Below are 72,089 nucleotides of genomic sequence, written 5' to 3'. Positions count from 1 at the left end.
GAATATTGAGTATGATACTATCAAATGATAAATGTTAAATTATGCGATTACCTACTTTGTAAATCGAAATGTTTTTAAAAGTTAATTATTCACAGTCGCAGTTTATCATAATATGTAAATATGCTTATAGTTATCGTTTATAAAAATAACGTACTCGTTTGAAATTTATAACACCATTGACAGTATAGAAATGTACCATTCAACGGATCATTATAATTATTCTAAAAATGATCTTTAATTTTTTAATCAGCATTTGAATCATCGAACAAAAAAAAAAGTTTATACTATAATATTATCATAGTAACCATCAATATTTTCAAATTGCATAAAAATTATTGTAATATAATGCTAATAGTTTTATTAGATTTCAAACACAAAAAATAATATCGAATATTATAGATACTTATACATATAATATCTATAAAATAGGTAGTTGTATTGAAATTAAATCCATTTGGAATTTGTGTCGGTTCACCGAATGCCATGTTTTTCGGTTATACCTGCGGGAACCATTAAATTTTAAAAACCGTACGATAAATACAAACAACGAAGCTATTATAATATTAAAACTACTGCAGGTAAATAATTAAATAAACATTGCTGTTGCAAAACCACCACTATAATAATGTAAAATATTGATTTTGACTTGCGGCGGCAGTGTTGCGCAAAAATCTCTATGATTAAAGTGTAAAAGGATTACAATGTTATATTATTATTTCTAATTTCTAATTCATAGTTTTGTCAATCCGAGATATATATTTATAATTTTATTCTTTGTAAAACGTTATTTGTCTTGACATAAATTGTTTAAATACATAATATTATTATCTTAATCTTAGTAAGTGTTGAAGATTTCGAAAAATGTAAATATTTATTGAAATTTATCAATTTTAAATGATAAAAGACTTAATCTTCATAGCTTAAATAACCCGTTAATTATAATATAGATTATTGTATTTCTGAAACACCGATACAGTGCAGACATATGAGTATAAGACCAGTGTCCAATATTATATTATTATTATTATTTATTATCACTGCTATTACTATTGCTATCAGCAATTATTATAGTTTGAAGATTGCCGAAATAGATAGATATCATCACAGTTTTTTCGTCAGCCACCTCACTTTACTTGGCCAATTTCGTAGTTCTCCACTTCTTATTTCCTTTCGGTCACATACATACGTATTAAAATATATAACATATAGACACAAGTCAACCGAGCAGAAATGGCGAACTACGACACGGGTCTGAGGTGAAGATCTCCCAAGGTAACCTGAAAATAACCATTACGACCGCAGTGACTATCCATTTTGCCATGGTTTAAAGTAACTGTGTCTACGGTCGGCAGACGAGCTAATCCCGATAAAATCATGCTTATCGCACGAATAATGCGGAGGATTATAGAAATCATCGACACGGTTTGTTCCTACCCCCAGATAAAGGGGTAGGTATATTTACGGGGCGAGGAAAGTACATTCGAATGCGAACAGCGGCGACCGCGTGCAGTGTATAATGGCAGTCGTTGCCCGTCGGTATACGTGTTTTTATTCTTCCCAAAGGGTAGTACCTATATATATATCCGAAATTCATATTTTCCCTTTTTTCCGGAAAATAAAAAACCTTCCGCGAATAGGTATAATTTTCCCCCGAAAACACGCTGTGCATAATACACGATATGTTATGTTATTTTTTTTTTTTGTTTTTTAATGGCATCGTTTATAATAATATTATACTTCTGCTGCCGCTGCCGCTGCCAGACATCATAATATATACGCGATATTATTAATTCTTATAACGTATAGATATAGGTAGTACTTACATCGTCATATATGGTTACCCGGGAAACCTGCCACTGCAGTAGCCTCGGGCACCGTCGGATAAAAATACATAATATGCTATGTGTACATACAATATTATTATTGGCTCGAACGACGCAGGATTTTAGTCCTCGTCCTTCGCCCCGCGCTTAACAAAAAAAAAAAAAAATAATAATGATAATGGGCGAGAGGTGGAGGCGAGCACACACAAACACGCACACGCAGGAAGAGGTGCAATTTGTATGCGAGCGTGTGTGTGTGTGTGTGTGTGTGTGTGTGTGCGGGTACTTTGGAGCAGGACGAGCAGCGGCGTGTGGCTTTTATTCCAGTGCAATTTATCAAATTACATCGGACGAGGTATACTACACAAGCAGTATGGCGCACGTCATATTATATACAATAGCAGAATCCCGCGGGTCGACGAACGTTTTAATCGGAATGAAAGCTTATTTCGGGTTACTGTCGCTGCAGCTTATAATAGCTAAGCGCACAACTATATATGTAATATACTACAACTACTACCGTGTACGTTATACTATTATTATTATTGTTATTATTATTATTATCATTGCAGTGACAAACGGTCGGCGACGGCCATCGTCGTCCTGGCGTTTCGAACGGGGATCGTATCGTTTTGTGTACATCGCACATGCGTCATTTTGCGTCATGTTTTCGTAATTATTATATTATTATAACGATCGTGTTCTTTAAATCAAATAAATAATAATATTTGAGATGATATTTTGCGCCAATTGTACCTATTACTTTTAATTCGCACCACCAACAGACACAGGTACATTTCGGTACGTATGTAATATTCGCTCCAAAATCTTCTACCGTTTGTAACATTAATTTGTCGGTTATTCTGTTTACGATTTCGATACATCAATATAAGGTCATTATTTATATACAGTGCATTGACTGCTGCTGTGGGACTCGAAAATCGGGAACAACTAACTATATAGTCAGTTATGGTGTCGTATTTATCTCATAAATGTCATATTTTCGATTTCTCAAAAAGCTAACTAGGTCATTTTCAAAATGATTAATGCAATTAAAATGCGTTTGTCACCAATTTTCATATCATTTTTGGATAGAAAAATGGACATAGAATCATTTTGTATTGTTATCAGTATTAAAAAATAAAAACAAAAAATATTTTATAAAACGCGTGTAATGCACGAGTCAATATATATACATATATAATTATATTAAAAATATTGATTACAAAAAAAGTTGATTATTTTCTGTCAAGTCTTCTTGTTACACCCCGCAGGACATTATAATCTATATCTAATACATTTGCACAAGAATACAGTCATTTTGAATCGTGTAGGCCATTTGTGTAGGCGTATATGCCGTGAAGGCGTCAATACTTTATTGGCACGTGACTATTATAACGATAAAATTATAATATTATACTTTAAGTATGCATTTACACTGAGTTACACTGAAATGGGAATTTACACAGTCATGTCGGCATGTCGCTTTTATTTCCAACACGAATATTATAGTCGTGGAGTTGCGTAAGTACTTCGTTTTTAAACATTCGTGTTGGAATGTAGGTACCTATACAACTATACATTTTGAAACGAATAAAATATGAAATTGTTTTAATGCACGAGTAGGATGTTTATGTGCAGTAATTTTACATTCGTCCAATGGCATTTTGTCCCAGAGCCACCATCGCTTCAAATATTTTGATCAAATGAAAAAAGTTATGATATTAAATTATGAGTATTACAACGAATACGGCTTATTTGATTTTGGCGGAATGCGATAATAATTGTCAGTAAGTACTCACAGCACTCATCACAGCACTCTCACACAATGGTAAATAATATAAAAATTGTGTGGCATAAGTTTTGTATTCTGTGAACATTTTTAAGAAATTTTCACTGGGCGACAAAAAATAAATTCTCAAAATAAATATTAAATTATAGTATGGTAGAATTATTTCGCGCTCACCCCTCGTAATTATAAAAATAAATATTAATTCCAGAAAGTTAAAGTAAATAAAAATGAGCTATAATTTATTTTAAATAACATGAAGTTTTAAGGAAAATATTATAAAATTCATCCATTACTTAATTTTTTTTTTTACCCAGTTCTGTGACAACTAGGTAGTATAAAAATGTTTCTTTTAAAAACTGTGCATCACCCAGTCTTTAAAAATTCAGTGACAAAATATTTTCAATTGGCATATATTTCAGCATACTTTGTGTCATCCAGTTTACTAGTTTAAAAAATGCACTTGTTATATTTTGCATCGTATAGTAAAACGCCTTACCAAACGGTTGATGACAAATGCTTAACTGTATATAAGGATTAAAATCGAAATGTAATAGAAACGATAGAACATAATTGTATAAGATTAGAAGAGGTTTTAAGACTAATTATTTATCGCAATGCTGTTTTATTGTTTTCATAAGTGATGAAGCATTTTTTTTTCTTCGACAAAGTTGAGAAAACTTTGACGGAATTACTTAAAAGTAAATAAATAAAAAGAGATGGGAGTTGAGTGGGAGAGAATAAGAAAAAAATGAAACCTCCAATCGTCTGAAGTGTTTATAAAAGTTTTCACGACAAAAGAAAAGGAGGGAGAGGGTAAGAAAAAAAATATAATAATAATAATAATAATAATAATAATACCTAATAAAAACGGGGACGTTTTAAAATACATTTTCCCGGAATTATCGTAATTGGTTTTTTAGTTGACAATATTCTAACCGGGTAGGTGTTAAATACGTCTCCGATAACAAACGCATCCCCTTTGGCACTTTTTGTTCAATCTTTTATCCCCCACCGTATTGTTCTTGGGAACGCGTTCGTCGTAATTCTAGACGAGTTTTTTTTTTCGGAAAACTTAACACTCGCTTCTGGCCGTGTTTAAAACTGGTATGAGACTTATGTTTCGTATTTATTTTATTATTATTATTATTATTATTATTGTTATTGTTATTATATTATATTATTATTTTCATCATTCTGCGTCGGTTCGGTCTCATTGTCATTGATTTGTTTGTGTTTATCCGGCGGCTGGGGGACTGCATTATACAGTCGCAACGTATGTTTAAAATTGAATCATGTTCGATCGCCTCCCTCGTACTATCCGGCTCGTTTAATCCTTGTTTCCAGTTACGGCTAATCCCCGCCCCGTCTCTTCAGTGTGTTTTGAATAGCCCGCACACCCGACATCATTAAACAACGATAATAGGCGCTGCGCGTTTAATAGAGTTGGTGGGTCGTTAAATATAATATACGATTATAATAATAATATTACTGCAGTAATAATAACCACTTGCCATCGTCGTCAGATTGACAGTTTAAGGGCCAAAACGTGAAAAACGGGGCGATTATGTTTTATATAGGTACATTGGTACCTACCTAATATTATTTAAAATATGATACAATATAATATTCTATGCCTACAGTAATAGTATTATGTACCTGTATGGACTTGATAACAAGACGCTGTCACAAAATATGATTGATACAATGCCAATATAATTGGTGTCACACTATCTATAATATTATTATATTGAAAAATATGTATTTGTCTATACTACATTTTACATTTTTAACATAATATCTAAAAAAAACAAATGGATACATCATTGGCACTTTGATTCTACTTGTTATAAAATGCAACGTCGAATGAATAATGCATATTCTTCGTTTTCTGAAACAGTTTTCGATTTTTTAAGACAATCAACAGTAACGTACATAACTAATTATTTTAATCTATTAATAAAATTATGTGCGCACATGCCATTCTATCAAAATAATAATAATTTAATATTCTGAAATCAATATCGTTTTTCCGTCAGTACGTACTTTGTCGTAGATTTGTATAGCCGCAATAAACCATTTATAGGACATCTGTACCCTATACAGCATAATATATAGTCGACAGTCGTATTATAGCGATGTTTGTATACAGAGTGATTCTTTTGAAAGTTAACTGTTTCATTTACAAGATAAGTCTTAACGCCTGAAATCAATTTTTTTTCCAGATAATTTTGAGTGCCTATGAGTACCTCGCACTGCACTGCATTATTTCGCCTACATACGTTTCACATACTTAGACTATATAAATGGTAAATTGAATTACTCGTTCGATGTTCGTTTTTTATATAGGTAAGTAATGAAATTCTCAAAAAATGTTTTGCTTCCGAACGCATGTGTATGAAATGAAAGATGGATGCTTTCGTTCTAAAAATATGAAAAACCTTTAAAAATAGTATAATAGTATGATAATATTTTTTTAGATGCTTGCCGGTTCTTGCAAGGTTAGGGAAAAGTCACTATTGATGAGGGATTTTCATGGGGCCAATTGGGTAAGCCTGTTGACTAAAGTTTTCACTTTTCTAGGAATGCAGCAGGCAACAGCCACGGATTAGAAAAGTTATACCTAATTTAATTTTGTTTTTATTTTCCCAGAAGACATATTGTATCTTGAGGTATTATTTTGATACGAGTGTGGAATTTCGTTTCGTGCATTATAAATTCTAATAACGGGTAATAGTGAGGTTAAATAAAATATAAAACCATTATCCGAAAAAGTTACTTGCAAAAAAAAAAAATATTGCCATAGATTAATGTTGTAGTCACAATTTATTTTTCCTAGCCGATTTTCATGAGACCGATTTCTGTAACGTTGTGTTCGTTACCAATATTACCACAGAGATGCAAATCAGCAAAAAAATCAAACTAAAATCTTAACAAAACCATTGGCATGAGATATTTTTCCACTGCGCAATACCCAAAAACATAATGTTCTCTATGATTCTTCAATTTTCCTTACGAAATTTGTCTCATTGTAGGTACTTGTTTTTGTATTGCAAAATGACTTAAGACTATATCAAAATAATACTTTGAAAACATTTTGAGAAAATCGGTTTAAAACGGACTCGCCACTTTTAAAACAGCGTGCTAAACTAGGCAATAAATTTTTTTAAAGAATCACTCTGTACATGCACGACGATAGACACGCGTATAATTATAACACGAGTACCTGCGGATTTTTTTTTTTCTGAAATAGATACAAATCGATTTACGGTTTTTATTGTTATTAATATTTATATACATTATATTATATTAATTTCAACCGGTTCAATTACCGACGGTTGACCCCAAAACTAGTGTTTCCAGTTACTTTGTTGTGCGCCTATATAATATGTACGACCCTCTGCAGCGTGCAAACAGATGGATGGAAAGGTCTTTTAATAAATATATATACATATATATATATACACGTGTATATACATTAAATACACTTACTCGCGTATATACATTGTACGCTGGCCGAAAAGAGGCAAATAGGCACTTACACACGTCGTATGTACACAATACACATATCTATATGTATATATATATATAACCATGTGTGTATATATGTATATACATTATATATTTTATTATATAGATAGGACTATAGTTTGTCAGATGCTAAAACCTGATAACCCATAGAAGGGCGCTCGTGCACATACCTCGCTATAATGCTATATATATATATATATAAAGGGTCTGCGAAGCCATGTGCCCTATTCGTGTGTGTGTGTGTGTGTGTGTGTGTGTGTGAGTATTTGGTTTATAGATTTACAAGCAATTACATAATTCATTGTTTACATTCGGTAGTCACATACACGGGAGGAGGAGTTCACTTCCTGTTTAATTATATCGTCTGCGATGCCGATGTTATTTTATTTAAAAAAAACGAAAATAATAATAATAAAAATAAAAACCTCACCCTTATACTTTACACCGGTCATTAGTCATTTCCTACGTTAATTAATTAACATTTTTTTGTTTTTGTTTTTTTTTTTTTTTTGTTTGTAGGCTCGTTGAATTATTAGCAGTCCATTTAAGCCCGTGTCGGGAAATTAAGATAAAAAAAAAAAATTCGTAAACGCACGAGACCCCTAACCGTGTAATTTATTTGACCGCGACATTTGGCCGACAAAATATAATAATAATATCTACACGATATTATTTTTGTATAAATATTTTATATAAAGGTACGCATACCGACTCTGTGCGTGTGCATCTCCGAAATCCGATACCGGACTGGTCTATATGAAGTGTAAAGTACCCACCTAGCTATATGGCCTATGACTATTGTATTATGCTCTATAATACAATTAAATATTTATGCAGTTATGCACTAAAAATCACCAAGATATTATACAGCCATAAAATTATATTATCTGGAAAAAAAAACAATAATGAATTCCAATATATTATTTTAAATTAAATTAAATGATTTATATTTTATATGTATTATAATATGTACTGAAAATTATTGGAATCATTGATAAAGAAAGGTGTGGTATTTTAGTAACTGAATAAAAATGTTTGGTGTACACTTCTTTGCAGCCTGACGAATGCTGATATCTATACCTAAATCTTGAACAATATTGTTTTGTGATTATCGATTCGTTGGATTGAAAAGTATTGAAAATTTACGAAATCCTAAGTATGCAAAATAAAATTATGTATACAGAAACGTTAGGTTATGAAATAAATGTTGGTATAAACTATCAAGATAAACAGCAGCTGTTGTCTTAAATAACTAATAAAATAATGAAAATTCATACAGATGTTGACCTTACCTGTGACCTATCTATTACCTATGTACTGACTACCAGAGTTATGCAGTGCTATCGTGGTCTTGTTAAACATAATATTATTCAAAATATTTTGTATGATTTGACCTTAAAGATTTCCAAAGCCTTTAGTTGATAAAGATTGATTTAGAAGAACACGTTTCGTTTTAGTTTTTGTTATATTGTTCTTAAAAAAATAAAAATGCTTATCCTGACTTTTTTCACTCATCGTAATAATTATTTCGAAAAGTTTAAATAAATCAAGCTGCACAAGAACATTTTTTCAACATTTCTGAATTTCGAGAAATCGAATTTTCGTATGACTAGATTATTTTTGAAAAAGAAAATGTATAAATAATTATAATACATGGGTAAATAACATAATATGAATTTCAAACTCAGACACCTGGGATATATTTTGTGACACTCTGTATATTATTATATTATGGAGTATAGGCTATTATAAACATCAATAAAAAATAAATAAAATATAAGCTATCGTTATTATTTTTTTTGTTTTTAACTATATTTAATTATAAAAGTTTTTACGAAAACGCTGTACATATGCCTAATATTTGTTATACAGCAATAATCTGCAGTAATGGACACCGATGACTATAAATACGCATGCTGTGCGGTGTGTCACTAATAATTTATCGTGCGACACATTTGCCACCAAACTGCCCTCTGAACACAATAAGTCACTTAGAAACGACGGCGTATCAAAATGTATATTACATAAACGAATTTACGAATTAAGTAATTTATTTCCATCGATCGAAATATAAAACGCATAAAACTGGTTTTGTTTTTTATTTTTTAAGTTTCTCCGCAACGAATAAATATTATTATATTGTCCCATCGTCTAGGTAGTCTGCTATCGATTTACGAGTAGGCCGCATGTCAGAATGTATCTGCGGCGTGTTTGTTTTGTTTTTTTAAACATAAAATAACAATAATATTATACCTAGGCACCACTGTCGTCCCAAAAAACGGCTTCTTTGGCAGTTTATTGACTCGTTTTAAATTATATTTATTTTATCACTTGTAATAAACAGATAATCGATGAAACGCTCGATGATCGTGCATACTAATTATTCACACAGATCAGTCTTACTTTATTAGGTTTTATTTTTTATTTTTTTCATTCACCTCTGTGGATTCTAATACTGTAGATTATTATCCAGCGTTGATAGATAATTGTCTATGATTGATGAGAAGGAGATAATATTATAAGAAATATATTATGATCTGAGACAATATTCTTCATAGTTCATAGTGTGTAATTAGTAATTACATAAACCTAATAGATCTTCAAAAATCAGAAATAATAACTAACAGAAATTTGGGAATCGACTAAGTATCAAAAAAGTTAAAATTGTATTAGTTACTTTTTTAATCTCAACTTAATCACTCGACTAGTAATATATTATTGTTTACTCTTTGTAATAACTTAATAACAATGGCAATAGCTATAAAAGCAGCTTTTACCAATCGATAAGAAATGTAATACGTAGGTATAAGTTAACTTAAGGCCATGTTTATACATATCTATAGATTATAACTGTACAAATATTTGAGTAATAATTACAGTGATTCCAATAATAATAATGATGAGCATATTATAAAACAGATGCTTTGGTTCATTTTTTTTATTTGATACAAACGTATAATTGACTAAACCAATACAGCAAGGGTGCAATAAAAAATAATAGTATAGGATGCATTGTTTTAAAAAACTTTTAGCCATTAAAATTTGTAAATTTCCCTATCCGTGTGACCCAGTTGGTATTAAAAAGAATAATTTCCGTCTGTGTAATCTAGTTAAGTTATAATAAATTTCTTCATATATTACTATTAATTTTAAAACTTTTAAACGTATACATATTGTTCGATTAACTTATATAACTTAACGTAATACTAACTCAATTGAACTAATTCACTTAATAATTGTGTTTCATCAACTTGACCGCCTTTGCGATTAGGTACCTGCTTAATAATAATATGTAAAGTACTGTATTTTAATATTATTTTTTTTTTAAATTTATTCCCTACCTATACAGTATTATAAGTCATTCATGATTATATTAAGTAAAATTTGAAATAATTTGAAATAATTGTAAACTGCGGGCGTAGCCCGTTTCGCCCAAAAATGACCGTACCCGTTTCGCCCGGGTACCCGTTTTGCCCAAATTTTGTTTTTATATGATTTCCGTTTCGCCCAGAGTAGTTTAGACCAATTTAAAATTAAGTTGGCAATAGTTCAGTCAAATATTATATTTTAGGGAACGTTATAAAACCTATAGTAATAATCCACTCGTTATCGATTTGAAATCGATCAAAATCTATAAAGCAAATTTATCGCTGTGTGCTATGTGCTGCATCATCACCGTAGCTTATCTTATCTAATTTAAAAAGATACCTAACCATAAAACAAATTACATACTTAAAACTTAGTTAGTATAGTGCGTAGTGCGTAGTGCATAATATATGCAACGTCGACGTGTAAACACTAAAATGGCTGTGTTTTTAAAAAGTAAAAGAGACAAAGATATGATAATGTTTAATAATTATAAATACAATTTCGGTTCAAATAACGTAAATACATGTGAAGTTCGTTGGCGTTGTGTAAAACGTTCGTGTTCTATCACAGAATATAAAACAAATTCGGACATTGGCAAATGGATTAAATACACTTTTGGATTATTATATTTGGACCCCGAAGAAGTATCTGATTGTTTTGTGGAAGATTTGATGCCAGAATGCCCAACTGATGATAGAGTCACCAAATATTGTGATTATTTAGTAAACAATTATATTTCTGAGGATAGTACATTTCCTCCTTGTTTATGGGCATGTAATTCAGCGAGTATTCTGCTTACGACGAATGCGTGCGAGTCGTTTCATTCGTTCTTCAATGACCATTTTTATTCTAATTCTCCATCTATATTAAGTTGGTTAAATGTTGTGAAAAACTTCGTTCAAACTGATACGTATATAAAAATCAATAGCGTTAAAATACCACAGACATCAAAAGATGCGAATATAATTAAAAGGAAAGTACACAATCAGAAACAAATAACGAGGTACCGATCAAATGAAATTACTCGTTATGAATTCATAAAAAACATGTGTAATAATTTTAAAAATAAACTGTAGCTAGGTGGTATTAATAAATATATTTTGAACGATTAAAATCGATTTTTTTTTATAAGATATGTGTAAATTTTTATGACTTTAATTTGATTTTTTAATAATGTTGTGGACTAAATTTTAAATGTGTTAAACTTTTGTGAAAAAAAAATGACGTGCGTATAATAGTGCGTATAATTTTTGGAAAACAAAGAGTATCGCCTCCTCGTGGTGTTTTCTGGATAACGCTAAATGATACTCAAATATTTGACTGAACTATTGCCAACTTAATTTTAAATTGGTCTAAACTACTCTGGGCGAAACGGAAATCATATAAAAACAAAATTTGGGCAAAACGGGTACCCGGGCGAAACGGGTACGGTCATTTTTGGGCGAAACGGGTCCCGCCCTAAACTGCTATTAGGATACATTTTTTGTTCAAATTGCACATTGGACGTTTTAGAACGATACAAGTCTGAACACCTGTCCGGAATGAAGCACTCGAACCGACTCGGATATATCTTATAGGTGCTTTTAATTTTGTACGACAATATTTATTTACTATTGTTATTTCATTTAGGCACTATAATACTATGTCATCCTGTGCCTTATACGAAAATGATAATATCGTTATCACAAAGACTGCAGCTTCTTCTTCTGTAGCAGCTCGGTCGTGTGCCTATAATAACAACCGAAAAATATAATATTTATTTCGCCTTACAGAAAATCGTTAGATGAAACGAACTATTATTTAATCTACGTCGGTTGGTCTCGTAGTCGACTGACTCGTACAACTTAATGCGTTTTATTATTATTATTATTTTTTTTTTTGTTCAGCTCTGATACTAAATCCAGTGAGGGTAGATTATTGTAATTATAATAATAAAGATCTGAGGAAACAATACTTTTAGTGTGTTTTAATTACACGAGGCTAAAGAGTCGCACAGATAAAATATTTGATGGGTTAATGCACGGAAAAAGAATGAAGAGAAAGAAAACCCTAATCGCATAATTTTTCTCTTGTGCATGATATTATGAATTACGCTTTTAGTGACCTACAAAGGGTTAAATGTCGAGTTGTTAAAAGTTAATTTTTTAATTACGATCATAACACTATCATATTATTATATTATACGTCTGATAGTCATAATATGCGAAGGGAAATTATTCGCATTGGATTTAAGTGACCTATTTAATTAATTATTATGAGGTTTAACGGTCGTCCGAGACCTGCACTGCATTTGTTCATGATTACAAAGTATTGTCAGGGTGATGTTATAATAGGGTGTTTAATGCTTGAATAAGACCGAAAAATGTATTATAAGTATATTATGCGTTTATCCCGGACAGCTTAGTTCTGCGTATTTGTCCCCAACAGGCAACCTTAATTAAATGCTTATTGAATACTGGAAAATTTGAAAATTTGAATTTTTTATAAGTCGAGTTGGGGACCCATAGTACGCGTAGTTATATTATTGTACTGTGTTATGGCGGTTCTACTTTAGTAAGGTGATTCTTAAAAAATAAACACTCGTTTACTCGAACTGCAGAATTTAAGTCTTGATAAATATATATTTTTTTTGCAAGTAATTTTTAAGTCATTCCAAACAACATTTATGAGACAGAACGACATTTTTTCTATTTTCTATTAGTTAGGTTTTTTAACGTAGCATAATATACATATATATATACTATTTTAAATTCATAATATGCCTGAGCAGAATATTTTTCCGAGAACTTAAAATATATAAGTGTATAAACATATTACTTTAGCTGCAATGTGACTAAACTATGTGTACCTACCTATATATTGTAATGTTGAAATTCACAGAGTGAAGTGAACCATTTACATTTGGTTGAAAATTCGCCAAGCTTTTTGGAAACGATCTACGGAATAGAAGATGAACATCCGTGGAAAAAGAGAACGGTATATTATAATACTAGCTGTATACTCTTTGGCTCGCGCATGCGCGCGCACTTGGGTTTACCGTACCGGTATGATTAGTTATTTCCACGGTTATCCGTGGTTGTTACCTACTTATTATTACCTACAACATTATACACGGCCCCTGACGTCAGGTAGCCACCGCCGCCGCCGCCGCCGCCGCCGCCGCCGTGTACCTCTATACATACGCGAGCCGCAGCGCAATATGCAGAGGGCCATTAACGGAATTACTGGCCAGAAACCCCTAATTTAAATCAATTACCGACAAAATGCGTCTTATCGGATCTACCCCCGAAACGCTCACGACATGGCGTGCGCCTCATCAATTATTTACGAACCTGCACCACTCCGTTGCGCATACATTACCCGGTAATTAATAAACTCGAAACGTATTAGAGAAGACACCGGCGAGGCGGCTCGTATTATTATTATTATTATTATTATTAGTATTATCGTCATTTCCATCGTAATTATTGTTATTATTATTATTTTTTATTTTTTCGTATCCACACGCGCCGTACCTGTATTATAATATTATAATATATCTGCTGCCAGGCATATATAGGGCGCCTATATACCTATACTGCGATATCCGGTGCCACACTGCCGCGGCGGCGGAACAGTTCCGACCGATTTCCGAATCCTATATAATGCGTCGTGCGTACCGCCGCCGGAAACACGTTATTATTTTGATCGGTTTATAATGCCGCTGCATATCCGCGGATAAGATGATCAGAGCACGTTCGTCGTCGTCTGTTTCGGTGGCTGTGTTTTCGGCGCCTTTCAACACTTTATTCTACTGAACAGAATAATATTATATATCGAGAGAGTGTCGTGGGATCGTTTATCGTGCGACATCGAAATTGTGTTTTGATTGAAAGCCGACGGATGTGTAATAATATTGTCAAGTTCGAAATGCATGTCGAATGACACGGTATCGTGCCAAGAAAAATATTAAAAGTTTTATCAAAAACCACACCTTTGATATTCCATAATAATAATAATAATAATAATAATATAAAATAACTAAATATTTTCGCAGAGTGAATACGTTGGCACCTACGATAGGTGAGCAAAATGTTTAATTCAAATTGTTTTTCCCACAATTTATAAAACGGGATTTTACGATTACCTCGAAGAAAACATATAAATAATCGTACATGCATGCGTACGGGTGACCTGCGTAAGTGTGTAACCGTACATTTAGATTTGTTGCATAATTTACGTTCCTATAATGTTATTTTACTAGTTATAGGTTAAATATGTATACGTCTATGTACCTATAAACTAACTTTCCACGAAGGGTACAAGAACTGCATTATAAATTATATACAAGGATGATACAAAGCTTACGTTCCATAATACATTGTGAAGTGCGTCGTCATTTATATACCTTGTTATTTGATCAATATCATCATCATCATATTATTATATACTTACTACCAACTTATATGGATATTCTCGTCATTTGCAATGACTACTACTATTTGCCATTCGTGCAACACACGTAAGGATCCCCTTGGTCCCGTAAATTGGTGTCCCAATAAAAGGTTCAAAATAACACTTTTGTACCGTATTTTGGATAATTTCTCCTATATGTACATTACTTAAGAAATTCAATGTTTTCTAATGGTTTTTAGCATTTCAACATTTAAATGGTGACAGTAATATATAAATCATAATTAAACCTTGTTACTCGTTTTAATTATATTTGTTTCAAGTATAGGGATTGAAGGAGTTTGTTTATTTTAGAGCGAGGTAAAGCAAATTACATACATCAAGGCAAAATCTAATTTTTGTCACCAAATGTTTAGTAAGCATTTTTATAAGACATTTCGCACATTTAATTTTGCAGTATATTAATTATTGTTAAAATATTAAAGTCCTAATGTCCAATATTGCAATATTACAAAAAACAAGCAATCTATTAAAAAGTAAAATTAACTTTCATGATTTGTATGGTCGAATTGTACCCTTTGAACTTTGAGGGACTACGCCCTCATTTAACATTCATGTTAACTACAAGTATAGGCATGATTTAAAATGTCCCGTATTTAAAAAACAAAACCTAGGATCCCTATCGTGAAACATCAACAAAATAAATACCTATTATAGTCGGTCTTATTTTTGTTTAAGCTTTATGGCAAATAGTTATAGACTCTTTGCCAGGACAAGACTACTCCGATTAAACAATATAAATTGGTTGTCTGTAAGTCATGCAGTATTAAGTAATAATACATTCCCATCCGATCGAGAAGAATCCAGTCTGATTAATCCAATCGCGTTTCATCTGTACCGATTTGGCATTATAATAATAATAATATTATATTATTATTATTATACGCTTACGCGCAGTCGATTGGATGTAAAAGCAATAACATAATAATATAATATTACAATGTGGATGGAATAAAGTATTCAAAACATTGTAAAGAACCTCAACTCTTTCCGCACACGCCCTTCCCCACCGGCTTTTTCAGCTCTTTTAATTTCACGCTCTTATTGTCCACGGGGCGGTGTGTGTCCGCCGTAATACGTCACAACCCGCGGCCTGTCTTCAGACGAGATAAATCATGAACAAAGTGCCGTGTACGAAAAAGGCAAAATATAACGGTCGGGTATATATTATTAAAACAGCGACGGGCGGGACTGGCGAACAGAGGTTTGCGTTGTGTTTTGAATGGTTTTTTTTTTGTTTTTATTATTATTAAGCCCGCAAACACTATCTGTTTGTAGATTCTAGATGATTGATGACTGGGGGGGAAGGGGGTATGGTTGGTTAGAACGCTTGTATGTATGCCGACGATTTGACACTTTAGAAATCCGCGTACGGTCATCCATCCGGGAACTAGTGACCCCAGCCGATGCTTGGACCCAAAAACGAAACGTGACTGATTACAACCACCGTGCCACACAAAGTCTTTTCTCATTGTCTGTAATGCGTTTATAACGAACCGCAATTATTATTATTATTATTTAAAGCCTCGGCGTCCGAGGCCATTGGCTGCAACAATTTTACGAAGGTTTACGTTAATATGTATATTATTGTTATATTATGGTCGCCATGATGCAGACGGCACGACCACAACGCTCATGTCAATCAACACGTGTCACGCAAAAACCAAACTATATCCGATTGCGGCGTTAGTACAATAATAACGATATCGGCACGCCGTGTAATATTATTGTGTTGCGACGGTGGCGTTTTACTACGATGTGCGCAATAATATTACCGTACCCAATATGTGTGTAATTATGATGTGTGTACAAAACGTGGTGAGGGGGAGGGGGGGGTGTCGCATTTCGGTCGATTAGGATATGTTTAATGATAAAATCAAACAGGAGGTGGTCTGCACAATACAGCACACTTACACACACACACACACACACCAAGGCACATAACTGCCGCAGTATTTACATTTCATGTGTATAGGACGCACCGCGTGGGGATGATGATGATGACGATGATAGTTGTGTGTACGTCGGGCAGAACGCGATGAGGAGAGCGAACGCGGAGTCCATTATACACGTATACAGCGCGCGTGCATCGTCGAGAGGGAGCGAACACAAAAAGAGACTTGGCTGGAAACCACCCCCTGCCCCCCGGCCGTAGCCGTACGCATTATGTACGTACTCGGCACGCCGAGCCCTCGGGGTATACGGCAAAATTAAAAAAAAATACACACTCACACACGCGCGCGCCGATCGACCCTTCCGGCCGTTTGTTCATTACCGGGTCCTTGGTCGTGTGTGTGTGTGTGTGTGTGTGTGTGTGTGTAGTAAACGTACCGCTACGACTCGCGTTAAAAATTAGTCGAAATTTGAAGCCTTTTTTTTTTTGCCGTTTTTGTTGACAAAACGGTCTGTTATTATCGTGCACGTCGCATATACACTAATACTATCCTCGTTGTAACGACAATGCACGTGGACGAATTACTTCAAATCCACGCCACTCTTCTTGCAACTGCGATAGTACGTATTATTGAATCATGCAGTGAAACCCCAGAATGACGGACACACTTGGTAACCATAATTTCGTTAAGTATTGGTACCTTGAAAATGCCACCGTTCCCCCAAAAAAATCCGACGTCCACTGTTTTACAGGTGTTAGTTGTGGTTGGTTTTAGTGTAATATTGATTGTTGACAGGTAACATCCCCATCATCCGACGGCTCATTGGTTATTTGGTTTGATGGGAGTGAGGGGTAAATAAGTTGATTTACCCTCCTCCCCACAACTTTGGAGTCAGAAGCTGTTCGTGTTAAAAAAGTTGTGTTCAAAAATGCTGATCGTCCTCGACCGCCATCTTCGCACGCTCTTTTTTGGAACGTATGCAGGTTATTAATTGCACTATTATGTTTCTCCGCCCGATCCTTAACGCGTAACCAAGCGATTTCAGTTAACAGTGTATTAATTATTGTTTATTATTATTGAGTATACAGTTGAATACAATTGAAACACATCATGCATATTATATTATATTAATGAAAGAAAATAACTGTCAACATTTGAACGTGCGTGAAGTTGGCAAATTTGGGTTCTTTAGATTTATTCAGTTTTTTTTATTCTAATTAGATACAAATTATCCATGTTTAAGAAATCATTCTAAGTTGAATATATAAAAAAAAAAAAGATTCGATATTTAATTAAACAATACAACTGAAATAAAAAGAGACGATTAATTGAAAAACTTGGTTCATTAAAAAATCAAGTTGAGGACAAAATTCGATATTTTAATAATCAACAATATGTAATTTGAATAAAAAAAAATTCTCGATTAAATAAAAATCTTAAATTAATAAAAAAAAATAAGATATTAATAAATGAACCTAAATTACTAAAAATATAATATTAATAATAATCAAAATGAATAAGAAATAGTCTTTATTAAATAAAAAGTCGAATTTAATAAAAGTTCTCAATCAATAAAAAAATATAATACTTATAAAAAGTGTAGGTTAATAATAAATCTAAAATTAATAAAGAAAATTCTTAATTAAATAGAAAGCCTAAAATATTAAAAAATACACTACTAATAAAAAATCTAAATTGAATAAAAAATTGGATCAAATGCGCCTATATTAATAAATTAACTTTTTTTTTTTCGTTTGAACCGACAGCAGAGGAGGATCTGTGTGAACACTACTACTCCTAAATTAACTTAACTCAATAAAAAATGTTATAATACAAATCCAAAATTAATAAAAAAAATCTGAAATGAATAAGTACTAAATATTCTTAATTTCAAATCCTAGTTGCATATAAATGTTTGATACCATGTTCGATTGCGTAGGTGAATATAAATTGACCACGTAAATTTTAAGTTCCTGGGTTAAAGTGGGAGGATTGAGGTCAGGTCCCCTCCCCCCGAGTAAAAAAAAGGTTTTCTGGGGAAAATAAAACCATATAAATTCTAAAAACTCCATAGCAATTTCTAACAAATAAATGGCGTTTTTTCTAAAGTGGTTTGATGTTCCCGGGTTAAAGTGATCTTCACGCAAGTAACATTTTAGCGTCTTATTCCTATTGCGCATTTAAACGTCAAGTAATTTATTTTCCTTAATTACAAAAATGTGAGACTCGTGCGTGCGTTTAATGTTAAGTAACTTTTGTGTCACGATGGTGATGTTAAGCTATATGTCTATCTTTTTTCTTTATGATTTTAAGCCACTGCACAAGGGGTAATCGTGTGAGCATTACTATATTCACATCAAATATAGCATCGATCTTTGAAACAAATAACGAGGCACAATAATAGTTACCCTCGGAGGATATACGTACCCCTCGATGATGGCTTAATTTCCTGGTAGCTGACCTGCAGGGCCCCATTTTTCATTTTTGAAGTTCTGATAGGATACTTATTTTATACGTCAAGCAAAAACAGTTAGTGGAAGGGTTCAACATTTGATGTGGAGGGGGGGGGCTGGCTACCTGTAATTTATGGAATATCAATTCGAACATTTGATGCGACATAATATGTTCGTTATCGACAGTTCGACAGGGACCATAATATGATATTACGTTAATTTATTAACTACTATATTGCTTGCGTGTAATTTGGTTTCATAGGTTCTTCGTTTTCGATTTTAAAACAAACGCGGCCCGTCCTATGTAATAATCACCACGGGACAATAGCCATTGAGCGGAACTCACTCTGCACAATAATAATGAATAATAATAAATTATTGTACCTCTATGCATTTAGTACGTTTGTGTGTGTATTATATTTTGTTTGTTTCGTTTTCGCACCGAGTTTTTATTCATTTTTTTTTTTTTATACAATATATACTTCAAGTTTATACATATTATATAGTATTACAGTATACCACCAAACACAACAAACCCGGCGATTTTCTTGTCCGCCCACTATGCGTTGTTGCTATTGTATTATATTATACACTTACGGCGTGTTGCCGATGTTCGCAGCGGTTCACCCCGCGGACGTCGTTGGATATATAGAGAGCCGAGGAAAAAAAAATTTAAGGGAGTATAATAATAATAATAATAATATTGCTTTTATTATTATTGTATAATATACTTGTGTGCGTGTGTGTGCGAAAAAAAAGAGTTCGTTTGATCGGCTCGTTGTTTATTTCCACACCACACACAGTCGCACCGGCTCCTCAAAAAACAGGAAATAATTAAATATTATTCACTCTGGCGGCGGCGGCGGCGGCGGGTTGTTATTATCTCGGTTGGCGCGACGTGGTACGTCGGCGCGGACTTTATGACACTAAAAAAAAGTTATAACGATACGCGAAACAACAAACGGCGAATAAAAAAATAACAATATGAAAAAACCACCGCGCCCCCATTGTGCGCTTTCGCCCCGGCTCGCTATATACGTACAATAATATATTATGTATTATCCGACGCCTATTTTGTTCGCCTCCAAACACGGCTCCGCGGCGGCGGCTATTACTCTGTTCGAGCTCTCGACGCGATTTATTAAATAATGACGGCGACCTGTGCAAAATATTACGTTATAATAATATTTTACTCTCTCTCTCTCTCTCGCTGTATACCCGAATGGACGTACGACAACAATATATATGTATATGACGACGTGACAATAACAATAATAATAACGTTTTCCATTGTCACTGCAGGACACCCGACGCACTTCCGCCGCCGACTACGACGACTGCGTTGACCAACGGTGCAGCAGTGTATTATAATTTATAATACTTGGAAAACTTATACATTTTGATATTATATTATTGCGTTGCATGCGCGGTGCGAATGACGAGGGACTTTGAAGACGGCGCCGTCGGCCGAGAGTCAGATGGACCCTTATAGAAAATAAAACTGCAACAAAATAATATTATTACGACGCTCGTTATCGTATGGTTAGCTGTACACGTTTTGTTGAAATGGGTGAAGCCTGCAGTATTGTAAACAAATAAATACAATTTAATATCTATATAAGGCACAGCTCTACCCCGCCTCTGATATACACTAATTATACACAACGATTAAATTCAATATTACCACACGCACTTGGTACATTTCTCGACTAATCGCAAACTCCGTGCCTGCGTGTTTTTAGGTCAACCCTTACCCTCAGACTTGCATAATGTTCCAATGAAAACAATTGCGGAGAAAGTTACAAAATGTTTTAAGTCTTTAAATGACCACCCTCAAACATCCTGGCGAAAAATGTATGTCAACCGATCCCTGGCCGCAGAATGAAAAGTTACTTGCCGGTTGGTATCCATGTCTAAATCGAGTACCTTATACGTGTTAAACCGTTTTTTCTAAATATCGTTTCCGCTTATTATACCAATTAATGTGTTAAGACTATTTGCAAGTCAATTATATTAAAAAATTATTACATTACGCATTCGGGTCATCATCTGAGGCCGATCCACCTTCGCATGGTTAATATTTTTTGGACGGTAAACGAATGAAAATTGTACAATTTTTTTTTTATCTACCTATGCAACAGACTCGTTGAAGTAAAATAATTATTTATACAATTAAAAAATACTTCCAAATGAATACATTTTTGTAGTTTGCTGTTATAGTTGGCCACTATTATCGTATTGCATCACCCTATCGGTACGTTCAGCTCGAAGTCATTAGTTCTAATTAGAAGGGTTGCAAACGTAGACATTTATCACTTCTTCGAAAGGTTCTTAAGCTGCATTTTCGCTCCAACGTTCAAGAAAACCGACAATTTACTATACATACTTTTTTCAAAGTGCACATATGTATGCTGACTATATAAAATATTATATAGACAGGAAATTTCGATCGATAGCTGACAAGGCCACTCAAAACATTTATTTTTTTCCGGAATAGTGTTTATCGAAAAAGATATATATACGTCTCATACAATATAAAAAAGATAACTTGAGACAATCCGTTTTTGTCTTGATTTGGCTGGCGAGCTAAAAATGTGTCGAAAAAGTAAAAACATATTATTATTTCGAGGCGGAATGAAAACGCGAAAAATGTGAAGCTTCAAACTGAAAAGAATCTAGGGCGAAGAAGAAGCAAAAACATATTATTAGCGTATTGAACCGTAGTTCGGCGTGTAGCGCCAACCGACAACTCGAAAGTGCAGGTAGGTTAGGTTTCTCTATAATTCGGTGAAGTTTCCGCGTTGTACAAAGTCTCATGGGCAATAAAGAAATGAGTAGAAATCACTTATGATAGGTAGTAATAATTCGTTAAATAGAATTAAATACATTTACAGGTTCTCATTCGTTGGTTTGGTTCTCGAACATATTTCGATGTGTAACAGAAAACTGTTTTGAAAATGATTGTAAATGATAAGTTCGCATCGTAATGATATGGGAGTTCCACTGTTTTATAATTCTTTAATAATTTAAAAAGTTGTTAAGTGTTCACGCAGGTCTATTTGGTTGCTGCAAACAAGTGTCCGCAAAGGCTGAAAATCTAAAATAAATGTCTGTTTCTTTTATTTGTACAGCACACGTCCATACATATTATAGGGTCCACATGACGGGTCCCAAACTGTGTGTGAACCGTCGACAGAAGGTCGTCTTGGAATACATTTTCTCGTATAAGCACTTTTTCCAGATAATTATTGAGTAGTCGTCTACAACAGGGGTCGGCAACCTTTTATACCACGCGGGCCATATTTTTTTTCAATTGTTCATCAAGGGCCACATTAAAAAAAAAATTACATTTTATAATATATTACTAATTATAATTGTATTTCTATTATATTTGATTATTTTACATAGAAATATGAGAGTAAAAAAACACAAATGTTACTGGAAAAAATTGCTTTTAAGACAAAATTTAATTGAATAATAAATTGTTAAATTGTAAATTAATGTGTACTATTGTACAATAGTTTTAATTTTACTTGAAATGATTTAATATCAGTGTACATATCTGAGAGTAATTTTCCTTTGCCTTGTAATTTTATATTCAATTCATTCAAAAATGTTGTTATATCTGTTAAAAATGCTAATTTGAGAATCCATGATTCATCTGATAGTTCAGAAACAATTTTATTTTTTTCATTCATAAACATTTCTATTTCCAATCGTAGATCAAAAAATCGTTTAAGTGCCGCACCTCTACTCAACCATCTGACTTCCGTAAAATATATAACGTCGCCATATTCCGATTCAATTTCATCCAGAAAATTTTTAAATTGACGATGACCCAAACCATTTTTTCGAATAAAATTTATTGAGGAAATAACAACACTCATAACTTCTTGACACGCAAGAACTTTACAACACAATGCTAACTATATAACTATATAGAATAAACATTAGCTAATAACGGTTAGATTAGATTTTATTTATAAAGAAAAAATAATTAAATAATATTGAAAATTATATGAAAAATTTTATTGTACAAAAATAAAACACAACAATTAACCACCATGTGCGGGCCATCAAAAATTGCTTTGCGGGCCGCTGGTTGCCGACCCCTGGTCTACAATATCGTTCTATTGTAACGTTAATATTTTGTCTTTGGGAATCGCTAAATTACAGACAGCAATTGCCGTTGGGGGATTCACCCCACCCTCACCAACAAACCGTTTACAGTACCATAGTGTAACACCACCACCCTACCCATATAGGTCTAACCGTTTAGAGTTGTATCAATACTCAACATAATAATATTATGCTGGTATACTATACCAGTGGTTCAGTGGTACAGTATCGGTTAATGGTTTGTTTGGCACAAAACGTCGACTGGTTCATCTCTTAGCTTCAGATAATATGAAAACAGATTAGATGTTTTAATAAATCGACACAACCCATAGACGTTGTTGTAGTTAAAATTATATTGTGAGATGAAGACGAAAAACAATGAGTATTACGATATTGTGAATCTTTTTAACGGAAATAAATTTGGTTCGTCGTTGTATAAATGGTCCGATACTACTTCGATTATACCATCGATGGTATAAATCAACCTGCCGTTGGACTCGAAATCGTAAATATTTTGAATTCTATAGATTTTCTACTATATTTTAATATTATAATTTTTTATATTATATAGGCATTGAAGTGATTAGAAAAATAGTCGGTAGCAAATATTTAGGTTTTTATATAAGAATAACAACAAATTCTCACAATACACTTTGCTCTGAATATTTTTTCACCGACAATTCGTAGTTCACACCTCGAAATTTATTCCGTATCACACGAAACGTTTGGGACCTCACACATTTTCGAGGTCTTCATCGCGAGGTTTGTGTCCGGTGTACCGCGAACGAAACAGAGTAACCGCTCGAGGTACCATAATAGTGGTATTCCTAGTTCCAACCAAGCGGCTGGTAACCTGACACCCTACTCGCGCAGTAGTTCTCGAGCGGACAATCCTTCCGCTGCACGTTGGTTTTCCGCGCACCAATTGCCGTTTACAATGCCTCGGAAAACAAAATAACAATAATAGTAATAATAATAATAAAAATATCATAATGAGAACGACGATCGTTGGCAACAATATACAATAGGTACATATTATTATTGGGTTTTTTTTTTTATACATAGGTACGTTGCACGCTCCGCTTAATGTATAAACACAGTTCGTCTGACGTGTCTGTCTGTCTCTCTCTCTCTCTCTCTCTGTCCGCGAAAGAACCTATAAAAGGAAGAGAATAAAACCGCCGTTTGCGGTGTGCTTAACGTCCCGTGATTTGATATTTTTATTATTATTGTTATTAAATCGGATTGTTTGCAGGCATTTCTCGTTGCCCTCGCTGCACCCGACGCGCGATAACCCGCTCAGACGACTAGTATATATATATATGGGTACGTGTACCAGCGGCGCACACGAAAAACTGACGTTTTAGTTGCAAGGGTGCCCCTACCCCGGAACACCACCTGCGGTGTTTGGCCGAGAAAAACCACTTCCCGATTAACCGAGACGATTCAAAGATTAAGTCTCCGAGTTGTTTAAAATATACATTAATTAGGAATGGTAAAAATATATATATAAGTTCGTATTCGTCGAGTAACCCATCAAAATTAATAAAATAATTTTGACTTGAAAAACAATTATATGTCAATAAAATATAGTGAAAACTCAATCGTCGTTCGTGATTCGTTCCTACTTGGATTGTGTTTCAATAATTGCACAAAATATATTTTAAAGTATTTTCGTATAAAATATTGACCCTTGTGATGGACAAATCCGACGAATGTAATATTAGTATAATGTTATATTTTAATGAAATAATTTATGAATTTTAATTTAAAGATCGTGCAGTACAAACCCTTTAAAACTTTAATCTCCGGTTAATCGTAGAGCTTGACAACATGTGCTCCCCTAAATGAAATATGCGCATAATATGACAGCAATGAAAATATTTATGATATTCATTTTCATCATAATATTACCTGTAGGTTCTTATTACCTAGAAAACATAATAGGTTACTCCACTTACTATACTGCTGATCAGCATTTCTATTTTTTTTTTTATGTTGGTTTTACAACATATTTTTTATAAAGACGTGCTTATTGAAAAGGATTATATTACATCATAATAAGAATTTCATAATTCGTGTCACATAATTAAGCAGTGAATATAGATTGTACTAACCAATTATGTTTTTTTCTCCGAAATTATTATTTTCAATTTTGTGCATATAATGTCTTCTAAGAATCTAGCCTACCCCCATATCTCCGGGTGGGGTATAATTCCTTTAAATTATTTTTTTTTTTTCTGTACCCGACGATGTTACGATAACCCACTTATTTTAATTACATCGATCAGGCGATGTAACGTATTTATTGTATTTCAATATTTTATCAGGCGCACGTAAAAAAGCATACTTAATATTATTATTCTGCGTAATATTACATGGTATAACACTTGTTATCTCTTATAATATGTTCGTGTGTGTGGTATTATAGGATCCAACCAATCGTCTTTTGACTGCCTACAGAAAAACGACGATTTTTACCTTATCTAGCGTATAGTATAGGACAGTAGGTACGAGTAAAATATTTTATTCACTGAACATCGCACTATACAATATATAATATAGAGCAGGATGACACATTTTCAATCGGAATTCGGCCTCGTTTAAATTCGAAATAATAAAGTTGAAAAAAAAAAATTAACAGTAAAAAATCCGATAAAATAAAAACAATAACAGGCGAACTATGCAATAATAATATTAAAATATATATTAGGTAGGTTCATAATATTATTCTTATAATATTTGGTAACTGGAAAAATAAAACGCTAGCTATTATGGTACAATAATAAAATTCACAATATACATAGTATACACATCGTTATACATAAATATAGCAAGACACGTGGCCCGAATTCCGGATCGCATAATATATTATACAGTATGTTGCAAACAACAATAATTGTATTTTCTTCTTATATAATAATAATAATAATAATAATAATAATAATAATATTATCTACAGGCTGTATCTTACAGTAGTCTATACAAAATAAATTAAATGAGTGTCGCTATATCCTAAAAACCGTTATAATTATTTATATATGTACACACGTCGGCATCCGCAAGGATAACTGCTCTGCGGGTATCCCGTTTTGGATTTCGGAGGCTTTACATAAAATATTACATAATTAGTATAATGATAATAATAATAATAATAATAATAATAATGATAAGATCGTAAATAAATAATAATTTTACACACCCGTTATATTATGTACAATAGTTGAATATTATTAAATATAAAATAAAAACGTTTTTTTTTTTTTGTTCAAACGACTAATTATCGTCACCGTAATATTAATATTGACGATCAACAATAAATTATTATTATTATTGCGTCGCGACTAATATTACATATCGAGGCGGTCCTACGAGTACAGCAGTCGACTCCTCCTCCACACATCGCAGTACAATAATATCGTGAATTACAATAATATGAACGAAAATCGTATTAAATTGAGATAATAACTGATCTGAACTCAAAGTGTACGAGAATCGCTGTAACTGCGCAGAGAGACTACCGGAGGATAAGTCGACTTTTTTTAGGAGAGCAGACAAAAAGCTCCGCGTGGAAATGTCCGTTTTTTGTGGTAATCTGTTGTTTTCGCACGCTATTTTAAGACGATCGGACTAGCGACTTCGTCCTTTTATGCGGCGCATTTCAATTATTAAATCCTGATGAAATCAAAATCGATAAACGTACGGATTTGAAAGGCACTTTCTAAACAGTTGGCGATGGTTCACGTATTAGAAATGATTATAAATGTACGAAAGACGTGGGTACTATGCATTCGAGATTGTTCTCCTCGCGGACGCGTCGCTCGGGTTATAAAATGCAAGTAATGCGGCGCCTTTAAATAATGCAGATTGGTTGGTGGGGACATCCGGGGCACCCACACGCACCCACTGGTAGACAATCCACAACGAATACGACGTTAAATTATTATTAAAAGGTGGTAGGTGAACACGCGGGAGACGGCTGAGAGCGAGTTGAATAATAATAGGTAGTAATAATAATAATAATAATAATGATAATAATAAGTGGAGAGGCGGCGAGTCACGCGTATTGCAGCGATAACGTAATAATAATAATAATATTATTATTATTATTATTATTAGACGAGTCCGGTGAGTGGCGCCCTGGACACCGCGTTGGGGCTGGTGGACATGGTGTGCGTGATGGTGGACGTGCTGACGGCGTGGTGGTGCTGCGGCGGCGGCTGATGGTGATAGAACAGCGACGGCGGCGGCGGAGGCGGTGGCTGCTGCTGAGGCTGGTAAGCGGACGCCTGCGTGGACGCGGACGTGTGCGGCGGCGTCGGTGCACGGCTGCCACCGCCGCCCCCACCACCGCCTCCTCCGCCACCACCGCCGCCGCCGCCGCCGACCGTTGCCACCGACGTGGCTATACCGCCGTGATGGTGGTGATGGTGGTGGTGGCCGGCGGTCGACTGCTGGTTAGACTCGTGGTACAAGATGGGTACTCGCACTAGTCGCTGGGCCGCGTGGGCCATGTTGGCTGCCTCGATCTCGGCCGCCACCTGGCGCTTCCATTTGTTCCGCCTGTTCTGGAACCAGATCTTCACCTGCGTCTCGGTTAGGTGCAGGGACGCGGCCAGCCCGGCTCTTTCCGAGCTGGACAGGTACCGCTTTATGTCGAACGTGGACTCGAGCTGGAACACTTGGCTCCGGGAAAACACTGTACGGGTCTTCTTCTTCCGCTTACCGCCCGCCCCGCCACTTCCACCGCCACCGCCACCACCACCCCCGCACCCTCCATGGTCCTTTTTACCGGCGTCATCGTCGTCAGGACCGTCGTCCGCCATGTCGTCATCGTCGTCCATGGACACGGCCGCGTTCACCGACTGATCCATGTAACGGCTGCCGCCGCCGCAGTTGCCAACGAACCTTCGCTGGTGGTTCGGCGACCCGGGTCCGCGGCCACCGCCGCCGTCCTCGCCGGTCGACCATCCATCCGGACTGTGGCCGGCCAGCGACGACGTGCCGCCGGTGTTGACGCCCACGCTGTGTGGCGTGCTGGGTCGGCTGTTCTCTTCGTTCGCCGAGCTCGATCCGCCTGAGAACACAGAAAAACAGTTTCCTTCATTAGCCTGGGAAGTTAAGAAGTTTATGGGTACATCGCAATGTGAAGTACTGCGTTATAAGTCGATGGGTAATCGAGGGTGTTTGAGTGGGTGGTTATGGCGGGTGTGGGGTGTGAAGAGTAAATCCCCCAACGGGATCGAGTAGGACTTAAACTATTTGTGCGCTCCCTTATACATTTTACACCCCTGATGTGAGCCTATATGGTCATACATACAGTTATGGTGTATGCGATGTAGTGAGTCGGCAGTGTGTAATGCATATTATAATAATATTACATATTATCTCCTCCCCAAACCGCTATCATTATAGGTTAGTGCAGACATTTACATTTTTCAATTCGTGGTTTCTTTTGTAATCGAAGTGTTTTGATAATTTACAGAAAAAAATAGTCGAGAAAAATATTTGATTTTTTAATATTGAGTATAATAGTCATAAACATAACTTTTCCGAATAATTATTATTATGCACCTAACAATAAAAGCGTTTAATCTATGTAGTCATCTATTTATTTGTATTCTAAATGGATAGTTTTTGAAGTGTTGCGCTTGAACATTCTAAAACTGTTTTGTGGCACTGCGAGAACATGAAAAGGTTGATAGCTACATTGGTAGCCGACTCTCTCTCTCTATATATATATATATATATATATATGGGTACTTATAAGTAGGTACAGTAATTAATACGACGTTCATAGGCTTCAGTGGCGTCAGACAATTTCGAATTTCCGCTCACCCTATAAATATGTGGCCGTATATTATTAAAATATATGATATTCTATTATGTATTACTGTACACTTTGAAATTTTGTTTGAAATCTTTGAAAATGGAAATGTCTAAATCCCAATGTTGTACCCACCCATCCATCGACCCATATTCATCCCACTCTCTAGCCGATGTTACGCCGTCTTATAAGATCTGCAAACATAAACTGTTTATGATAAACATATTGTTAAAATATTAAATACGTACTGCGGGTGTCTAATGCGATGATAATATATTGTTTATAGGGTAGTGCGCGCGTAAATCGTTTTATTTCCTCTCGTTCGTGAGACTGCTTGCACTTAAAATCAGCTTTGAGATTCCCCGCAGGCTACTCTAAATTCACAGTATGTAGCATATTGTGTGTCCGTGATGTACTTTATATAGGTACGATCGGTATTTATATATACAATATGTAAAGAGCTGGAATATAATATTTAAGCTTTCTGAAAGCCGGAGCTAACTGCATGGACGCAGATCTCGTAGAAAATATTAGGGAGGGGGGGGGGAGTTTTTAAATATTTGATAGGGTACGTATTTTATAGCTATGCGGGCTGTGCCACCTCCACATCCCCAATACATTTACTGAAACAATCTTTTTTAGCAGAACCAGAGAATAATTATAATTTATAACAAATAAAAAAAAAACATTTATTTAATACCAAATGGCTAATACCAATGTATCTATAATTTATTATCAACTCATAGTTATTTATTACCTAATAACTATAAATTAAAGATATAATTCCTTTTTTTGAGACATGGTTGTATTATTTTATCTGCATAATATACTTTAGGCAGTTTGCTATTCCACCTGCGTTTATTAGTATGGATATTAGTAGTTTTGAGAATTAAATTGGATGAAAAGAATGAATTATTCTATAGACTATAATCAGTATAGAGTGGTTCCAGGTCAAAATATCTCCGCAAAAATTTCTCCGGTCAAAATATCTCCAGTACAAAATATCTCGGGTACAAAGTATCTCCTGTTAAAAATATCTTTAATGCAAAATATAAAGAATATTATTGGTAAAAAATATATTATTATATTGTATTTTATAATAATACTGATATCTAAAATTTCTAAAATTTCAAAGTTTTTGTGACAAATATTATTGTATACACTTAAAAATCACTGTATTATCCTTGTAATAAATAATAATAATAACATGTTACTTTAAAAATAACATATTATGATTACAATAACATATTTTTAAATATTAAAATATTTTCATGGGAGAAATTTGTATTAAAGATATTTTAAATCGGAAATATTTTGTACCGGAGATATTTTAAATCTGAGATATTTTGTACTGGAGATATTTTAAAGTGGTGATATTTTGTCGGAGAGATTTTGACCGGAGATATTTTTGAGGAAAGATATTTTGACCGGTCACCGTATATAGTTAATAAAAATCGATTTTGTTTGAACATATTTTGTCATAAAATAAAAAAGATATACCAACAATTATAAAGAAATATGGCCAAATATGGTGTAAAGTATTATATTGTTGTCTCGTTTTTTACCGACGATTTTTGAGAACGAATTTCGTCACGGTAAACCGCACGTACGAATTTTAAATTTATCCGTTACATTTTACAGCTAACGTAAATCGAATGCCTCGGTAGGTGAAAAAAAAAAATACATGCAATATGTCACGATGTTAGAAAATCCGATTTCATCGAATCTCAATCGATCTCAAGTGTAATGAATGGTACCCTGGTCAACAATATCATGACGGGTACCAACTGTATATTTTTATAACGCAATCGAAAGCATGACACTATGACTATGATAGTCATTTTTGCGACTGTTTGATGGTTACCATTGTCCTGACACGCTCATGATAGCATCTTACACGATAACAATAAAATACCGTGTTTTAACTTTTATTTAACCATTTGAGCCTGGCTTTAAACGTTTAATTGCATTATGTATGCAATGAGCGCGTTCGTTGTCAAATAAAATATTTAATAAATAAAATATAACTCTATTGCATAACAACCATCGTTATCATTTCAACATCGGTTTTTTATAAACATCATAACGATAGTAGTTGGTAGCCGTAAAACTATTATTATTATTATTATTAGAGTAATATTATTATTTATTCATCGCGTGAAAACATATTCTGTCAAACATTTAACCCACAACACGCCATGAACATTAGGGGGGAGCTTAGGGATGCTTAGCTCACCTAAAAACTCCCGAAGCCAGCCCCTCAAAGCATTTCCTAATTTGACCTAGTAAGTACAATAATTTATTTTAATACGTATGTTAATTGATATTTCTAGCTATTAATATAATCATCGAGTTTCATAGTTGGACTTTACGAGGTACAAAAGTATAAATTGAAGCATAGTCCCTATATGGTATATATATATATATATGCAACAATACTGTAGTAGTATATCGTTGAAATTCAATAAAAATCACATATTATGTTATGTATATGGGTGTATCCGGTATCGTGCATGTTTTATGTAAGTACATACCTAGTTATATGTGTACGCGTGAAAGAATATTGCACATGTTTGCATGGACTTTAAACCATGATTTTTAAATCACTTGGACGGTTTCTCCATTTAATGGTTTACAAAGAAAGGTTTCGTAGACACGTATATTACGTATAGGTAGTTCCAATACTGGCGTTGTTCGAGAACTTCGGGTTTAGGCAACTTAAAATTACTTTAGTACAACATGTATACATACCATGATATTATTACTAAGCATAAGCAGGTCGAATATCGCGTTAAAACTAAAGTATATAATATGTGTAATCCTCAACGGTAATCAACAACAATACGGACAACAGCAATATAAAACAAATTAAAAAAAACGAAGAAACCACTTAACTTTAAGAAATATGACGACAATTATATACCCCGTACAACATTTCAATAGTATAGTAACAAACAAGTTTACCTAATACAATTATAAGCTGTGACAAGTAATAAGTAGGTAAAGGTCAAACGGCGTTGGATAAAATAAAATTTATTAATAAGAAAAAGAGGGGTCCAATCCAAATTAGCTTGCGCCATGCAACGATGTGGAAGAAAGTCCGATTTTCATCATGATTAGTGAGTGAATTGGAGACGTAGAAAGTAAAAGAATAAAGCTATAACTGTACTAAATATTAACCCAACTTTTACGAACCATGATTTGTATTATAATATTAAAACATTAAAATTAATGAAACATTAAAATTACAATTAAAATTGTTAGTATCTTCTAACCTGTAGGTTAATAATAATGCCGTAATATATTTCTTAGGTTCAGGGCTTAAAACCGGTAACCGGTTTGTAGCGAAAACCGGTAAAAAACCGTAAATTTGAGAACCGAAAACCGATAACCGCTTTTAGTTTTGGAATGCTGGAAGCGGTTATTGGTTATCGGTAATCATGGTAAATATCTAAATATTAACATCAAAGCGGTTACCTCGTATTTTCAATCCCGGTTTTATAACCAAAACCTATTCCCGACCAAAAAATTAACGGTTTTTTTGTGGAATTTAATACTTGAGTTATGTCATGATTACAATGTTGAATTTAATTTCCCAGCTATTTTTAAATTTTTTTCCCCAATTAATTGCCGTCGAGTATTGCTTATCTGTTATGAATATCACATATATATAGGTATAATTGTATAACTATATATTATAAATATTAAATACCATCATAAACATCGTCGTCGACCGCCGTCCTCGCGCGCTGATTCCTATTGGCTATTACGAAATAGTTGGTGGAATAGGGGCTTAGTCCATTTAGTATTTAGTATTTACGATATTTTAATACTGTCGTCTACTCGTCTGTCACAATTTATATTTTATACATTGGTCAATGATATTATTTTGAAGTTGTTGTTTAAAGTGTTTAAAGTGGTTAAGATTTAAATTATTTAAAGAATAACCACATATTATATTATACACGGAAATTAAAAATGAAGAACCCGGTTCTTGAAATGTATTTTACGTATGATATATATAAAAACAGTAGTAAATGTAATGTAGTGGGATGTACCAAGTATATATCTGGCAAGCATTCATCAAACTTGGAGAAACACATTTTTGCCCTTCACAAAAATGAGTACAAAGATTTAACGCAGGCCAAGTTGGCCAAATCATTATACTTTGTTTTGGATACATTAATAAATAGTTTAGTATTAAATTATAACTCCCAGTGCCCAAACCCTCCTGGTTCTGCATTTGTTATTTTAGTGTTTGCTCCAAAGGTCGGTCCGAAGGCTAGCGTAAAATGCTCGATCTGCAGACCCAGGTTTTGGAGTACTGTAATATATACATTGTACAATATAACCAAAAAGTTCTGTGTCAATGTATCACTCTTAGTGTCATCTTGGAAAATTATTATATTTAATTTCGGTTTTTAACGGTTATAAATAAAAAAATTATAACAATACAATTTTTTTATGCAATTTATTTTTTTGATTTATTAAGATCGCCATTATCTTGATCATATGTTTTAAACTTTAAAGCAGTTAAAAAATAAATATTTAAATTGAAGGAAATTTACTAAATTAAAGCATATTAAGTTTTTGATTTTGTAATAATAATAGTACCCACGAATGGCCTAAAAAAATTGTTTTAAAAATATGATTGAAAAATTTTAAAAAATGATTTTTAAAAACCGGTTTTAACCGGTAACCGATTACCAAAAAACCTTATCAACGGTTTTTAAACGATTAACGGTTATCATAGTGTTTGAAATATCTTTAAAGAAACGGTTACCTGTTACCAAAATATCAAAGTAAACCGATAACCGGTTACCGGTTTTCAAAAATTTTCGGCTCCTATCGGAGCCGATTACCGACTTTATTAAGAACGGTTTTAAGCCCTGCTTAGGTTACGTTAGGTTTCCGACATTTTAATCTTACCTATGACCTAATAACTAAAAAAGCTATCTAAAAATGCAACGGAACCAAAGGTTCTAAAATAATTGTCGATAAATGATAAAATTGTACCTATATACCGATGGCCGATGCTTTTGAATATACCGTTTCATGTACCTGGTTAATAATTGCCGCCATTATAGCCTTTAGGTACCTACAGTGTGACAATGACAAATCGATACCCAAATCGACTACGATAAATATATTTTTAAATAATAAAACGCTGCACCTACACAACGAGCGCCAAAAATACGTACATGTAAGCCGTATTTATGAGTCCTCATTCGCGGGTACGCACCAATGTTTTTTATTATTATGTGCTATACTGTATAATAATATAATACCTATGTATACGTAAAACAATATTATATTAATATATCCACGACCGTTTCATATGACATATATCATCGCGTGTATAGTAGGTCATCGTTACAATTATCGTTCGCCTCGAACCGGATGCGCACTTCCGCGTCAATATAGACGCCCGATGTATACACGTCATGTAATAATTATAATATCCAAATACAAATGCGACAAATATAATATTATAATATTATTTTGTGTCTATTGTAATCATAAATGCGATGCGTACGATACATAATTTGCGTAATGCCGGGACGAGCGCATACGGCCGATTACGGACGTTTAAATATCGAGTGTCGCAGATACAAGTCGATTAGGCTAATGAAACGGTAATAATAATACGGGGTGGGCGTGTGTGTGCGACGAGGGGGTAAGATACTACGGTCTAGTATTGTGTCACGTCATGTCGAAACAATAGAATATAATACGCACAACAATATGTACGATATGTGTATATTTTTGTATTATTATGAACACACATATATATATATATGTAGGTACAGGGTGCGATCGATAATCTGTTGATTTTATACTCAATAATAATAATATTACGTTGGTTCTATAGTGCGTCTAGTCGATTACCTGTATATTATACGTAGACATACACATGGCCGTGAATATGTACAGACTGATCGGATTATTCGCGACGTCACGAAAATGGCGGACGTTCAGCAGTGGTTTCTACCCAATAATATAATAATAACACAACATCCCTTGTGCAGCTATATTATATTATATACGGTATAAAAGTGAAGCGATTCTTATTGACATTTTCAAAGCGACCGCGGCCATCGGGTTTTATACTAGTGATTTATTTTTTTTTTACTAAAAACATTCCGTTAATATCTGCAGTAATTCGAATTATTCCGAGCCATCTGCAATCGTGTACCATGTCTGTTGTCGTACGTCACTATACTCGGGACACCCTGTATGCGATGATATCATTCGGATATAATTGTTATTGCGCAGACGAGTATTTCACAATAAATTATAATAATATAATATAGCTGTGTGGCTCGTGTGTGTCGGCGGGGCTCGCCGGGACCGATCTAAAACGCGAAGCCGTATACCCTACGAGGCGGCGGCGGCAGCAGTTTAAAACGAAGCCTCTGAAGGTATTCACGTGCAAAGCGAAGCCTTTCGTCACTGTGCGATTTATGCTCTGTCATATATTATGTACATAACACAGTACGTCATATATCGTAGGTCCTATGTATATATTATGTACCTCGGGACGGGTATGTGTACAGCGATTGCGTGCGGTGGCGGTGCGTGCCGATTAAACCGTGGGCATTCGGGTAGTCGGGTGTGTGTGTGTGTGTGTGTGTGTGTGTGTGTGTGTGTGTGTTCGAACACGGAATTAACCGGGTAATCGGTATGGAATCACCGGTACGCAATATGCGAAACGAAAAAATTCCTCGGGCGGGCGGACGAGTATTATATTATAATACCTATCCGTAACTCTCGCCGCATACAATTTTCACGACGAGCAATGCACCCCGCCCACCCCTAGTCGCGGGAGACGATCGAAAACAATATCCGTCGGCCCGTTTACATCGATAACGCCTAGTACCCATACGCATAAAGGTACTGTATATAGTTTGCACGGGTTGGGTCATACGCATATATCATATATATGTTATATAATATTATTATCGTGTGTGTTCGTGTGCTACATTAATATATGTATACATGTGAGCGAGCACTTAAATGTGTCGCCGCCGTTCGAACACCACCACCATCCCCCCCCCCCCCATGACAAGTACGTCGCGTGCCCGCGAATCGACCCAAATTATCGCGTCCCGCTATTACTCCGGACGCGCTCGTAGATCGCGTATCCGTATAAATGACGCTCCGCCGGAATCGCCGCGATACAGGCAATACCTTTCCAGACCTATTGTGATACATATCGGATTTCAACCGCGTTTTTACGATGCGGTGTCGTGGGCGACGCGTATACGACACAACGTTACATTGACGAATAATATCTGCATATTAATATTCGTTTATAACGTAATATACGTGTACGGCGTGGCCAGTACCTATTGCAAAAGACGCATTTCAAAGTATTCGAGTGCAGATTCGAGTAGGTACTTAAAAATATGTATTTGAATGATTTTACTCGAATGCTCTTGATCGAGTGATTTGCGACTGGCTATACTGCCTTGCGACGTTGATCCCGAAAAAACTGTGATCGACCGATGATTTATGCGTAATATATATAGGTACCTGCGATTATAAATGGACAACGTCATCTGCACACTGTTATTCATGATATTTGAAATTGATAAATTTCAATTATTATGCATTCTCGTATCGTGCCTGTCCATAATCTATGACGAGGAAATACAATTCGATGACGATAAAAATTGTTGATGAAATAACAATCAATTAGCTATATAATATAGTTAACTAGTTTAATTGAATTTTCCGATTTTTTTTTTTTTTTAGTAATCTGTTAATATGACTTGGTAGCAAGGATTTAAGGTTAAAGGCCTTAGATACTATTTACAATATTATGATATACTGTTTACAATTTTTATAGAGTTTACATTATGAAAAATTAATTTAACAAATACAATTATATTTTGACTAAGAGAATAGTTAATTTTAAAATTTTGAGAATTTCTCTATTTTGATCTGGGTTTGGTCCGATGTATAGCTTTGTTATTATCAATAGTACAATACATTTATAGTTAATATTATAATAATGACCTATAATACTGCACTGACCCGTTCAAGTCTAATTTATGTAGGTATAATATAATGTTATGGATATTTATTGAAATGAATGAATTTTAAACTATTCATAATATAATAACATACCCATAATATTATTATTAACCTTATAAACTTTAATTAAGCCACCAATAAATCATGTAGAGATTTATTGCACAATTCTCGACGACAGATGACAGTCCTGTACTGTACCGTCTATATTATAATTTACGGGAAACGATGAAGAAAGTTTTTTTTTTTTGACGAAAACTTTCTTGACTATATTCTGTCCTTCCGTCGTACATGAAGATAGTAATGCGATAAGAAAGTCGAAACAAATTTGAATTTGTTATGCAGCTTACATGAAATCAATCAACTCACTTTTTAAAATGTCTACTTTTATCTTTAAAATGTAAACAATCAAGAATCATTAAACAATAAAGCAAAGACAAATACCTACTCCACATTTCCACAACGACGTTATAGCAGAATTTTGTTCATTTGATCATTTTATAACGGTTTTACTAGATTAAAATGCAGTAAAACGTATTAGGTGCAGTTCTGGTTTGGTCAATATAGAATCGGTTCAGAGAAAGACGTGGAAGAATAAAAAACAAAATATTTAAATCAAATTAAAAATTAATTTCAAAGTGGGATAATCGTGATCTCGAGTAAACTTCGTAATGAAAATAAATAATATTTTTATGTGATTTCTTCTCGCAGAAGTATAAGTTTTACCGAAACAATATACCAAAAACACATATGGAAATGACTAATGAGTACAAAATATTACTATAGTACGTATATACAATTATAGTTGTGATCTCTGCAAATCTATTATTGTCACACGAAAGTTACATTTATATTATTTACATTTAATGTAACTACTCTAATAAATGAATGATAACACATTTGATGAAAAAACAATTATAATTTAATAGAACAAAAAAGATTGGTTAAATTTACAAAACATAAAAACCATTTGCTCGTGTTTTTTATAAATTACATAACAGAGTTCACTGTAGACAATTATCTATGTGTGTGTGCGTGTGTGTATATGCAGCAACAATATTCGAATGATCATTAGTGTGGGAAGGGCTGATGTAAAATTGTCAGAGTTATAAATTAAAAAGTTTAAATAAACGTATTTTGTCGGCAATTTAAAATCGGTCTGTATCGACCATCGAAGCACGTTATTAGCAATGTCAATTGGTGGTGAATATGGTGCACCTTAAAGGAGTCTCGTTGCACCCTAACGGAGCCTCGAGTCTGCGCTTACACAATAGTACATACAGAGAATAACAGTGTCGGGCTCCTGAAGGATCATCTAACACATTGTACTTACAAGCATGAAAATTATCGTATCAATTAACGATGCCGCACTGGGGTCAAGCAACGTGCAAGCAGTTCGGTCCCCTTGCGACGATGCAACGGGGGAGGGGGGGGGGAGGTTGTTCAATATTATTAGGTTTTCCGCAAAAAAATTTAAGGCACCGTGACTTACCGGTAGGGCTGATGGCGGCCGACAGGGGTTGCGACCACGCGGAGTACCAGTGTTTGTCGAGCGCGCTGGCCGTGGTGCCCGCGATCCCCACGCCCGGATACAGCATGAACGGACTACGGCCCGAAGCAGCTGCAGCTAGAGCTCCAAAGTGGCTCATTAAGCCCAGTCTGAAAAATAAAAAAAACGATTGGCTATTAAACGAGATGCACGACACATACACGCCGAGGAAACAATAATAATATTATAATATATATACAAATAATATTTTATATAAGTATGGCTTTCGATCAACAGTGACACTAATACAATAAGATTATCGCTAAAATGCTTTAAAATATATGTTATTATACTTATTATACATATAAAATAATATTATTAGCAGTGAAAAAAAGTTTCTTTGTTTAAGCTCACACATTATGAGCAGCTGATAATATATATTATATTATATTATATTATATATATTTTCAAACTTTTATTATACACGGCACACAGTACACTTCAAAAAATTTTCAAGGCACACTGACCTTTTTTTTAGATGACAAATTCAATGCAATCGGTAATTTATGGAAAGACCGAGGCACACTTAGTGGTTACTCACGGCATACCAGTGTGCCGCGGCACCCTGTTTGAAAACCACTGCTATAAGTACTCGTGTATTGTACATCACTGTTTTTACATATTATATTTTTTTTAAGTCACACATTTTATTTTATTTTTGTATCATTTTTTAAAATATTGAAAAATGTATAAATGGAATAAAACCCCAAACGTGCAACACTATGTACTGCGAAATGCTAAATTTTAAATCCTGACACAGCGAGACTAATTTCTATGAAATCAGAAATGTATGTAAATAATTGATAGTGGGCTAACAAATGTTAAATGGTTCTTTGTGTTGATCGGTATAAACATGATGTACATTTTCTGAATTTAATTTAAAAAAGCATCATAGATATTGATACTGAATTGGCGAACGAACCTATATAGATTTACGCAACCCCGATGTGTAATTTAATAATTATTATTTCCCCTGAAAATAAAAATAATCGAGAAAAAAACAACTCGTACCTTTAAGAGAGTTAAAAAATATTTTTGTTATGTTTGTTTGTACGGCTTTTCCAATGCTTCCGTGTAAAGCTGCTATTCCCGGTAAGAATATGCAATGAGTTTCGAATGATTATTCGCTTTCAGGCTCGCTGGGACGCATTTAATATTTATATTAAACACTTAACTCATCGTTACACTTGTATTATTCATACGCATACTACTACGGCTTTTCGACGAACAGTCATGCAATATTCCTCGTTGGACGTTTTACAGTCAATAATAACAATAATACTACCTATACGAGCGCGGGGAAGGGGTTCATCTTGTTATTCAGACTGTGAATGCGGATTCACTATTTATGTGCGTTTGAACAAAAGGTGCACGGCCAATAGTATACATTTCACGTACTCATACAAACATATTGAAGTAAAAAAATTGAGCATAATTTTACAAAAAATAGATCGTCATATACGTTTTATTTCCCGAAGAGATTGTATAGAAGCAACAGCGCGAGTGAATTTAATGCAATCAATTCATTAGCAGTGCAGCGGAAGGAAAACAAATTTAATATAGAAAACATAACTAAGTATATTATATTATATTAAAGCACTTTATACATATAATAACAATATTGATCGTATACGTTGAATAAAAACAAGTAAAAAATCAGTCTTCCTATTGTCAGTAATGGAGTGATATATGAATACGTAAGTGTTGTTTTTAAGAACCATAACAATATTCTTTTTAGCCGAAGTTTGCTGTGATCATTGTGACGACGTAGTGGACTACGCATTATACCTATTATTCAATTACATATATGTATTGACATGCCTATAAATATACGTCCTACGTAATAATAACATATACGAGTAGGTACCTACGAAGTAAATAATAATATTATGTTATCATGACTGCCGTCATCTACGCGTGGGTGAAAGTACATAACGTGGTATACATAAACGACTTCCTCTCCAGCTCCGTCCTGAATCCTGCAGGATCCACTATCTACAGCTATATGCTCGTCATCCTGCACACCGCGCGTGTAGGAATATAATAATAATGTTATTATTATTATCATCATCGCATCGTCTACCCGGAAGAACATTATACGAACCACCTGCACTGCGCCATAATATATTATATAATATACAGCTCCGTGTGTGCGCGCGTGTTTGTTGAAACTTTAAGCTAAACAGTTTTGACTTGGGTAAAGTTTAGTTTAAAATTAATATTTAATCGTCCGATAATGGCGCTGGCGCGGGCGTAACAAACTTTCCTCGTCGCGCCCGAGGGGGCGGCGGCGGTGTGTGCCGTAAACAGCGCACCGTTAAAAGCATTTAAACCGTCTCCGCTCGTATAAATATATATATATATATTATATATATATATATATAAGTATATATGTATGTGTATAATCATTTTATTTGTGTGTGTGTGTGTGTGTGTGTGTGTGTGTGCGAACGCGTATAACGCGCTTTGGCCCCGCCAAACCCTTCTCCGGGACACACCCTCCTCCGACCGTTTTCGCCTCGCCATTTTCACCGCCGGAGATGATGACGATATCCCAAAGGCGGCGGCGGCGGCGGCGTCGCTCGTTATATTTTTATTACCCGCTACTTTATTATGATTCCAGCAGCAGCTCATCGAGGGGAAATCGAAATGCCGGGAAATTAGCTGGGTGTACACGCGAAATGAAATTTATGATATTATTATGCGGCTGGTTTGAAGCCGTTTTATTTTTCCCGGAAAAATCGTGGACCGATTCTGGTTTCCCGAGCCAGGCAGCGAGGGCCTCGACAATAGTTTATCGGGCCACCACCGGTTCGAAAAATCACGATATCATTGAACTGTTTGAGATCTAAAAATCTGGTTCTCCGCGGAATAGGCAAAATATTATTGTTACGATTTCCGGGGCTCTGCGAAATCCTTTTTGAACGGAAAACAAAGTAAATTGTGTCATTGCTTAAAAAACACAACAACCGATAATTAATAAAGTAAATCATCGTGCAAGATAATATATTATAGTGTGCCTATTCGACTATTCTATTTAGGTTATATACCTTTAATCTCGGGCAGGGTTGTGTATATTGATCAGTCGTATTAAACGCATGTAACGTTTCACTTGATTAAATTAACGGCAAATGTATAATGTTATTTGTGCACAAAGAGGTACCTACACGGTTACACCTAACCTCTATACAATTGATAACTCGCTCTCTATGCGTTTTGTTTTTCATTTCAAATCCATTGAAATAAATAATAATACATAACTACAAATAAGGTTAATCGTAACGATGTACCTAAAGTTAAACTATTCAATCGTTGGTTAAATCAGGAATACCTATGTACTTGTCCCGCAGCATTTGAAGCGATAGTTTATTAATATACTGTCTATGTACAAAACAGACATTTTTATCAAACTATATTATACTATATTACTTATACTTTTGAAACTTGTTTAATATAATATGTGATAAATAGTTAGGTATATATGTCATGATATTATTTTCCGAAATTCAAATATTTGTATTTTGACATTAACAAAATATTATATATTCAAGAATATCTTTAATAGTTAAAGCAGTTAATTAATTATTTTAAACAATATGAAGAAAAAAAAATATTATTTCGTTGACAATTTGAAACCTTTTTAAAACAGCGATAAAAATTATATACCTATTTACTCATAAATAATAAAACGCGTAATCATTCAGGCTGGATTACCGTCATATACGAAGGTTTTTATTATTAATGGATGAGTACTGGCCGGGATGTAAAATGTATTTATTACCACTAATACACTATAAAACGTTACGTACATGCGTGCGTATATTGTATTCAATTAAATGCTCGAGTACATAATATTTACGTGTGTGCATTAAAATATTTAAAGTTATATTACGGTTACACGCGTTTTAACTTTTAATATAATATGTATATCTACTAATTTATATAGAAATACATATTTTAAGTACACGCATAAAATTATTTTAATTCCTTTTACTACTGCTGTATATTATGCAACCTAACCTTGGATAACGATTTGCAAAAATAAAGTCACATTGGAATACCGAAATTGTAATAAAAAAAGTATGATAAAACAATACCATGAGCAATTGCTTTCTGCCCATTTAAAGTTAAATACTATTATTATATAATAATATAAGTAGTGACAACTATTGACATATTGATATGGACATGAACATTTGTCTAAACCGTATAGTCGCTGCTTGTATATCCTACACAAAAAAAATTATTATTCAACTGTAAACAATAATAATATAATGTTTTCATCATAATACCGACGACACTATAATATAATATGATAGCACTAAAAATTACAAAACCGAGTGTAAGTCCATAACCCATTAATCATTTATCGACAGAAACATTTGCAGTACCAAAGTGATATTATGATTTTTCTTTTTTCTTTACTATGCTCACTCTCAAACGCCACCAATCACAACACTAACAGAAGTTCTAAAAAAAAGTTCTGATTCGGAACTGCGGCAATTCACATTTCACCGTTTCGGCACAGTAAGAAAAAAATTACATTTAAAAAATATGCAACCCGTTTCAACTTATACTATTATATTGTAATAGGCATAACCTATATAGGACAATATTGTTAATCATTATAATATTAATACCTAGTTATGACTATTATATTAATTATGACTTTTTCGCTATCCTATAATTGTATCAAATATTATTGTTATACAGTAAGTAAGGCAAAGCACAAATGCTTAGCTGCGCTTAGTATTATAGCGGGTAATTATTATTATTTTGTGTTCATCTATCACCACAATACATTATAACTATTATATTTTACTCATACTTAACGATTTAGTTGTTTTGTAAATCCCTCCATAATACAGCTTTAGATGTGGGTGTGTGTTTTCAAATATTTCCCAATTTTCAATAGAGAAAACAGCGGTCCACAGACGCACTGCAGTTCCATAATAAATTTTAAAACCCATCTTATAGCGGCCATTGGCTGAAGCTGATATTTTATTATAAAAAAAAAACACACACACAATCAAGTGTATAGCTTTCAAGTAATAATTATAAAAAAAATGATGCGGTGAGTGTCGCCATCATATAGCCTATAAGTACCAACGCAGAAACGCCGTTATTTGGCCGCCATTTCAATCACCGAACTTTGCTTCTATTTTTTTACGCTCATCCTTACACAGTTACACCTATGTACGCAGATAAACCTTTATGTACACAATTATTATATACACGCTCAATCGATTCTTCTCCAGAGCACACGTAGAAAACGGAACGCAGTCGTCGTCAGAGCATAATATGACGTCGTCGTCACCGCGATTGACGCCGAAGAGTGTTAACCACGCGAATAATAATTAAACGCCTTTCTATTATAATGTGTGATTTAACGGGGAAATATTATAACGGCTGTTTCAATACACCAAGGACTATCCTACAGTCGGGTGCCACTCGGCTGTTAACTGCGATAACTTATATTGACATATCATACCGCAATACAAGTATATAGCTCGCAATAATTCGATTGGCCGTCAAAGGAATAATAACATACGTATACAAATATGAAATGCATCCTATATCGTAGCATTAAGTATATTATATTATATACATATAAATATAATATGCAGATAATACCCCGTTGAGTACCCATATTGTACAATACATAATATTATTATACAATAAACTCAACGATAATACCTATTACAGGCGATCCTCGGGCATGTATATACCTACCCACCTATTGAACGGCTGGGTGCAGTGTGTGTTTGCGTCCGAATATAATATGTATATATATATATATATATATATAACTGTACGCACTCTGCGGAGCAGCGCATCCGAGGGGGGTGGGGGTACAGGGGATGGGGGTTGAAACGGGGACGAATCGAATGGGTTTGTCCGTCGGTCGGTCGGTATAGATGTATCTATACAGACACCGATGTACGTACGGGGTACGGTGCTACTGCAGCAGGGGTGTCCCGGAGGGTTATCGACGAATTCCTGGCGAACACGCCTGCAGCACCCCCCCACCACCACCCATCGCGTTATATCCTCTATTCCCGTGCCGCCGCCGCCGCCGCCGCCCAAAGCACGGTGGAATTTATCGCCGTCACAAATGGCTGCCGCCGCCGCCGCCGCCGCCGCCGTTTGCCAATTATATCGGGCGCGTCCGGCTTTACTGACAAATGCATTAGCCGTAATTGATAGTTATGATTGCGCGCCCGCCCGCCGGCCCGCTGAATCGCGCGTATCGCCCATCATATAGTAATATTTTATTTTATACTATTATTATATCGTATTCGTCCCATATCCCATATCCGAAATTATCTCGCTCACGCATACGTGCGATTTCCCCCCCGCCGAAAATTTGTGATGATATCAATATTATTATAGTCCATCAGACTTCGCGTCGAACCTCGGACGGTGTTCATCGGTATCTTATATTATATTCGATGGAATATTGTGATGTTATATAATTTATTATACTATAATAAAATTGTACCGCATTTTAGTTTTTCTCCGTCACTTCGACACAAAAACGGTTATTATTATAACCAAGCCGAGAAATTAATTCGCAGCGCACTCGTAATACTACTATGACGTAGTTATATTATCGTGATGATATAATATTATAATATACACGCTCAGCCTCGTTATGTTTTCGACGATTATGTTACTATTATTTGCGTTATTATGTTTTCCGGGTAAAACGTCAGCGTGCTAACTCTAGTATTATATTGAATATCAAAATATTATTATTAAAATATAGATGCCTCCTGAAAGGCTTTTCGCGTCTAATTACTTTGTATTATATTTTTTCAGAGTATTTTAAATGATAAGACTTTTATTAAATACACCAACTTTAAACCACAATCACAATATTATTATAATGTTTTCAAAGTGTTTTTTTTCGTTTACAAAGAATATAAATAATGTATAGCTACATTCGAAGTCACTGTTTTATACATTTTTCATTTACAAACAGCAAAATACAAATTAACTGAATTATAAAAAGTTCATAAACGTCACAGTATTTTTTTCATTCATATAATTTATGACACAATAATAATAATATTATTATGTATTATACCCCTTTATTTTCTATTAGTTCACTTTAGAAATTACATTATCCATTGTTTATTATTGGTACTTATTTATTATAGTATAAAAATACTAAATAGGTAAGTGCTTATAATATATTTTACAATTTAAATTCTTAGTACATTGTTAGCTAAAGATATTAATTGTGATGACAAAATACCGTCGTTATATCAATTATAGGCACCTACTATTATGTGTTATTTGAAGTGCTTTATGAATCAAATATATCTGTAAAAATGATTTGAATTGGCTAATAATTTACAGAACTTGAGTAAAGTGCAATAAAAAACATTAAATATGTTTCAAAATAATATTATTTATATAATATATTAAGTAGAAAGTTGTACGTTCCATATATTCATTACTATCCTATTGAATCTAGTAAACCAATACGGTTTCATAAGTATAAAACAAATAAAATAGATATGCAATTTTCTAAAGTAGTATTGTTATAAGACTAGTTATGCCACGTTATAAATTATTGTTTATTTGAATTAATATAAATTAAATTATATGTTTTTTTATAAGCACAGTGGTTTAATTATTATTGTTAAACTGTTACTTTTATTAATAATTGACAGGACTTCTAATTAAGGATTTACATAGTATTACCTAATAGTTGGTACGTACTCTGGAGTGAGTACTAACACTAATTTTAGTTAATAATATCTGATATATTATAATGTAATACCTAGCACAAATAAAACGATTTCATTTTGAGTATTGTGATAATACCGTTAAATGTTAATGTAGGTAAGCGAATTAGTTAAATATATTTTTCAAAGCAACATAAGTCTATGTTAATATTTTTTTTCAATACCTGTATACTATATACATAACAATATAGATTGGTAGGTATGAACTATAAGTACAAGTTTACAACTACCATTAGAATTAAAGAACTTAAATTTAATATTATATCATACGTATTATTACGATAAAACTTTTGAACGACCGGCAATGCAACATAATTAGGTATAAGTCGTCAGATTCAATGAGCGAAGAATTTTGAAGATTTAAAATAAAGCGCAGTAAATATTTTTATTTGTATGAATAATGTTTATACGTATATGCACCGAAAGAACATCTCATCCATCAAACACCATCGTTTGCGTTGGCCAATGCGCTGAAAAACGGCGCGTTGGGTGTTCCACAATCATCGCTATTATACGATGATGAATGTACGATCCCGGTTTTAAACAAATAAAAACATCTAAATCGGTGGCCGGTGCAGTGCCGGTCGATTGTAATTAACAAAATCGGCGTGACGGGGCAATGTTTTAAATAAGTATAATAAAATGTGTGTGTGTGTGTGTGTGTGTGTGTGTGTGTTTGTTTGTTTGTATACAGGAGGAAACTGGATATCAATCGGGCAGACAGGCAGCGGAATAGCTCGTTCGTATTATTTATTATTATTATTTTTTTTTTTTTGTGCAGAAAAGAGAAAAGGGGTCCGTTTTCAATCGTCTTTTGTGAGGACCGGGCGTTCTATTGAGTGCTCGAGCAGCGTTTTTCGTGTAATTAAGAGGGTCGTTTTAAAATAATAATAATAAAAAGTGAATAATAAAAAAATAGTTAAGAGAGCAATTTATGTACCAGTATGGATATATATATATTTATTATATAACACATATATATATATAGGTACTGATCTATATATAGGTATATATTTATACCTATTATAAATGTTAAAAAAACAACAGCAATTCTTGACTAAAACAATTGGGACGTTTGTCACAAAAGAAATAGGAAAACGTTTTAGTAGATTTTTAATCTTTTTGTTGTGCCAGTACAATTATTTATTATTATTCGCATATACATATGGGGTGGCGTGTCGCCGCAGTGTGTGTGGCAAGGAGAATCCGCCGACTCGCGCCGATTATTTTACAAAAACATACACACATAATATAATACGAACAACATAATAATATTATAAACGTTTTTTATAATAGACCTTAAACGGGACGTTTCGACATAATAGACTTTTTATTTGTTTATTAATTATTATTATTATTGTTTTTTTTTTACCAAACCCAATGGAAATTTTTCTAATTTTAAATCATAAACCGATCTTATCGTGGTGAAGTATATAGGTATAATATTATAGTAAGTACCCACCTTCATATGAAACTCGGTGGAATAAACTACGGCATAACAATATTAGTTTGATTTTCACATGAAAAAAAATATATTGTTCAAGTTTCCGTGGTATCGTCTTAAATTCTTGATGTTAGAATTATAGGCATAATATTATTATTGATGACATCATTATTTACGATCGTTTGTAAGTAATCCAAAGTTGTATGAATTTGTACCTCTCCTCTCAGTAAACAATGTTAACACAATTGACATTGATAATTTTAAACACTAAAGTAAAAATATGAATATTTTATCGACGATAATAATAAGCAGGATACGAGTACACATTTGTAGCATAATGAGCTTATAGCCATTAGGACGTACGCATATAAACCTAATAATTAAGTAATCCGTAAGGTAAATATTGTTTATTTTATTTGTTAATCAAATTCATTTTATGATAAAAAAAAAATTAAGGTAAATACCTACCTATATACTACTCGTATTATTATTAGTTAATCATTTATACAAATTTAAGATTTTACCAATGTTATAGAATTTAATATTGAAGTATAAAAATGTAGATATAAAGAAATCAATTTGATAAATATCAGAATCCACTCTCAATTCTTAGCTATTTGATATTATATGAATTTGTCATTTATGGGGATAAAATTACATAGAAAACTACTTAAGACCAGCTATCGTTTTATCTTATTTTTTGTTTTTTACATTATTATGTAAATAGTCAATACAATAAACACAAAATAATGTATATTTAATGTACCCTGATCACCTTTCTGTAAACTTCACAAAAAGTTAAATTAACCTTGAATGATGACAAAATAAATGAAAACAAATTTAAACACAAAGTATTCTGTCAAAACTTTTTATTACGAGTCAAATCACTGAAATTGGGTTATAGCTTACATTTCGTAGGTATAAGTCATTTTAAATTTATTGAAAATATAATATACTAGGTATATATTAATATATAATATAATAACTGCCGACTAGTATGAAAAGACAAAGTTAAAAGATGACGACGGCTGTAAATATATCAAATGTAATTATCATAATTTACTTTATTAACCTTAACACAAAAATAATAATATTATAAACATTTTGTTTAATCCACGTGGTATAAGCTACATTTTTTTTGCAGAAAAAGATGTAATATTGTGTACTTTCGCTATACAATTATTTTTCCGTGAGAGAGAAAATACAAATACACCTAAATATTATACTATATATGTCTATAGTAGGTTAATATATATTTGTAAGTGTTAAATGCAATCGTATACCTACTTAGCCGAGTTAATTTTAATTTACTTTTGATTTCACTCGAATCAGAGATTATTACACATGCTAATATTTAATAAACATACTTATAAGTTATAACACCACATTATACATAGGTATGTCATATAAACATGTGCCCGAAATTAAAAGATCAAAAACTGAGAAAACAACATACACACTATTGCTTGCAGGACACTAGCTATAAAGGCAGTAATGTTGAATGGAATGAAAAATTAGATAAACTTCAAGCTCATAACGACCAAAGAGAAATTCGTTTAAAACATCGCACGTAAAACCAAGACTTTATAAAGACCATTAGTATAAGAATTGGTACAAAATGATTATGTGAACGGAGAAAAAACAGAAACCAACTTAGCAAAGTATAATGGACACCCAAACGTTGGAAAAAAAACATGACAACTTATAAAAGATGTCATTCTAACGCATCTAAGTACAGACTTTGTGCTCAAAGAAAACCCGATCCAATGTACAGCCTTTGGAGAATACAATTATTATTAACCGTCTAGCACTTCCTCGTTTAATACTAACAAACAGAAACTGCCAGAAATCAAAATAATATTTCTTGATCTCCTAGGTTCTCACTATAGGTGGTCAATACGAGAAGACCAACAAGCCGCAAGTACTAAGACTTGTTCATTATATTATATTATAGTAATTAGCTAGAGTTAATTTATATTCTAGTTACGTGTTAACTATGGCTGTACATCATATTTAAACCAACATCAAATAATTTTTAGTACAAACATTATATTATATTATATATTATAGAATATTAACATTGTTAATAAGTTAACAACTTTTAGTCAACGGCCTGAGGCATCTAAATAAAAAAATAATATTTAAAATGTAAAAGACCAATTTTCGAGGGTCACGTTTATTAATGTTTCGTGGAAAAAGTCTATTATGCAACAATGAACAAATCATACTTTGCATTGATACTACTGCTATTATAGTCAAGATATTATAAAATGTTAAAAAACCAATCTTGTCAAAATAATTGTTAGCAATAATAAATTTCGTTATGAACGATAAACGAATATAATTTATAAACTATTATTAACAATTTATGAATGCAAACAAAAAAAAGTATTATTTTAATATTATATACCTGTAGGTGTATGGAACAAAAATTAAATTTTGTTTCGAACAACTATTACCTATATTTACAAGTAGGATATTAAGAAAAATATACTTATTTAAAAGAGCGCACTACTATTTGTCCAAAACGTCATCACTCTAGAGCAAAATATATTCAGGCCAAATATTACCGTTGTTAATGTTGTTTATGCACTTTTTTTACTGTTAATTGAAAATAATAATATGAGTCGTAAAATATAAAAAATGTTTATATTTTCTTATTACATTTTTGTTTTATGTCATTATTGGTACATAAGTATGATTTTACGTAAATATTAAATTAAAAAGTAAAATTTTAGTATTTTACTTGAAACTTAATGATTTTGGGCACCAACGAATTATACATAATATAAAGTATATAATTAATAATCAGTGGTATAATAAATTATATTTTATTATTATGACGTATACTCCTGCAGTATGAATCCAATATTATAATGCTCAAATATGGATAAGAATTAAGAAGTAGACTGTATACTTTTATTTCCATTAATGAGTACAAACAATCTGCCCTTGGGCCTCTATATAATATTATGAATAGGTATACCTATACATATCTTAATCAGTGCTCGAAAATAATATATTGCAGTATAATACATTATACGATAAAAATGAAAGATAATTTTATCACGTTTGGTGTATTAATATAATAATTGGAGGAGTCGAGGGTAAAAGTAGGATTAGCTCACATTGTTAAAGTTTCTTAAAATAAAAGTGCTGTAGTTCAATAAATATTGTTGCAATAAGGTTTGAAAAGGTTTTTATTCAAATATTATACAGTGTTATAAAGGTGTTATTTGAGAATTTACCATTAGCGGATAGAGGTGGTAAATACTTCAACTCCATAAAACAGATCAAGTGATAATAGATTTTCATACCGTATATTTTAGAGCCTCTCTAGACCCATATGTATTGCATCCTCTTACATAAGTAATTTCATATTAAATATCGAATTCCAAGAAAGTAGCACAGGTTTTTAATATTTATAGTTACAACTTGCAAAATAGCAGCGTTTGTGAACAATATTTCAAAAATGTCAGTATAATTACCACCTTTACCCACCGGCCAATTCAGTCGTATAAACTTAAAAAACAAGTGATCGCCGTCGCAGCGGACTCACCTGGATAACATGGCGTGGTCGGCTGCGGCCGCTAGATGAGCGGTGACATCGAACGTGGCCGCTGCAGCGGCCGCGGCCGCTGCTGTGGCCGGCGACACTGCTGCACCCACGCTCCTATGCTGTTTGCCGGCGGCGCCGCCGGGCTTGTCCTTGCTGAGTATGCTCGAAATAGAAAACGACGTATACGGCGGTGCGGCCGACTTGACGGCCGGCGATTCGCGGCCACCAACTCCACCACCGCCTCCGTTGCCCGTCGTCATCGCGGCCGCGGCCGTCGCCATCATCATCGTCTTGCAGGCGGCCGCCGTCATCGGTCCGTTAGCGGCGCCCGTGGCCGGGCTCCGGTCGTTGGTGCAGCACAACTCGTCGTCGTCGTCGTTGCCGGTCACGTCGATGCGCGGGGACTCGGACATGCCGCGGTCGATGTGACGGTCGCGGATATCCGCGGCGGAACCGATGATGACGGAATGTGACGGTAACCGGAACGTTTCGTGAGACGTCGCAAACAAACGGAAAAATCCGTTTTTCCGACAATACCCGTATTCGTGCGCTGTTCGGTTATATTATTCGCACGTGTTGCCGGCACGACGGGTTGGTCTGTAATAATGTATAATATTATTATTGAATACTACTCCGTGGCACACGCGTCGTCGACGTTTTCCTTATAGTTTAATATTGTAATTATGACGAGCGGCGATATGATATAATCCTTCGGCTATTATTATATCACTTATATGATAAATGTTCATCTATAAACACTCGCGCGTATCGTCGTGACGGACCGTCGCGTCGACGGGTATCGAATACGGCGATCGCGGTGAGTAAATCGACCGAGCGATTGAGTGCGTGCGTGTGTGTTCGACGACGGTACGCGCGCGATTGTCGTCGCTGAGCGGTCGGGTGGTTGTACTAACTGATGAGACGACTACGGTTTGCGGTGTCGGAGCACTTAAGCGGGCCGCCGCCGCCGTATTATTATTACTATTACTATTATTATCGTTATTATTATTCCTTCCCTTTTCGGGTTTTTGTCCCCACTTCTCTGACCCTCCCGGTCGACGGCAGTCACGGTTTTTACGCCGCGCGCGCGGACATTTTAACCCCGCGGCCACCGCCCTCGCGCCGACGACGCCCCGCCCATCCCCGGCGCGACAGACACACCCACTCCATTGGTCCAAAAACGGATTTCATCCCCCACCGCGCGCGTCCGAACCGCCCCACCCATCACTGTCGTTTATGTACCTATGCGCGGGACGTACGTACATACATATATATATATATATTACATTATAGCACCGAACTATACCGCTGCCGTCGTCGTCGTCCACTCTCGTCTGCCGTCGTCGTTCGCCCTCGTCTTTGGCGTCGACTGCTACCGTATTTATATATTGTATAATAATATGATGTATACGACTGCTACCACGTATAGGTACATAGCGAAGACGATCATCGGATTCCGCTTGAACTTCAAAGCCACCGCCGCCTCCTCCGAGTTGGTTAATCCACAGCACTTATGATAATATATAATATAAGAGAACAATATTAATTATATAATATTAATATTAAAATGTCCGAACAGCCGTACAGTAAATGCCTGTATAAAATCCCTATGTCATAATGTGTACGTGCATATATTGAGGGTTTTCATTTTTGTTCACCTATTCTCCTCGAATAGTATATTATAAAACGAATAGATGACATAGCATTACGTGTATATAATAGATTAACTGGCACCCATGTCTATACAAGATCAACATGATTATACGAGTAGGCAGTGGTCGAAGTAGGGTTTAGGGGATATGCGGTGGGATGGAACCTTCCACATTTTATAATTCACATCTTCCATCCATCCACTTATTTCGTACTACCGTTTGAACCATATGCGTAAAAGCTGAATAAATTATGAAATGCATCCCTCCACTTATTTCGAGCTCCTTCGACCACTGCTTGTAGTTAAGTACCTGCAATACCTAGTATATGATATAATACTTTACATTTTCAGCTTAGCCTAGCTTAGCGTTGTGTGTACTTATAGTTTATTTCGATTTTAATAACAAAACTATTGTTTTCAACAATTAATCATGTTGAACTCGAAATATAACAATTTAATGTATTATTACTAGAATGCATATCATAACAATATAGATAGATGTAATATATAATATTATATAACGTAAGTTTCTTCAAGGGGAATGAAAAAATATAATTAATTAATTTACAGATTTGTTTAGTAGATAATTATGTAATAAAGTGTAAAAAAATGGGAAACATTTTCATATAGTTAATTATAGAATATATTATAATATTCATGTAGGTACATCAATTTTGAACGATACCTATATGAGTACATGCAAAATAAACTAAACTAATATTAATATTTTTTTAAACAATATGAGGTAATAAATAATAATATAATGTTTATAGTATTTGGTACCTATATGATAATTAGATAGTAATTGTATGATGTGTATAACTTTTTCAGTTTATTAAATATGTAGGTACATAAAGTGAAAGGTATGTGTTTATAATTGACATTTTAAACAATCATTTATAAAGCTGTAATACCTAAAGCAATTGGACATTGCTATATACTTGTTACTATAATATATAAGCTAAATTTTCAGCACATAATAATCATAATAATGCGTGTGATTCTGAACAGGTAAAAATTTAACTAAAATAATTTTGTTTTTGTTTAAATAAAATATCCAATTTTGTTAAAATTTGAACTTCAAATATCTATATATAAAAAAAATTAAACCTTTGTACTTTAAATATTTTTTAATAGTAGTAAGAACTTTTTTGAGCGACTTAGTTTTAAATGTCAGGGCTAATTATTATTGCTTTTAAAATGTAAAATGAAAAAATAATTTGAAAAATTTTCGTGATTCTAACAAATTTTGTTAGATAAACAAGTAAACACATATAAAAAAATCGTGCTATATCTGTATTCGATATACTATTTATATTGTTATAATATAGTACCTTGTATTAGATTTCCCATCACATTTTGACTGAGCATAAAAATAATATTGTAATCAACATAATATTATTTTACATAACAAAAAATTCAAAATAATATGTCTATTAAAAGCTGTAAAAAAAACAAAACATTTTTAAATTTAAAAAAAAACCTTGTACTAAATATATTTGGTGTAAATTCAAATATGTATAGATTACCTATACGGCCATTAGTCTGGTGCATCGAAATTAAAATGTTAAAGTCAAACTATTATACTGTTTGTTTTTGAATTACAACAATATAACGAAACCGATATTAGTGCTTCAGCGGTTGGTGTTGCGTAAATATTATCGTTCCTAGAGTAATTAGTTAAAATAGGTACCTTCGAGTACACTTCTACTTTTTAATTTTAGAAAGTTTTGAAACTAAATAAAATATCTAATGGGTATCACCATAAAACTATCATCATAATATTATAGAAGTATATTGGGTAACCATCAGAACATAATGCATTTTCCTAGGTCAGAAATATTAAAAAAAAAAGTCCAACCATTTCCAATTGAGTGGATATAATAACCCTCATTGGAAAGATTTAAAAAACAACAACAACAAAAAATAATAATAATAATACCAAAACAAAAACAGCCCTCGCAAAAGCGCGATTATGATGTTACCGGCTTAATGCTGGGCGGCGGTTATCCCCGACGGAATTCTTGCATCAGAATTAATATTAGCCGATGGGGCGGAACAAATGTCGCGTGGGCGAAAGCCTCGGGCAGGGGTGAAGGGTGGCTGTGCAAAACATCCCTTGTAGGAAATTCGAACAGCTTGTGTACAGTATTAATAAACCAATCTCGGGGTGGCGAGCAGCAAAGACGGGAGGGGCGTTCAGGGTGGCACTCAATCAAAGCTATTAAAAGCTTTTTCTCGTCGACTACGCACGGCGATGATGTTGATGATGATGATGATGATGGTATCCCGGTTGGTAATGGTTATGGTGGTTATAATGGTTACCGCGCGCTCGCGGAGGGATCGTAATGATGATAATGGCTAGGCGGCGGACACTGCGAGCGGGCTTCATCATCCTCGAATACAATATATATGTACACAGTAGTATTACAGTTGTACTACACACACACACACACACACACACACACACACACACACACACACACACACACACACACACACACACACACACACAATTACACAATTATATCGTAACAAAACAATCGTTGTTGCACGCTCTTTTCTGGCCCAAGTCTGCAGTATACATACGTGACGCGAAGTGCGATCGTTCAAAACGTCAATAAAGATAATAATGTCAATAATCGCATATTGCAATTGAGTAGGTACTAATGACATAATTGCATCAGTTATCATGCGTCTGGGACGCAAGCGAGAAAAAAAAATATGCTACCAACAATGCTGGGGAAAGTTAAGAGGTTAAGTCTTAATTACATAATAGGTAGGTACTTAATTTTTTTTGTACGTTAATGTAATACAGAAAAATAATTTAGAACACATAATCGGTTAGGTACCTACAGCAAAGTAAAAGCAATTATAGCTTTGAAGCTGACACACACCTTCGCACTCACGAATCACTTACAAATAGGTACTTATCAATGTATAACTCGTTATTTTTATTATAATTATATACACTTTGCAGTATGTACTGTCTTAACAACAATTGTAAGTCAGTAGGAATTACATACTCAAATACTCAAATTATATAATGTGTAGGTAAGTACTTCCAAATTATTGTGAATAATTTGAAACAATCAATATTAATTCACTAAACAAATTATTTTTTTTATATTGCTCAATCGCTACGCCATTAGTTTCAAATTATAAATCCATAACTGGTACACTATTATAATATTATACCATTGATTATAAATACTAGTATTTATAATCAATGCTTATATGTAGGTAAATAATACCCTAATAAATACAATTGAAAATATTTAAACAATAATTGTTAAGTTTCTAATTTTTTTCGACAATAGTCTTACACACAATAATACAATGTATCATATATATCTACGGCTATAAAACCATCGATTTTGTTTAGTATCTTTTACAATAATGATTGTCTTCGAATAGAAAACAAAAACAAGTTTAAGCTTCCGTGTATTCTATTGAGTTCTTTATGATGCAATATAAAATAATGGTAATGCGAAACTTCTGTTTAAGGACACTCCTAAATTACTCGAACTATAGCTGTTACCCACCCCTCGATAGGTGTCACATCTTAATTCCTTTATACAGTGAATTCCTCTCTAACGGACACTTACAAATAGCGAAAAAATTTCAGCGATTAGGGGTGTCTGCAGGTATTTATATGTTTCACCGTTTGTTAGGCGTCCGTGCTATTGAGGGGTTGCACTGTGTTTTGAACAGATTATCAAACGCTGTGCTTATAGAACCTTGTAAATGCATAGCTTCTCCGTCGCATGCGCATTAATCATATTATCTTTAATACTAGGAAAACCAAGTCTCAGTATAACTGCAGTACGATATGGACATACGGTATCTCTCTCCTAAATGATAGGTATGATTGTAGCCAATAATAATAATAAGAATTAATATGACAATGAAGGATATCACGTTATAGTGTTCAACGTCGGGGTGGTTTATCGCACGAAGTTTTCGTTTCAGACCGGCACTGCTTAAAGTGGTCTGGACGCGTAACAGGTTTCCAGATAAAATTCGATATACCCATTTGCTGCACCGACATACCAGCTATATAATCTATATAATATATACGTAAAGCATACAATAATAATAATAATAATATTATGTATATTATATATTCGGCTATCGGATTTCGTCTACCCCCGTGAAATGTTCACCGGTTATTCTCACCATACCGTACATCTTGTACCTATAATACCTACCAATAATATATTATCGCGGCACTCGATAATAACTACTACTCGTCTTAATCTCGGGATTACTTGTCGTCGTACCTGGTAGCGGTGGTATGTAACATGTACCTACCCCGTGGGCCACTCTAACCCCCTGTGTTTAATATTATGTATGGGCACTGTGCGACTAATTATCGAGCGCGTCTTCGTGGAAATCCGTCGCGATGCAGATAACAATAACATAAAAATAATAATGGCCGAAGAAAAAAAAATAATAATACATAATAAACGTCGTCGCAGATACGTATCTGGACTGCGATAATAATAATGATAATAACAATAATAATAATAATAATAATAATAATAATAATAATATAAACGACGGACGGCTCGTCGCGAAAAGGCCGCCGACGAACAAAGGTCATTATTTCCCAGAACCGACGGTGTCAAATGGACACTTCTTCGGCGGCGTCGATTTCTTCACCTCGCATTGTGTCCCCGAGAGAGCCATGTTGCCGTGTACATACCTATATATATAGACTGGCCTAACAGCCCGAAAAAGATTTATTGAATAGGATCATAATATAATACATGTACATAACATTGAGCAGAGCTGGCTGAAGCGACGTCGTACACGCTGCACGCGGTGGATTAGCATTCACCGCGCGAGTGTATATTATATTATTATATTATTATTGTGTTTATCGCACCAAAAAAAAAAGAAACAGAACAGAGCTGCGCCGAGAAAAGAATACGAACGCGCGTGTGTATAATAGGCGTACGCGAACTGTGTGTAAATACGAATGTTAGTACCTACGCGTATATATACCTGTATATAAACAAGCAGTGACGAAGAAGAGGGAAAAACCGGTAAATATATCATATTATATATTCATATATATTTATATATATATACAGTGTGATTGATTTGCAAAAAAACGTTAACCTCCGCTTTTTTCGGTAATTTTGCAGTTCTTCGAAATCTGATTTTTGTAATTTTCAAACGTCATACTTGAACACCGTGTGATAGTGCTACTATAATATGGTATACTATAATCCTCGAACTCTTTTGTATAGTATACTTATGGAGTGTCCTGCGGAGGAGAAAAATAGATCCACGACATCATAATGGTCTTGGAAGACATGGGTTCTCTTGTGACTTAAACATTTTAGTAATTAATATTATCAATCTATATCAGTATCGATATTTTTTAAACATGTCCAATTAATTATAGACATAATAAACACTATAGATCCAATATCACATGATAATTCAATTTAATGTTTTTGCAAAACTACTTTTATCCTTGCAATGAATATTTTTAAATAACTGAAAAACTATTCGTTCGAATTTTGAATTAGACACATCCACGTTTTAAAAAAAACTTATCCATTAAATAATAATTTACCGTGAACACAGTGGACACTCTCATTAAGTAGTACGGGTAAAAAAAAAATCTCAATCATTTGAAAATCTATGCTTCGAGTACTTACATGTATTTAAAAATTCCAATATACTCAGGGTTTGAACGAGATCGTTATTTAAGAATAGAAATGGGGTGACCACGCTCATGGCGAATCGCCCTGTACATGTTGTACCTATTCGAGCATAATAATATTATAGTATATGGGTACTTACAATCAGGTTAAAAACTCTGTACACCCCGAACAAAAGACAATATTGTTGTCCGGGGAGCGTGTTCGGCGTGCCAAATCATCTACGAAAACGGTCCACGCTGTGACGCAGGTATACCTACAACACACACACACACTCATATCACTGCGGTACTTTACTATTATTATTTATTATGCGTCGCATCGTTATTGTTGTTATTATTTTTATGAGGAGGGGGTGCGTTCTCGCCCCGTCCCACCCGCACCCGTCCGCGGCTATTCATCGGCCGGGCCCCGCGCGGTACATCGCGATATTATAAAATGTAAGATATAATATATTATTATCGCGTTTACGAGTATATAGGTAATACTCCCGCGCACATGTTATTATGTATTATCGGCCGCCACTCCGATGGACGGACGCCGCCGCCGCCGCCCGGCCGACCGTGAAACTATATATTATAATTGATCCGGCGTCAATTGTTGTTGTGAACGAGAGTAAACGATTATTTCGGCGGGGCGGCACCGGTAGCAGCTTGGGTCGTGCACGTCTCGTTTGATATAGTGTTGTGATCCCGGATCCGCAGAGATGTATTTATCTTTTGATTACAACGGCCAGATAAAACGTGCGGTTTTGGTGTGTGTCTGTTATATTATTGGCAACACGCGTTTATTATAACGCTTGTACAGAAGTTATGTTGTATTTTGATATCGAATATACCCACAGCGTACGTATAGCGTAGTTGCACGTCGGAGGTGGGTACCTATACTGTTTTTTTATTATTCGTCACGTGATGCGATGGTTGTTCCTTGCGGGGTTACCTCGGGAAATGGGCTGTAACTCAATACGACTGCTGTGGCAAGGTAATCGTTTGTCGTTAAAAATATTAAAATATCATATGGATAAGTACTTGTTTGTATAAATGCGTATAGGTGCATTAAAAAAAAAAAAAAATTATAGGACACAATCGTATTCGTGTTATCGGTCTGTCACAAGTATTACATCCAAGCAGAATCGAGCTGATGACTAACTTTGATGCGTTCGATTTACATATTTTATGTTTTCTGCTGTTTCGGACAGAAACAATATAATGAGAATAAACGTAATGAAAATATAGTATTGCATCGGGTCACCATGCGGTAAACGTGATACCCCCGGCCGGAATAACTTAGTTTATTTATTTATTACCGATAGTACCATATTATACATGACCTCCGTAAGTAGCACAGTAAAGAAAATGCACTTATGTGTGCATTGAACTGAAAGGTTAGACAATGTGTGATGTATTATGTGTGTTGATTACGAACGTTTCGATGCATTAGTTTCTACATTGTACAATGTGCAGTGCAACGTATAATAGTAATTATATTGCTGCAGGACAAGATCAATATTATAATTGACTAGTGACTACTTAAATTTATACCACCTATGCATGCATTGTGGATGTATTGAAATTTGAAATACAGGATATTAATGTTCATTGCTTAAAATTATCGTATTTTACGAGTTATTGTTATTATAATATTAGTTTATTCAAATATGTGGTATACCTTATCAGAACTGTTGTATTTGATGTTGATTCACAACATTGTTTGGTATTGTCTTTTCAATAAACTTAATGTATTAGATTTACCGTATACAAGTGCGTATATAACGCATCTATCTATATGTATGATATTATATTATATGACGTATAATTAATTTGTTGTGTTTCAAATGCTCATCGTTATAACTTTTGACATAATAATTAAGTTAGAACAATTCAGTGACAATTGATTACATATTTTCAATTAGATTCAATGTATTCTGCAGAAAATAAAAATAAACTGTAGTATCATGCAACTTATATTTTATTTTGATTGCCACTTTAAAAAAGAACTATTTTCGTAAATTAATTTAATGTAGGTAATTCACACATGGCCATATAATATGAAACATTTTTTATCAATTATAATTTACCTATATCATATTATAATATGGAATGTTCCAAACTTCTTTAACACGCAGTATAACTTTACTAATGTAAAAATAATATTTTGAACGTTTTTAAATTTTTTAAAACATATCAATTTGAACTAAAATAAAAAAATAAGTTCTCTACAATTAAATAAAAATGAAAAACATCAGAGATATAGATGTTAACAGTTAGGTAGGTACCTATGTCTATTATATAATTAACGACTTACTATAAACAGATTATTATTTTTTGACGAAAAATGTTTAGAAAGTTATTTTTAATTAGATTAGCAACTTCATTTAGAACCACAAAGTTTTAAATAAATGTAATTTAAATTTTATTTGTTCACACAAAGTTACATAATATTCAAAATTTTGTTGAAAATTTAAAAACTGAAATTCATCTACAAATGTACAAAATTTATAAAATACACAGTTTTTCACAAACCATATAAATGGCAATTTGATATAAATCGTTTTGAAAATTGGTAGTTTAAAAAAAAATTTCCTCTTCTTGAATGTAAAATAAATTAAGGAATAAACGCTATAATACTATACTATGAGCATTGCAGTTTGTTTAAAAAATATTAATTTAACGAATAAAGTATATAGAAAAAAAAATTACTTGATGTTAAATGGATCCCGGTACCCATATAATAAATAATATGCTTATTTATTTTAACACATCGTGCAGCGTGAATCCCTTTAAACGAAGACTTTTCTCGAAGTGAATCGATGTCACTTACCGGAGAGGGATGGTCGTAATTTAATGAACGGACGAGAAAAATACAAAAATACGCATAAAAGGTCACCACTCCGCGCATCATGGCGTATACATTTTGGAACTCAACCAAATTTAATATCTGAACCACTCGGCCCTTTGCGTTAGTCTTGGCAAGTCAAAACTCTCTTTTGTAAACGGGTCTCCCATTACCATTATATACGTCCTCTAAAAGCCCGTCTCGGAATCCACTTATGGCATACGCGCGTCGTTGTCCGAATAATTGGATGACGTTGGGTCAGCCACTTAGCGTAAAAAGGTCTTCCGCTTTAGCACTCAGATCCGGTTCCGTGCGCGTACCGGCGAAGCGCAGTTACTGCAGTGTTGGGGGTTGGTAGGATTCGGGTAGCAGTGGGTGGAGGTATAATAAGAAAAAGTGTAGACGGCGGAAAATCGATGTGTTTAAAACAAGGGACGGAGTCCCCAAAGGACCGAAAAAGTTCGATCCAAAACGCGAAAAGCCGCAGCTAACTTCTCACTTAAGCACTTAAAATTCCTCGCCGCATTATCTTTGTGCCCGGAAATAAGGGAACACCGGCGCGTATAAAATAATCGAGACTATATATATATACCTATATAAAGACACATAAGTAGGTCGGCGGCGGTGTTGAGGTATATATAGCAAGAGTGCTTATGAAGTTAGTCGTTTTGGCAAAGTAGGTGCGGGTATATACATCTGTAGAGGAAGGAGAAGGAGAAAGAGAAGAGGAGGAAGAAGAAGAAAAAGAAGAAGAAGAAAAAACGCGAATACTTGAGAGTTTACCTTTTCCGCTGAAACGTTGATTTCGGGTCGTTGTCGGGTAATTTACGAAACTAGGGGTTTTGTGATATACCTATATATATATTGTTAACTGCGTGTGGTCTTTATATTATATATATATGTATTATATTTACTAATATATATATTTTTTTAATAGAATTAATTTTACGGTTAACGGGACGCGCGGGTGAGAAACAAACGGCAAGTGCACTGGTGCAACAGTGATTCGGCGCCGAGAAAAAAATAAATAAAATAACCGTCTAGGTACCTAATACCTACCAATATACGCACAACAATGCGCGATACGACTGGGAACTTGCGCAACACTGATGTTTACGGTGTCGTGAACAACAATAACGTTGGCGGAAATAGGCGCAAACGGCGCAAATATTACGTGCCAACACTGCACAGCCGGCTCACCCGTGTTCCTGCTACTTATTATTAATATTGAATAATATTGTGTTCATTGTGGTGTCGAAACGCGTAAACGCTCCCCGGTTTGGCGACGGCGACGAGAGATAAACCGATTTCGACCGTACACCTACCTACCTCTATATATACCTAACCTATAAATAAATATAATACCTCTCACATAATGCATACAATAATATAATATAATATATCTACCCGAGCGCAGTCTCGCGATAATAACCATTATTGTTCGTCATTCGGACCGCATAATATTATATTATATATTTACGATTTTTTTCCTTTATTTTACAGCGGACGGCTAATGGCTACACATAAAAGTACGAGTATACACAATATACCTACTTAGTATAATAAACTTATTCTTACCTACTACCTACTGTAAGTCTTTATATATCTTTATTAAAAAATTATAAATACATCGACCGAATACGATTTTGAAATGGTTTGAAAAGGTTTATCGGCACGGTCATACATTAGCGTGTTTTAAATCCTATCAATTAATAACATAATAATTTAAATAATTTATTCGTTTGAATAAAACGAGCAGTAGCCCCATACACATTTTAATAACGGGTAATATTATACTTAAATTAAATCTAACGGGTTAATAAACAAAATTAAATAGACATAAGAGAGAAATAGGCATAATTTAAAAAAAATAAAGTTAAAACTACAGTGTACCTATAGGTGATCTGTTGGTAATAAAATATTATAACATTTATAGACAGTGATAACAGATAATATAATCGTAAGAATGTATGATTATAGAAACAGCTAGTACAAATAATATATATATATATATATAGTATATGTCAGTTGAACTTTAAGTGACGCTCATATTTATCATATGTATTGAATCACACAAGAAATCGAGGTCAGATTTTCATTATTGGATAGAGACATAGAGAAGCTCCGAATATATAGGGGTGTGCTTTTTTCTAAAATTAGAATATTATGATATGGCAAGTATAAAAACGAAGGACATTTGTGATGATAAAAAGAAAAATTATGCTGGCTATGATTCTTAAAAATACGGAGAGTTAATGTGGCCATTGATGAGATTGTGTAGGAAATATATAAAATATCCACAGCTTCATGTCTAGTGACTAAAGTATGGGCAAATTCAGTTGTATTGGAACGATTTGAACCGTATAGGTCCCAAAGAGAGAAAAGCTACACATTTCAGGAAGCGTCATAAGACTAGTTCAATCGAATCGCATCCTGACTTAGAGTGAAGGCTCCAAATAATGGAATAACTGCACCAAGAAATAGTTCTAAGCAAAGCCGTATAAAGAGCTATTTAAAAGATCATCTACGGCCTGTCTGTAGGTCGATAAGAGAGGCGTTTAATAGAACCTAACAATTTTGAGGCATTACCCGCTTTTATGTATGATATTATGCCAAGATCTCTCTCGGATATAATATAATTATTACTATTACAAATTATACAATAACAAAACGTCTGTATACTTGACTTAATAACTCGAAAACAACAAGCGTGTACCTCTTACAGGCTGTATGATATGATACGTACCTATAGTAATGTAAACAAAACATATCAAGTTCATATTGTATAATATATGATATAATGGGGCACGGTGCAGGGTTACACATGAAATCAGACCAAACGGACCGTTTTCACACAGTCTTCGGAGGCGTGCCATACTTGTGTATTATTCGTGTTTGGATATCGTTGGCCGGAGGAAACGGGTTGATTTTCGCATAATTTAATGTACCTACCTACGCCACTGCACTCCGTGGGGGAGACGGAAACGTGTGAAAAACGTGATTGATGTGACAATAAAACTTCTGCGCGGCCAGTACTATGCGGTATACATATACGTAGTAATTGTTGGTTACGACACCTTACGCGTTGGAAACCGCCCATCTTGGGGGATAATATCAAATCGAACGACCAAGTGTCGAGTTGTGGGGCGGCAGCTGTTTCGGTTAAAATGCGATTTTGTTATATTTTTTGTTCAATAATTTACTCGAAACGCTTTGTTCGATATACCCGAAGGGCCGTACTGTGAAATGTACACGACCCTCATTATTCATTATATGCATGTACATATAAGTTTCGTTTTAAACATTTTTTTTTTCGGTATGGTAACCTGAAACTATTCAATTTAACCACTTTCGATGTACATATACCTAAACACCAATAATTACTTGTTGTAGGAAAAGGAATGATAGTCATGAATATACAGTGAAACCTCTCTTAACGGACACCTCTAATTAGCGGACACCTCTCAATAACGGACAAAATTTCCGGTCCCGGCATAATAAAATTTAAATTTTCAGACATAAATACATACATATTATTTTATCAATTTTTCCCAATAGCGGACACCTCTCAATAGCGGACAATTTGGTCGGTCCCGTGAGTGTCCGCTATTCAGAGGTTTTACTGTAATAGGTATACTTTTCACTATACACTTTATAGTGGTCGTGTTCAATTATAAACTGCAGCTGTGGGTGTGGATGTGTATCGTATCCTGATAATCGATGTATTTAATATTGATTATTTTCCGGCTTGGATTGAGTGTTTTTACAAATGGTCGCTAATTTAACTTTTATCTGGAAACCGCAGCTCATGGAATTATTGATTTTCCTTTATCACTATCTCAAATACATTTATAAGTCTCATCCAAGATCCAACTATGTCGGTTCTTCGTATCGATATTTCATACTTGAATGCAATTTAGGAAACTAGTCAATAATAATAATAATAATAATAATAATAATAATAATATTATAGTGTAGGTCGGGGATATCTGATCATTTTTATGACATAGGTACTTACTTATTTTAATATGTTGAATAATCATCGCATTATATGATAATTTGTGTAACAAATAATTAAAGTACGGAATGAACTTAGTATAACTATCCAAGGATTGACAGTAATTAAAATGCTAGAATGTAGCTGTATTATAGTTAATCCCATATCCCATATAGGTACGTATTGTGCAACGTATAATACTTGCTAAACTCAAGTTGAAAATACTTGATTACATTCATTACATGTCTGAAAGGGTGAAAGCAAACCAATATTTTCTTCCATTTATATCCATTTACAACGAAAACGAGTAATCAATTTGAAATCGTATATACATTTCCGTTTGTGAGGGTATCTTTTTTATATTTTTATTAAATGGATTTTTTTGTGCTTAACTTTTGACCACGAGTTTTTTGGTGGGATAGTCACTATTACAATCGTATAGGTTTTTTTTAGTCCTCATACATAATGGCAATACCCTTCATTATAATAATATATACTTCTATCAGATCTCTCTTTTTATGCTTACTGCTTTGTATGAATGTATATTTTATTAAAAGTTTTACGCGCATTTTGACGGCGGGAAAACGCGTTGCGTATCCGTATATAGCCAATACCCTTTGATCTCTAGCAAAGCTCTTTTAGTTACACTCTCCAACTAGGACGAGTGAAATAAAATTTAAAAAAACAACATTGGTTTACTAACCAAACTCTTTTGTATAACATCAATGTCGTGCTTAAACTATTACATTAACTACTCGCCGCATTTCTCTAAGCCGTTGTTTCGTTTTTAAAATACATTTCCAATATTTGGTTTTCAGTGAATAATGCAAACCGAGTTTTATACGAAAAGAAAACATTTTTTATCATTCGATTGGCCTTCATTGAAGCCTTATAGTCATACAATATGATACTTTATAAAGGAAAAAAATGATTACCTGCAGTTCATGTATAGTATATCCGGTAACACGAATACAAAACTTATACATAGGGTACATTATATTGGCTTTTAGACATATTAATATTTTGAAGCACGAGTCACAGAGTTGGAAAATTGAATAATTATGTGTTATAACTGCCATAGGTACATAATATATTATAATCTATATTAAAATAATTAAATACGTAGATTTATTATGGCGACAGCTGACATGTAAATATTGTAAACTTGCCCATATAACTGATGTCAACTTTTATAACAGTTTACCATTAAAAAAATATGAATACTTTGTATGCTATTTTTAATTTTCTGAACATATTATATGCATTTGATAAACCATTATTATTGTTGATACGACATGTATTACAAATACACCTATATTATATTGTTGGCATCACTTAATAATTAAAAATATGTTTTCATTTGAATACCTGTGATTCATAACTATGAAGTTCGATATTATTGTTTTATTTTTAAATTTATTTGGGACGTCGATTGTTAAAAATTGTAGCATACTTAAGGATAACTATTATACATGTAAGTAGTCACAAATTTTATCATCTCAAGAAACCACCTTTTATTTCACGGTAATGTGTTTAAATTCAAGTTTTGTTTAGAGGTACTCAACTGTACTGAGTATTTGAATTTACTTAATATTAAAAAAATACCTGATATTAAGCATACCTCTATTAGGTTTATAACTAAAACAGTATCGTATACTAAGGGACTAGTCCAATCACATTTTTCAGATGTAACTGAGGTGAAAGTAGACAATATTTTTTGGTATTAAAAATTAGAACATTAGAATTATAGAACATTACACAGGCGGTAATCCATAACACACTCTTGCTCACTGAGCTGTACAGGTACTATACAAATATATAAATGAAATATAATATACAAGATGATCCATTAATTAACATAAATTGGTACTCATTATTTGAGAAAACACAATTTTTTTTTTGAAAATATGTATTTATTACACACAATTTTAGGACAACGTTTTTGGAAATATTTTATTATTTTCTATCTTTATATATTTTTTTCGTTTTTTATTCTTTTAAATGATATCATTCATTTTCAATTTCATATTATGAAGCATAATATTATTTATAGTATTTCAATCTATAAAACTTAAATTCTGGACAAATAGTTTTTTAGTATTAGTATAAATCTATAAGCATTTAGAGTTATAACGCATAAAGTACTCTCCCAAACTGGATTTTTATAGACTCAAAAAAACATTCTGCTTTGAAATAAGGAATTGAAAATGCATGGTTTCATTAAAAAAAGTAAACATTTAAAAAAATTAGCTATACAAATAATAAAAAATGCATATTTTTAGAAAAATGTTGCTTTAAATTGTGTAATAAAAATGATTTAAAAACTTTAATAGTTTTTAAAATTATGAATATCTTACGTTAAATGGACAACCCGGTATAATTATGTAATAAATATATGTATACGCAACATTTGCAATGATATGAATTTAATGTTTTTATATTATATATACGTATATAATACGTACATATGACTATGTAGGATTCGAGTTATCGGTTCCGGGTTGGACTTGCCGTTTTATCAATTCGGAATTTACTCGGGGAATTAAAGTCTTCCACGATGATATCGGTCGATGTGTGTGTCGGTGGTGGGGCTGGAGGGGGGCAGTGAGTGAGTCGGATGATTGCTAGCGAAAAACTACAATTGATCTTTTATCGATGCAGACATTTCTATACACACACACACACACACACACACACACACTCGAAGACGTATTACAAGCTCGGAAGAGTACATTTCATGAAGCGTATTTATATAGATTATAGATGAATGAGTGTGTGTATATATAAGCACAACTAGCTGCAGTGTGTACAGTGTACGCTCTATATATGTGTACAATGTAAGTAAGTATGTGTGTGTGTGTGTGTGTGTGTGTGTGTGTCTATGTACGGCGATTATACGTATGTTCCGACCCTTGGCCAATTCGACGTTATATAGTCTCCAACAACAGAATAGGACTGCTGCAGAGCTCGCGCATATATATACACACACACGAGAAAGCTAATCATCCGTCTATTCAGCCGATTGCGTATGAATCGTTCCTCAGCGGAGGGTCGATTGTACACGATAATAATAATAATAATAATAATAGTAGTAGTAATAGTAATATAGGAACCTACCTAAATATTATACATTTTTTTGCTCTTTTTCCAAGTGGAGTTTTTTTTTTTTTTAGTTCCGCCAAGAAACTTTCCACGCTTACGTACAAACATGCCCGCGTGGTAGATTATTATCACGTGCGTTTTACACGTATATATTATGATAAAATTATGTATACTACACGTCCTATTTTAATATATTATATTATAATATTATAATCTTTTTCGTGCACACTGTGGCGGCAGCAGTTATTCATAATGTAATTTGTTACGGAAACAAATTACTTCTCTTTTCTGAATGGCAGCTCGTTCGTTCGTTTGAGATAAAGTTAGTCGAGCCGTACGTCGTGACCAGGATGAAGTGGGTGGCAGCGGTGGCAGCTGCACCAGTGGATTAATTAACGTATAAAACTAGAAAGCTTCGTTCTCAGTTTCTTAGTTCTCTTTTTGAATGGGCTAATTAAAATAAATTGAACCGGGATAGCAGAGAAGAAGCGGGCGGTCATATCGTCCCGAACAATCCGCGGTGGAAAACAGTGTGTTTGAGAAGCTCATACAAGTTTTCCGGAACCTTTTGCGAGCGGCAAAATGGTTGCACGCGGAGGGACATCTTTAAACACGGCTTTTCATCTTTATCCACTTTGGAGTCTTTTTAGCTCCACTCAATGGAAATGTTTCTCTAGTTTAATTTATTCAAACGGAGATACACGCATCGTGTTCAGAATCCTTGATGAAACCTTTTACACCAAATTTGAAATTACCATAGAATATATAGTGCATTATATACGTTTTGTAATTAACTGATGTTTATCGTCGTACCAAAGTTTTGAAACATCGTTTTCGTTTTATGTAAATACACAGCTGAAAGTTGACACGATTTTCATATATTGAATGTTATACTTGTGAAGATTTACTATGGCATAATATGGCATATGTTGAAATATTAATGTATTATGTAAGTATGTGAAGGTTTCATTTGAAAAGCTGCTTAGAAATTCTAACTTCTAAATTAAAAACTTTCAAGACAATTTATAAGGTCTCAGCGTTTAACAAAACTCTTTATCACCAATATTATATGTACATTTTTTGCTCCACTAAGAATCTTAAATTTAGATTACCTAGTATATTATAAGACTTGTTAAATAAATATCTACAGTTTAACGTTATAACATTAGGTCTAAACCACATGACAGTTATTTTTGAAAAACATTTAGTTTAGTGACAGTGTGGAACATAATATTATACCTATAGCGAAACCTCTGAATAGTAGACACTACCGGTTAACGAAACTTGTACAATTTTCAGTTACAATTTTTTGAAAAATTGAAAGTTTCAAATTTGTTACTTCAATAACGCTGGGGCTCCAACCCTTTTTTTATGGTGGACCAAATCTGTGATTTGCTTCGTCATCGCGTCCAATTTTTTTTAATAGAGATGTTTAGAGGTAATAAAATTAAAGATTTCAATAGATTTTCAAAAAATCAATTAGCTTGGCGAGCAGTAAGTTGGAGACCTCTGATGTAGATGTTAGTGGATTAGCAGACAAATTTAAAGTAGGAAAACTAGGATCTCGGATATCGTCTTAAATAAATATGAAATTTACAAAGCATGGGCTGAAAATGAATACGACCAGTAGCAAAATAATGCGAATTAAAAAAAATTGAAGACAGTGTGCACTATGATTAATGGTTGGTAACGAACTTTTAACCAGGTCTAGCAATGTTCTTGAAAAAAATGTTCCTCTGAACAGTTGTCAGCATTTCAGTGACCGGCTGTGTCTTCTGGTTATAACACTGAAGTTGTCTAGAAAGACGATACCTGCAATATAAACACGAAAATAAATAAACCTCAACATGCATAAACATCAATAATAATAATAATATAATATGGTAAACGTATGGGAACAACTGGAGCCGCAAGGGTGACTGATCCCAGCTAAACATTATAGGTATAGGTACTCATCGACCAAGTTTATATTATAAGACCATTATTATATAGAAATGCACTTACACAAAAGTAATCGGTTTACCTTTTTGAGCATGAATATTCTAATATCGAGTGTGCCATGCGACAAATGTCCGCAAACACCTTAAGCCGGTCAAAAGCCGCTCCTGTAATGCGATTGTTTTGGAAATAATATAAATATACGACAGGGCGGTGACTGTTGCGGCGGCTGCGTTTGCGGCAAAGGGAAATCCCTCTTCAAAATCCCGCACAGCATGTGAGCATCGCGTATACATTGTGTACACTTTTTATTCAATAAATTCACCCGAAATGCATAAAAATTTGCTAGCATAATCCCCACGGTTTTACTGGAAATTTACATGGGCGGCGCACATCAAAAGCCTAGTACCTATATATAATATATATATTATAACCAACACACCGATCGGCTGAGATCCCATCGACGACAGTTCACAGACCGAACGCCGAACACAATACACACACGACGAGGCGTGTATACGGTGTGACTTTCCACCAATAAAAGTTATCCAAAACAAGTAAAAAAGTAAAATCCAAAACAAATAATAACTGTCATCGGCCGTCGTACATTATACCTTAGTAACTCTATCGACTTACTTGGTAACTTACTTAACCTTCGAAGTGGACTTGATTGTGAAGTGACATCAATTAATGGCTTCATTTTTTTTCGGAATTTATTTACTACGAAGTAGTATAATATTATAGCACAAATTACAAGTAGGTAGGTACCTAGATATATTATATATTATATGAACACACGGTTAATATAATAATAATACAATAATTTCAGTAAAGATAACCGTCGGCCATCGACCTTCGATCGGGGCCGTTCAACGTACACAACATGCTAAATAGATATGTATTCAATAATAAAATTACAGACAATATAGACATATCATATTATCATAAAGGTTCCGTAAAAATCAAGAATAAAAAATGTATACGAATATAGTCCAAGCGAACTTGGTCTTAACTTAAAATGAATACAGCTACCGCTGTAGTGTATTTAGATTGTTAAATTATCATGATTCGCTATATTATATGATTTTATATGCACAAATGTTCAGTAATACCTATTCGTATGAATTTTTAACGGAAACGTATGGTACTGAGGTGTAATCTGAATGATTTTATCGGAAAGGATAATCCATCAGGCGCTCGACGGTAATATTCCCACACCCTCGCAGATCTCAGTCATCACCTATAAACATCGACCTATATTTTATGTCACTATCAAAACACAGA

The 72,089-nt window shown here is 33.8% G+C and overlaps 1 protein-coding gene across 1 annotated transcript; it reads right to left on the bottom strand.

Moving 5' to 3' along the window:
• Window positions 1-26,679: 26,679 nt before the first annotated feature.
• Window positions 26,680-52,557, bottom strand: LOC111035291 (homeobox protein HMX3-like). The gene is made up of 3 exons (XM_022316844.1): window positions 51,605-52,557; window positions 38,788-38,954; window positions 26,680-28,508 (listed from the first exon to the last, which is right to left on the bottom strand). The coding sequence occupies exons 1-3, from the start codon at window positions 52,015-52,017 to the stop codon at window positions 27,547-27,549; spliced, it is 1,542 nt and encodes a 513-aa protein (XP_022172536.1). The 5' UTR covers window positions 52,018-52,557; the 3' UTR covers window positions 26,680-27,546.
• Between the last annotated feature and the right edge of the window lie 19,532 nt (window positions 52,558-72,089).

The sequence above is a fragment of the Myzus persicae genome, unplaced genomic scaffold (genome assembly GCF_001856785.1).
Source record: "Myzus persicae strain clone G006 unplaced genomic scaffold, MPER_G0061.0, whole genome shotgun sequence".
Taxonomy (NCBI): domain Eukaryota; kingdom Metazoa; phylum Arthropoda; class Insecta; order Hemiptera; family Aphididae; genus Myzus; species Myzus persicae.
The sequence above is the reverse complement of the archived record's forward strand: the minus strand, read 5'-3'. Positions and strand labels throughout refer to the sequence as shown.

Excerpts from the sequence above, each read along its gene's own strand:
- LOC111035291 (XM_022316844.1), bottom strand. The coding sequence starts at position 52,017 with ATGTCCGAGTCCCCGCGCATCGACGTGACCGGCAACGACGACGACGAC. Across the intron at positions 38,955-51,604 it reads GACCACGCCATGTTATCCAG|ACTGGGCTTAATGAGCCACT; the intron begins GTGAGTCCGCTG and ends TTTATTTTTCAG. Across the intron at positions 28,509-38,787 it reads GGCCGCCATCAGCCCTACCG|GCGGATCGAGCTCGGCGAAC; the intron begins GTAAGTCACGGT and ends CTGTGTTCTCAG.